Below are 72,089 nucleotides of genomic sequence, written 5' to 3' on the forward strand. Positions count from 1 at the left end.
TTCTAGGGTTGTGGGGATCTATGTATGAAATGAGGGAGTTAATGTTTGAGAGATATTACACGTTTCCTAGATAAGTTGACTTATTAGGTCGTTGTCATTTGTCCATGATTTTCCGAATCGTATGCATAGTGATCCATACTTTTAGTTCTTTAATAATTGAGTCATTCTCTCGTATTTAAATCTCTTCTTTACTTAGTTCATTATATCAACCATTTTGTCTGATTTAGTTAGTATAGTATTAGATTTGAGATACAATAGTATAACTTTTTTCCTATGAATTCGATCATGACTTCCCTGAGTACTAGTTAGTGGACTTTAGGTTATTTTTTAATTAGGTGATACGCCTTTAGCTTGTCAAATTTTGGCATCACTGCCGGGGAGATGGTTTATTTTTATTTTATCTGAATTATAGTATTACACTGACTAACTTTGAAGAACATCTGTTCTTTGGAGCATCTCATGTTTGTTTTAGTGTTTTTGGTATATGAGCAGGAAATTAAAATCCCCATATCTCTATCCATTGGCTGCGGTGATTGAAAAGACTGCTCGTAGACTCAGAAAGAAAAAATAAACAAGCAACGTTGTCTGCAGGGACACCTTCCCAAAATGATATGGAAATGGTAATAATTATATAGAATTCTAGTTCTGTTAGGATTCTATGTAAATTAGGAATTTAATTTCAGTTTTATTTTAATTACGTGTTTAATTTGATAAAGGAATCCTATTATATTTAGGAGTCTAATTCCTTATCAGAGTCTATCTAGGAGTCTTATATTGTTAATTATCTTAGAATAGGCGTGTGATATAGATAAATATAGGATAATTATTTATCTTGATCCTTAAGATAAAGATAAATAAGTTTATTTGTTTTACTAGTTCTAGTAGGTTTGGGAAACTTGTACTATATATATGGGTTTTCGGCCATCAATAATAATTAGAGATTGAGTTTGAGTTATTTCAAGTTTCAGGAGAGAATCCACCCTTGTTTTACAAGTGAATCCAAAACCCTAGTTGAACTGTGAGCTGAAATACACCTGAGTTCATCATATCTTGTTACTATTTAAATAAAAACTACAAAAAAATACAACCTTTCATAAATCAAATCCACTAAACTACCTAAACGAGCCTAGCTAAGTGAAATCTTCATCAAGATTCACATCAATTGTTTGATATGGAAATGGTAATAATTATATAGAATTCTAGTTCTGTTAGGATTCTATGTAAATTAGGAATTTAATTTCAGTTTTATTTTAATTAAGTGTTTAATTTGATAAAGGAATCCTATTATATTTAGGAGTCTAATTCCTTATCAGAGTCTAACTAGGAGTCTTATTTTGTTAATTATCTTAGAATAGCGTGTGATATAGATAAATATAGGATAATTATTTATCTTGATCCTTAAGATAAAGATAAATAATTATTTGTTTTACTAGTTCTAGTAGGTTTAGGAAACTTGTACTATATATAAGGGTTTTCGGCCATCAATAATAATTAGAGATTGAGTTTGAGTTATTTCAAGTTTCAGGAGAGAATCCACCCTTGTTTTACAAGTGAATCGAAAACCCTAGTTGAATTGTGAGCTGAAATACACCTGAGTTCATCATATCTTGTTACTATTTAAATAAAAACTACAAAAAAAATACAACCTTTCATAAATCAAATCCACTAAACTACCTAAACAGCCTAGCTAAGTGAATTCTTCATTAAGAATCACATCAAGTGGTGTGGCTGCTGCTACCCCCCATATCCGTCGCTACTATAACACACCCTCGTCTGCGTTCAGTTCTACTACCAGTTCGGTAAACCTGTTCGTGTGGCTCCGTTACAAGTCGGAATTTATATTTTCTTGGTTCGTTGGAAAGCTAACAAAGAGATCTATATCGTGTTAAAATTTGAGCATATTTGGCCCAGTGACGAAGTCGCAGCATTCAAATACATCTGCGTCAAATTTCTGTCGCCCAGTTTGATACGACTATCTTGCGACGGTGCGTGACAAAGCGTGCCTAATTGGAATTTGATGATTTTTGGCTCATTGGACTCGTAACATCTTGAAGTTTGTTGTGTCAAAATTCCATAGTGTTCTGACATGTATTGAGTTCTGTGCAGTGTTAAACGTCCAGCCGTGCTGCTGCTCCTCACCTCGCCTTTACCATGCCCGACAATCAAGCCGCCGTGTTCGCTGCCCTTCAGGCTATGAACGCCAATGTCGACGCACTCATGGTCCAGATGGCTGCTCTAACCACGAGTTTCTCCTCCTTGGAACGTGCTATACTGATTCATTGTTTGAAGTGCCAAGGACTTGGTCATGACGAATATCAATGTCCCAACGAAGAATACGTGACTAAGGAAGAATTATTTGTTCGTCAACCAATTGATTGTCGACGAGAAGGTAAATTCGGATGGTTTGGTTACTATTGTTCCTTCGTCAGAAAAAGCGCCCATCCAGCAGGAAACTTTGACTTGCTCCACTCCCCATGCTACATCCTTGGACGTTCAAAGTGACTTACCGATGGCTTCTTTGGTTTGTCCCACGCCAAAAGTTATGATCGTTGTTGGGCCATGTCCGCCTATTGCTACCCCATGTACGCCCAAGACTCCAAAGACTTGTTGGGTACCACCATATGGCGCTACTCGTACTGATTTTGGTTATCCTTCGGTTAGTCTTGGCCACGCATATCAAACAGTATCGTGTCTTCTACTGTTTGCCAGTCGTGCTCTATTTTAATGGATCATGGTTTTCGCGCATGGATGATTGCTTGGCTACAACAAAACTTGTGGACAAGTTTTTTTCTAGAGGGGGAGTTTGATATGGAAATGGTAATAATTATATAGAATTCTAGTTCTGTTAGGATTCTATGTAAATTAGGAATTTAATTTCAGTTTTATTTTAATTAAGTGTTTAATTTGATAGAGGAATCCTATTATATTTAGGAGTCTAATTCCTTATCAGAGTTAACTAGGAGTCTTATTTTGTTAATTATCTTAGAATAGGCGTGTGATATAGATAAATATAGGATAATTATTTATCTTGATCTTTAAGATAAAGATAAATAAGTTTATTTGTTTTACTAGTTCTAGTAGGTTTAGGAAACTTGTACTATATATATGGGTTTTCGGCCATCAATAATAATTAGAGATTGAGTTTGAGTTATTTCAAGTTTCAGGAGAGAATCCACCCTTGTTTTACAAGTGAATCGAAAACCCTAGTTGAACTGTGAGCTGAAATACACCTGAGTTCATCATATCTTGTTACTATTTAAATAAAAACTACAAAAAAAATACAACCTTTCATAAATCAAATCCACTAAACTACCTAAACGACCTAGCTAAGTGAATTCTTCATTAAGAATCACATCAAGTGTGTGGCTGCTGCTACCCCCCATATCCGTCGCTACTATAACACCCTCGTCTGCGTTCAGTTCTACTACCAGTTCGGTAAACCTGTTCGTGTGGCTCCGTTACAAGTCGGAATTTATATTTTCTTGGTTCGTTGGAAAGCTAACAAAGAGATCTATATCGTGTTAAAATTTGAGCATATTTGGCCCAGTGACGAAGTCGCAGCATTCAAATACATCTGCGTCAAATTTCTGTCGCCCAGTTTGATACGACTATCTTGCGACGGTGCGTGACAGAGCGTGCCTAATTGGAGTTTGATGATTTTTGGCTCATTGGACTCGTAACATCTTGAAGTTTGTTGTGTCAAAATTCCATAGTGTTCTGACATGTATTGAGTTCTGTGCAGCGTTAAACGTCCAGCCGTGCTGCTGCTCCTCACCTCGCCTGTTACCATGCCCGACAATCAAGCCGCCGTGTTCGCTGCCCTTCAGGCTATGAACGCCAATGTCGACGCACTCATGGTCCAGATGGCTGCTCTAACCACGAGTTTCTCCTCCTTGGAACGTGCTATACTGATTCATTGTTTGAAGTGCCAAGGACTTGGTCATGACGAATATCAATGTCCCAACGAAGAATACGTGACTAAGGAAGAATATATCTTGTTCGTCAACCAATTGATTGTCGACGAGAAGGTAAATTCGGATGGTTTGGTTACTATTGTTCCTTCGTCAGAAAAAGCGCCCATCCAGCAGGAAACTTTGACTTGCTCCACTCCCCATGCTACATCCTTGGACGTTCAAAGTGACTTACCGATGGCTTCTTTGGTTTGTCCCACGCCAAAAGTTATGATCGTTGTTGGGCCATGTCCGCCTATTGCTACCCCATGTACGCCCAAGACTCCAAAGACTTGTTGGGTACCACCATATGGCGCTACTCGTACTGATTTTGGTTATCCTTCGGTTAGTCTTGCCACGCATATCAAACAGTATCGTGTCTTCTACTGTTGCCAGTCGTGCTCTAATTTTAATGGATCATGGTTTGCGCATGGATGATTGCTTGCTACAACAAAACTTGTGGACAAGTTTCTTCTAGAGGGGAGTTTGATATGGAAATGGTAATAATTATATAGAATTCTAGTTCTGTTAGGATTCTATGTAAATTAGGAATTTAATTTCAGTTTTATTTTAATTAAGTGTTTAATTTGATAGAGGAATCCTATTATATTTAGGAGTCTAATTCCTTATCAGAGTCTAACTAGGAGTCTTATTTTGTTAATTATCTTAGAATAGGCGTGTGATATAGATAAATATAGGATAATTATTTATCTTGATCCTTAAGATAAAGATAAATAAGTTTATTTGTTTTACTAGTTCTAGTAGGTTTAGGAAACTTGTACTATATATTGGTTTTCGGCCATCAATAATAATTGAGATTGAGTTTGAGTTATTTCAAGTTTCAGGAGAGAATCCACCCTTGTTTTACAAGTGAATCGAAAACCCTAGTTGAACTGTGAGCTGAAATACACCTGAGTTCATCATATCTTGTTACTATTTAAATAAAAACTACAAAAAAAATACAACCTTTCATAAATCAAATCCACTAAACTACCTAAACGAGCCTAGCTAAGTGAATTCTTCATTAAGAATCACATCAAGTGGTGTGGCTGCTGCTACCCCCCATATCCGTCGCTACTATAACACACCCTCGTCTGCGTTCAGTTCTACTACCAGTTCGGTAAACCTGTTCGTGTGGCTCCGTTACAAGTCGGAATTTATATTTTCTTGGTTCGTTGGAAAGCTAACAAAGAGATCTATATCGTGTTAAAATTTGAGCATATTTGCCCAGTGACGAAGTCGCAGCATTCAATACATCTGCGTCAAATTTCTGTCGCCCAGTTTGATACGACTATCTTGCGACGGTGCGTGACAGAGCGTGCCTAATTGGAGTTTGATGATTTTTGGCTCATTGGACTCGTAACATCTTGAAGTTTGTTGTGTCAAAATTCCATAGTGTTCTAACATGTATTGAGTTCTGTGCAGCGTTAAACGTCCAGCCGTGCTGCTGCTCCTCACCTCGCCTGTTACCATGCCCGACAATCAAGCCGCCGTGTTCGCTGCCCTTCAGGCTATGAACGCCAATGTCGACGCACTCATGGTCCAGATGGCTGCTCTAACCACGAGTTTCTCCTCCTTGGAACGTGCTATACTGATTCATTGTTTGAAGTGCCAAGGACTTGGTCATGACGAATATCAATGTCCCAACGAAGAATACGTGACTAAGGAAGATATATCTTGTTCGTCAACCAATTGATTGTCGACGAGAAGGTAAATTCGGATGGTTTGGTTACTATTGTTCCTTCGTCAAAAAAGTGCCCATCCAGCAGGAAACTTTGACTTGCTCCACTCCCCATGCTACATCCTTGGACGTTCAAAGTGACTTACCGATGGCTTCTTTGGTTTGTCCCACGCCAAAAGTTTGATCGTTGTTGGGCCATGTCCGCCTATTGCTACCCCATGTACGCCCAAGACTCCAAAGACTTGTTGGGTACCACCATATGGCGCTACTCGTACTGATTTTGGTTATCCTTCGGTTAGTCTTGGCCACGCATATCAAACAGTATCGTGTCTTCTACTGTTTGCCAGTCGTGCTCTAATTTTAATGGATCATGGTTTTCGCGCATGGATGATTGCTTGGCTACAACAAAACTTGTGGACAAGTTTTTTTCTAGAGGGGGAGTTTGATATGGAAATGGTAATAAATATATAGAATTCTAGTTCTGTTAGGATTCTATGTAAATTAGGAATTTAATTTCAGTTTTATTTTAATTAAGTGTTTAATTTGATAAAGGAATCCTATTATATTTAGGAGTCTAATTCCTTATCAGAGTCTAACTAGGAGTCTTATTTTGTTAATTATCTTAGAATAGGCGTGTGATATAGATAAATATAGGATAATTATTTATCTTGATCCTTAAGATAAAGATAAATAAGTTTATTTGTTTTACTAGTTCTAGTAGGTTTAGGAAACTTGTACTATATATATGGGTTTTCGGCCATCAATAATAATTAGAGATTGAGTTTGAGTTATTTCAAGTTTCAGGAGAGAATCCACCCTTGTTTTACAAGTGAATCCAAAACCCTAGTTGAACTGTGAGCTAAAATACACCTGAGTTCATCATATCTTGTTACTATTTAAATAAAAACTACAAAAAAATACAACCTTTCATAAATTAAATCCACTAAACTACCTAAATGAGCCTAGCTAAGTGAATTCTTCATTAAGAATCACATCACAAAAGCACCTTCTTCACCACCCTCACCGCAAAAGTTTCACCGTTACACCTACTTCTCTTAAAATGGGTGAAAATGTTACATGAACCTTCAAGGACTATGCACAACCATCTCCAGATAATGTACCCACTAAGGTATGGATGCCTACTATTGCTGCTATGAATTTCGAAATCAAGTCTCATGTTTTGAATATGGTTTAGAATAATCAATTTGTTGGGTTACCATCTCAAGACCCAAATCAGCACCTGCAACGGTTTTTACACTGTTGTGCTACTTATAAAGAAGTTGGTGTTACTGCCGGTAAGATGAAACATATTTTTTTTGGCTTTACTTTGCGAGACAAAGCTCTATTTTGGTATAATAAGCCACCTTCCACCTTCATCACTTAGGCAAAATTATCAAAGATCTTTCTCATCAAGTGGTATCCTTACCAAAAGACTGCAAATATGTGTCATGCGATAGTGACCTTCCCCCAGGATCCTAGCGATCAATTGTATGAAGCTTGGAAAAGATTCAAGGATCTACAACGCCTTTGTCCTCATCATGGATCAGACCAATGGTATTTATTTTCTACACTAGAATTGATGCAGATACACGACGGGTAGTTGATGGAGCCTCCGGTGGGTTTTTATGGATAAGGCCATTGATGAAGGATATGAACTTCTAAAGAAACTTGCCTCTAACAAAGCCTCCACCATTCGTTCTTCTTTGAAAAAAGGAGGCAAACATTAGGTTAAGGCATATTTTTTACTATACGGGAAACTAGCTGCTTTAAATCAGAAGATTGATTTTTTGAAGCTAGGTAATGATTTCGCCTCCCATATGAGTGTTAATTCGATGGCTAATGCTTCTAGTTACAATGCTCCCAATTATGATGGTTGTGGGATACTTGGGTACCACTCTCAAGAGTGCCCTGCTCTTCTATCTTCTAATGTAGGGGGCTACTGTGAGGCAATTAATGCTTTTCAGTCATAAACCAGAAGTCAGTTCAATCCCTATTCTAACACATATAACCCAGGGTTGAGAAATCATCCAAACCTCTCATATAGGAGCAATAATGTGTTAAATCCTCAACTTCAACAACCATATGTGCCCCAAAATCAATTTCAATAATATCAACCTCAACAACAAGCTCCTCCTCACTTTCAGAGAAATCAAGCTCCACAACAACCCTTTCCTCCTGCTGACCCAGCCGTGTCAGAGTTGAAAAACATGTTGTTTCAGATGCAAAAAGATTTTAATGCTTTTCAAGCAGATGTAAAAGCTCAGCTAGAAAATTTGGGTACACATAACAAGATGTTGAAGACTTAACTAGCTCAGTTAGCTAGTTCTTATGCTAGTAGGCCACTCGGTTCATTACCTTCATAATCATTGCAACCAAGAGATACTGTCAATGCCATCACTCTTAGGAGTGGAACGTAGTATGATGGTCCAGAGATGTCTAATGATGCTCAGGTTGAGCCAGAAAAGGATAAAGTTATCCTTGATAATTCCACCACTCCTAAAGAGGCTAGCAATGAAGAGCAGCATACAATAGCTGAAAATGTTCCATCTACCACCCCTATGATCAAGGTACCGTTCTCCAATCATCGATTGAAGAATAAGCTTGATCACCATTGGAGGCTTTGCTTTAATTTGTTTTGCCTCTTCTACAAGTGATCTTAGCTCCTTGAGTGGTGAAGAGGATGACTTGGAAGTATCTCTTACAGCTTGATAGTATCACCATTCACGAAACGGAACAGTTAGTACATGATATCAGCTAGTAGAGGTAACGAAATCTGAACTAAAACCCGTTCCCCCTTCTCTCAGATATGCTTTTCTACATGAATCTGAATATTATCCTGTGATTGTTGGTGTTTCACTGAATGATGGTCAAATGTCTCAAATTTTGTCTGTTATGAGAAAACATAAAAAGTCCATTGGATATAGTATTGATGATTTCAAAGGTATAAGCCCTGACTTTTGCATGCATAATATTTTCCTAGATCATGATCATCATCCTAGTATACAAGGTCAACGTCGTTTGAACCCCAATATGCAGGAAGTGGTCAATAAAGAGGTTATGAAGTTGCTTGATGCTGGAATCATCTATCCTATTTCTGAGTCTAAGTGGGTGAGTCCAGTTCAAGTGGCTCCTAAAAAGGGAGGTACTATTGTGGTCAAAAATAAGAAAAATGAATTAATTGGTATAAGAGTAGTAACTGGTTGGCATATGATTTTCAACCAAACAAGGAATTTACGATTTTCCATACACAACATATGTGAATACAGTCCTTCACCAAGTGCATTTCTCTACGTCACCAAATTCCTTAGAGACACGAATTTACCACATTATTTTCTACCATGACCTATTGCCATTAATTTTCCAACCAAACAAAGAATTTATTTGAAGAAAAAAGGTCAAAATAGACAACGTAATCTAGCAAACTTCGCGAACCATGTGATCTCCCAAAGACTTGCACACAAACCACCAAGCTACATCATTCGCTCTACATCCACATGTCACCAACTCATGCACGTTCTTCACGACCAGTCCCTCAATCCATCTCTGATTCTAATTGTTAAGATCGGCAAAATATTCAATCATGTATTTGCAAGCAATAAGAACGTGAAAATAACACAAGAAATAATAATAAGAATTACAGAAGAAGTTTTAACGTGAAAACCTGGGAAGTGGGAGAAAAACCACCAAACAACACACTAGGACTTTTAATAATAGGTATGACACGATGGCATACTAGGTTTCAAAGATCTCTCTGTTCTAACCTAAACTTGAATCACCTAGATTTGAGCCATAACCTATGTTCACTGTAACACTAACATCTTGGCTTGTTCTCCACTCCGCACCTATTAGGCTATTATTCCTTTTCCATGACTTATACATATATCCAACTAGAAATAATTAAATCTTACAGTAAATAAAATAATATTCCTAGATAGAATAGAATACAAGCCAAAAAAATATATCTAGTATCCAAAATGATTATCTGATGAAACTAGAAAAACTAATAGATGACATATCGTCATGAGTGCCATCTAAGTTGGACTTGTCGTGTAATTGTGTGGAATCCCTTTTGCTGCTAAACTCCAAATATCTTCATGTGCCATTCGACATAATCTAAATTTCCAATTTTTAGTTTTATAAAAATAAAAATTATATGATATAAGGGGTATAAAAATTTAAAAATAGTCATACTCGTACCAAATATCTCAATTTTCAAAACTGGCAACAGAGAAATAGAAACTAATTTTTCTAGTTTCATATTTTTGGTTATTGGTTTAAAAAAAAAAAAACTGAAAACAAAATAAATAACAAAGAAGGGGAAATTCTATCCTTACTCCTTTAGGAAACTAAGAATACAACTTGTTGTATACTTTCTCCTACGTCGATATATCTCTCATTGGTACTTCATCAATCCACTATTAAATATTACTCCATGCAAATACTTATAAACCAACATCCATAAGTACATACAATATCTCCAAATGCATCATCTTATTAACACATGTAATAGGCACAAAAAAATGACAATAGGCCAAATTATATTTCATCTTTTTACATTTACTTGCACCAAAGGGAGAAGTACGAGAACAAGGAGAAAATAGAGATATAGAAAAACAAAAAATAAGACCTTTTCAGTAAGAGAAAGATAGAGAAAACTCAATGCTAAAAATAGTAGTGTTACAAGTTATTTGAGTTTTTCATAATAGGAAAGTGTTACAAGCAAAAGTGTACACAAGAACCAATATTTCAGTCAATGGAACATGCCTTTGAAGAATTTGGAGCTAATTGTTAAAAGTTTTGTAGGCTTCGTGATCACTTGGGCTGCACATGATCAGTTGCGTATAGGAGCAGGATGGTGAGCATAAAGGCATTAAGTCTGAACAACAACATGCTGCAGGAGAAAGAAAAGAAGGATGTTATGATTTATTTAGAATTACTTCATATGTTAACTCTATTTCTTCATGATTACTTTTATAACAGTTTGCAATGCACAATCTTACCATTGATCTCCTAATTTTTGTGTTCATGAAATGCTGATATTTTAAATCTTAATCCTAGAATGAATGTAATAAAGATTCCACATTAAAGCGATTTGTCTTATATTGGTGAAATTTTGTGGTTAGAATTTAGTTTTGTTATAATACATTCTCTATACTACTATGCTCTTCATTTTATGTCGTTGATGTAGTAGTAGTAGTACAACATTAATTATTATATGGAAAAGGATACATGAAATTCTCTAGGGATATATATATATATATATATATATATATATATTATATATATATATATATATATATATATATATATATATATGAAAAAATGGAAATATTAAGTACTCTGTTTTTTTGTTCTTTTTGCTTGGAATCTTGACACTATTTACAATTAGAGAGAATCTTCAAAATTCGTTTCCACATGTATTAAAAAATATAATTATGTGGGGTCTTGTTTGATTTGTCTTAATGAGTACTTTATTCAATTGTTACAATTTTTACTAATATTTAATGGAAAATTGTAAACACATAATCCTGTCTCCCCACTTAAGGATCCGATTATGAAACATATCATGCTCTTAACTGGTCCGATCCAAAGACTGGACAGTCTGAAAAGCCATTCAAAGTCACTTCGAAACCTGTTAAAGTTCTATTTTAAAGCCTAATTAATTATTCATGATAATTAATTGTATTTTGAGCCCAACTCTTTGAAAAGCCAAATTAGTTTTTTTAAAAATAATTAATTAATTTATTTTAATATATAAATATTTTCAAAAGATATTTTTATAAGTTAAAATCAGAGTTTATCCCGTAAAATCAAATATCCGTAATTAAAGGATAAAAGAAATTTTTTACGACGCGTTTTGAAAAACATTGACATGAATCAGTATTTAGTAGAGGCCACCAATGGCTAATATAATTCTTGACTATAAATTGTACCCTCACCCCCGAACTCAATCTTTGGCTCATTTTGACCATCTATGGAGTCTAGAAGGGGAAATCTACATTGGAGAAGTCCCTAATTTGTCCGTACGATTTTCTAATATCCAATTAGGCTTATTATTCTTCCTTTAAAGAATTGTTGGTGACTTCAAAAAGTTTTTAATAATACAAAAATCTATACAGGGCGGTAGTTAAATCTAATGCGTGCACAGCCCGCATAGGCAAAATAAAAAAAAAAAAAACACGCCTACAAAGATATTTAAGGTCAAAGAAGTGCATTGACAAACATGCATAATTAAAATAGGAAGTAATAATTAAGTAAACATTAATGTTGGTTGTCTCGTGATACTTATATGAAATGTATTTTAATGCTTTTTTTTTTTTTTTGCTAAGCAAGTAATATATATTAATGAAATCAGCATTACAACCTACCACCAACAAGGATGAAGCGAACCAACTAGGTTAGACCCCTTCAACATCAAGTTAGTTCATAAGCTAACAATTTCCATACAACTTTACCACTCTACATCCCTCAATGTAAGCTGTTAAACCATATCTGATCTCTTCTAGACTTATTTTTTGGCATCACAGCTAGGATCCTAGCTCTAAAGACTCCTTTAACATTTATACACGTTCTCTGAATGCTAGGTACACATGCTTCCCAATATACTTTATTTCGAGCTTGCCAAATTAAGTAAACTAGAGCTGTAAGACTGGCTTGAATAAGGTCTTTTTGTAATATAGACAGAATGGATCCACTTTAACCAAACACTATCTTGTTTGGTTAACACAACCCATACATACTTTCCTAGACTTGTTGTATTCCATGAAACAATGTCTCTGAAACCTAAACCTCCTGCATTTTTATGAGCACACACTTTCTCCTAAGCTAGAGCTCCTGGTTTGCTACAATAAGCAGACCCACCTTACAAGGAAGCTCTATAGATTTTATTAATTTCTGTTAGCACTTTCTTTGGTAGGACAAATACTTGAGCCCAGTATGAATGTAGACTCATCAAAACTTAGTTAATTAGTAGAGTCCTAGCAGTATATGACATATTTCTACTACTCCATACTCTAATTCTGCTAGTCATCATGTCAATCAAACCTTCACACTGAGCTGTAGAAATACTCTTGGCACAAATAGGCACACCTAGGTATCTGAATGGCAATAAAGATCGCTGTGAGAATCCTGAAATTGCAACTATCCTTGTAACATATGCTTCTGGCATACCACAAGTTTATATAGCTGACTTGTTCACATTGGCCTTTAAACCTGAGGACTCAGAGAATAGCTTAAAAGCTCTCAACATCAAAACCACGGAGTTAATGTCCCCTTTGCAGCATAGTATGAAATCATCTACAAAACACATATGTGTTAATCTGATTTCCTTGCATCTATGATGGAACTTGAACTGCTCCAGCTCACTCATTTTCAGTAATATCCTTGAGAGACATTCCATGCATATTACAAATAATAATGGTGACATGGGATCACCCTGCTTCAGTCCTCTTGAAGACTTGAAAAAACCCTTCATTGAGCCATTAACCATGAGGGAGAATTTTGGTGTTGTGAGACACTTCATGACTAGCTCAATAAATGGTTGAGAGAAGTCCAAATATTGTATCATTTCCTTCAAAAACTCCCAATTTACTGTGTCATATGCCTTTTGCAAATCAATTTTCATAAGGCAACTAGGTTGTGCATGCTTCCTCCCATATTGTTTCATCATATCTTGTATAACCATGATGTTATGAGCAATGTACCTCCCATGTACAAATCCTCCTTGGTTTTCCATTATTAGATCAGGAAGTACCTGTCTAAGTCTTGCACATAACACTTTGTTACACACTTTTACATTGTATTACAACAGGAGATTGGCCTAAACTCAGTTACATTAGTATGACATTTTGTTTGAGGAATTAAAGTAATCACAATGTTATTTAACTCCCTTAACATCTTCCTACTATTAAGTACATTTATGACAGCATTTATCACATCATCTTTTATTAAATTTCATGCATCTCTATAAAAGTGTGAACCAAAGCCCTCTGGACCAGGGGCTTTATTACCAAGAATGGAAAATAAAGCATGTGTTACCTCATCAGGAGTGTAAGGTGCACAAAGTATGGCTCCGTGTTCAGCTGTGATCATAGGCCCCTCTTGTACTATTTATCGTATAGTTGCTCTTCTATCTGCATTATCTCCCCAACAGTTTCTCATAATATGCTAAATAAGCATTTGAAACAGCTTCATGTGTATCATGTCATGTCATGTGCTATGTTCATCATGAATACTGTAAACCTTGTTTTACAGTCTTCCTGCCTTTAGACTCTGATGAAAAAGATTTGTATTTTCATCCCCACCTTTTATCCATGCCATTTTAGCTTTATGTGCTAAAAACTCCAAATAGGCTTTATCTTTAGCTTGATACTCCTTCAATGCCTCCAATTCAGCTCCTGCAAGGTGCTCATCACTTGGTTGATTATGCATCCTTTGTTGTGCTGCAATCATGTTATGATAGGCTTGCAATTCAGCTTCTTGAATATCTGAATAGCCAAGCTTATTTAGCTCTTTTAAGGCCACCTTAACAACTTCCAGGTTTTGGACCACCTTATACATCTTGGTCCCTTGCACATTTTGATCCCAGGCTCTCCTTATTATATCTTCAAATTGCGGTGAAGATTTTCGCATCGTGAAATAATTAAATGGTTCATCCCTCTATTTTCTTCTTTATAAACAACTAGTACAGCAGGTGAGTGGTCAAACTCCCCCTCTTATTAGAAAGATACTTCTGCATCTGGAAATCTATCTAGCCATTTCTTATTAGCTAGAACTCTACCTAGCTTGGAAAATACTCTATGAGATCCCTCTTGTTTGTTGTTCTAAGTAATAAATGCCCTATACTTTTCACATCTTTCATACCACATACACTCATACAATCCCTGATATCCCTGAATTCTATTCCTCTTACTGTTGCTCCTATTCTTTCATCTGTGTTCATTACACAGTTGAACTCCCCACTCAAAGTCCAGGGTTCATTAATTTGAAATTGCATCAATTCTTGCCATAATTCTCTTCTCTGCCCTATGTCATTGATGGCATTTATAAATGTGCAATAGAAACCATGGTTACCCCTAGTAGGCTCTAAGTAACAATGTAAAAGTTGGCTAGACCCTTTTACAATTATTACATTAAAGCTAGCTGGCTTCCAAGCTAAGATGATTCTCCCATTTCTATGAAAGCTACTATTTGATGTGAAACACCACCAATTGAATATCTTATGATAAACAATACTAAGGCTAGGTGCCTTAACATTTATTTCTAAGAGAGCCACATTACCAGCAGTCATCTTATTCACATAATTCTTCACATCAAGCTGCTTTTATGGGTATTGAGGCCTCTTACATTCCAATACAATACCTTATCCATCATTTCTAGGAGGATCTCCTCCTCCTTCTTGTAATATCATGCCTATTGATTCATTTTTTCCAGTATCTTCATTCACCTCTACTACATTCAAAACAGTGAACACATTTTGAGTACTAGCTGGTGTGACAGCTGATGCTCGCACTTTGATAGGTTTCAAAGCTCTTTCAAAGCCTTAAGGATCAATTTCTTTCTTTCCAATCTGCCTCAAGGCTTCAGATGATGATTGTGCTACCTGATTGCCTTCTTTTGCTTCCTTAATACTTACAACCCGCTAGCTTCATTAACTACTGGTTGTACTTTTTTAGGTGCCCAAATCTTCTTCTGCTTCAATCTGTTATCCTTCATCTCATGTCCTACACCTTTACAATGTTGACATACAATAGGTTGCCACTCAAACACCAAGGGTACATTAGTCAACTGTCCATGTTCATTCCAAAATTGTACAGTTTCAGGAAATTTTTTATCAAATGGCATTTCCACTGAAATTCGAGCATACTAAAGTTTTTCTTTCTTCCTAGTAGCATCATCACATTTTATAGGATCTCCCAATTGTGATACTATCTTGTGCAGTGTCTTTTCACCCCAATACTTCAAGTGCACTTTCATTTGTACCCCATATTAGAACAGTTTTTAGATCCTCTTTCTCAAAATTAACTTCTGGAGTCCATGGTTTCATTATTAAAGGCTTGTTGTCAAAGAAAAAATGACCAGCTAGCACTTCATCTCTAGTGTTCATAGTTTGCTCACTATAAATATTCCTTTCTTCACCATTGTAATTTTATCAATCTTATGCTTTCTCCAGATTCAATTCAAGAATCCTTCCATCACATGGCTTGGCGGATATTCCCCCACAACATAGCATATCAATGATGAACTCCAATAATCAATTTCCTCATGAATTTCATCTAATTCAATACGCACAGGTTCATGTTCTGGATTAATCAAATTTTCCTTCCCAGGTATGATTAGCTGATCATTACCATGTTCCATTTCCATTTCAAACTCATCTACCATTCTTTGTTGCAAAATCGGGATAGAACATTTACCTGGATTTACTGTTCCATTGCCTGGAGATTTTATTGTTCCATTGCCTGAAGCTATCATTTCACGAGTACTTGCACTCTTATGAATGGATTGAAGCCATTCATTGAAGGTGTGCCTGATTTCATATTGCTGCTGTAACTCTTGAATTGAAGTTTTGGGAGTAAGAGGGTCTCCAATTTCTAGCCCAAAATCCAACGTATCTATCCCCAAAATTTCATCCATGGATCGAGTACGCAAAGCCTAAGATTCCGACGTAGGACCACGCAATTTCACTTGTCCTTTTTCTGAGCTACCGTGAGATTTTCCACCTTGTTTCCTGGCCATGGCGACGGTGCACGATAAGCTATCGTGCACCAAGCGCAAACTTGGGGGAGGGTTCACTCAAGTTTTTTTTTTACTAGGGCATTTTATGTATTTTAATGCTTACACATGCAAGTATGCAACTGTATGAGCTGCATATATCAAAACTCTTGTTATATTTACATAGGGAAGTGATACAGTATTGGTCCATGTTGAATACTCTTATCTGTTCTCATAAACTTTTTTAGTGGACTAAAAGTATATCTATAGATAAGATGAGTCATACTAAGTAAAATTAAATTTTAAGAATTAATGTAATGTTTTTGCCTAATAATAAATTAGTAATGATTATGAATTTTTTTTTTTTTTTAGCCAGAAAGAAAACTAGGGAGGAATCCAAGATTATGATTTTCTCTGGCTAAGTAAATAAGTATATATATATATATATATATATATATAATATATATAATATATATATAAATATATATATATATATAATAATAATAATAATAATAATAATAATAATAATAATAATAATAATAATAATAATAATAATAATAATAATAATATAAGTGAGAGAGAAAGTAGAAAGAGAGAAAAGAAATCTGAAAAAAGAACCCCAATTATTTCACCCCAAACCCTAGAAGCTCAATTGTTCATCTTTGCATAATTCCTTCCATTCAACTAAATTTTTTGTGTCTGGTTACCAAAACCTGGTCTGATAATAATCTTGTGAGCCTCTTATGTATGATTTTACAAAGTTTAATCATTCTCTGTAACTATGTAGTGTTTTATAGCCATTTCCCCTATTAATTAATTTGGTAGGTGATTATGAGCGTACTGCGAGTGGTAAAGTGAGATTTTCTTCCATAATTATCTTTGATGAGTGTGAATTTGTATGAATTATACTTGAAGGCGTGCGTTTTAGAACACTATCATTTTCTTTCAGAATTAAAATATTATTATTTCCAGGGTTTAAGTTCAAACTAGGCGCTTCTTTTAGGGGGCTTTGGTTCAGATCATTAAGGGTTCTGAGATGTGATACTTTATTTGGAGGTTCTTTTAATTTTGTTGTTGTGTGGTTATTCATTGTGGGTGGAGTGTATTGGTGGTGGAATTTACAGAGGCAAATTCTTTTAATTGTTATTTTACTTTTGGACATTATGAGCAAGCAAGCATTTATTGTGATAGAATGTATCACTTATAAGTATGTGGTTAGTAAGTGCAGGGTAGGTTTGATTTTTAACCCTAATTTCTATTTAAGACAACTTCTAGTTTTTTTTGTTCATCTCTCAGTTTTTTTTATTTGCTATCTCTTTTGTTTCATTGTTAGCATTCTCATTTTCTTGTGTGAGTCTTCTACCTCTATGAAGTCTGGTCAGTCTTTTAAGAAAGCATTGCTGTCTAGTAAGAATAATGAATGTTGTGTTTTCATCATCTCAAGATATTCCTATACCCTCTATTGTTTTCTCATTAATTCTCTAGTAATATTCAAGGTAGGAAGGGGTTTTCTAATGACCCTCCTTTCCTTCCTGAGTTTCCCCATTTTCAAGTGTTCGATGACATTTCTTAAGTCCAAAAGGATATTGAGGAATTATCAAAATCATGTGTGGTTGGAAAGATTTTGGGCTCTCTAGTAGACTTGCGAACTATTATTTCAAGAACCAAGGTACTAGAAGTTTGTCAAGGGTGATAGAGTACTTGGAGATATGAAATAAGTGGATTATGGTAAGGTTTCCTAATCCTAATGATTTTTATTTGGTGTAGAGAGAGAGCGCCTTGGCATGTCCAAGGTGAACTCTTTGTTATCCAACCTTAGAGGCTCGAGTTTGACTGATATTGTGAGGAGATAAAGTGGGTAAGTTTATGGGGTCACAACCCTCATTTTTCTACTAAATTATTGAATTATGAGTCAGTTACCAATTTATTTGCTGCCAATAATATTGGTTCTTTGGTGAAGCTTGATCAAAATTTGAACTTATCTGATCTGATCTAAACTTATTTTTTCTGATCATATCTGATCTGATTTGATTTGATTTACATGATCTTATATTTTATAAAATATATTATTACTATTATATTATGGGACAAGCTATATGCAACCCTAAGGGCTGTAGATAAGAAGCTAAAAATGAGAATAAGTTACATTAATTGATCATTTATTACATCGGTTGATGCAAAAATTTTCCATAAATTCACAACTTATTTCCATTTTAATTAGTGTATTTATGTCTTATATGCAACCCTAAGGGCTGCATATAGCATAACCCTTATATTATTACTTTATAATTCATTATTATGCAATACATTATAAGATCTTATATATAGTATTACTATTATTATCATTGTATTTCTATTACAACTTTTACACAACTTTTATTATTAATAATATTTATTATTATTATCATTATTATAAGAATAAAAACAATAATTATTTTCATAATAATAATTATTACTAAAAATAATTATATAACCCAAGTCATTTTATAAGAGCACTTATACAATGTTTCACACTTTCCCATAAAAAAATGTTTCACACTTGAGAAGTCGGCAGACTCAACTCTTTTTTTCATATAAAATAAAATAAGATATACAAACAACTATGACTTGCGCAAGAAATAAATAAATAGCATGCAACTTCAAATAGCTAGAGTGATTTGGAATTCGATAGGAAGAGGTATACCGAATCTAAATTTATAATTTGTATCTCGCACTTAGCTTATTTTGAAATGTAATTCGAACTTAGTAGTTCCATTGTCATAAATTTAAGCTATCATATTTTATATATTTCTTATTTTTGCGTCAATCTTATGTTCTTAACACGTGACTTTTGATTTTCTATTATTAATAACAACAAAATAACTTAAAATAATGATTACAATGACATTTATAATGATAACAACAAGATTAATAATAATTACCAATATTAATAATTAATAAGTACAACAACAACAATAATAATCCTTTTGAACAAATGTACTAGTTAATAATAATACTCCCTTTGTATTTTTTTTTATCTTTCTCACGTAAAATCTTGAAACTACTCACAATTAGAGAGAATCTTTTAGATTTTTCTCAATATATACGAAAAAATATAGTCATGTGGGGTCTTGTTTGATTCGTCTTAATGAGTACTTTATTAATATTCAATTATTATAATTTTTACTAATATGTAATGAAAGATATTTAATTGTAATAATGAGTTTTTAAATATAAGCATAATCTGATCTGATCCGATCAGATCTGATCTTATTTGATCTGAACTAATTTTTTCTGATCTGACCTGAACTGATCTGATTAGATCTGAAATAAGCAAAAATAAGGTGAACTGAACATAGCCTAAGTCTCAACTTTCTAAATGGAAGGCTAATTCTTTATCGCAAGCTGGAAGGGTTGTTTTGGTGCAAGCTAACTTGTCTTCTGAAATAAATTTTCAAATGCAAAGTCTTTTATTACCAACTTCTGTTCATAGCGAGTTAGATAAGAATATAAGAATTATAGAATTTTTTTTGGAATAAATATATGGAGACTCGTTGAGCGAATCTTATAGGATGAGATCATATTTGTACTCTGAAGAAGTTTGGGGTTTTAGGCTTTGGAAAGGATGGTTGAAATAATGCGACTCTTCAAATTAAGCTTCTTTAGAAAATCTCTATTCTATATGGGAAGAGAGGGGGGGACCCCAATATATAGAAATTCCATTTTGCCCTCACTATTGAAAATTACCAAAAAAAAAAAAGAAAAGAAAATGAAAACCAGGAAGCAACCAACTTCTGATTTTTTAAAAACCCAATAAACCTTAGAATCTACAATCAAAAAATCAAAATAATTTATAAAAATTTAAAATCCCTAAAATAGTGGGAGATAAGGAAGCAACCAACTTCTGATGTTTTTAAAACCCAATTAACCGTATAATTTACCATCAGATTATCAAAACATTAAAAAAAAAAAAATTAAAATCCCTTAAATAGTGGGAGAAACTCCCATGACTAACCATCAAATCTAATATCAATTTTCAACTTCCAAAAACAGTAAAATGCTCCAAAATTGTTGAAAGTTCTTCATATCCTCTTCTTCATTATGTGCAAACAAAAGACAACACTATCAATTCTCAATGGAAAAAATAATTCAAAAGGTAATTCTTTTCTAATTTACTTTGTTCTTCAAAAGGTATTATTTTTTTGCTCAACATCAAACTTATCTCTTGATTATTCTTTAATGTGACTACTGTTGATTTGTTTTTTAACCAAGTGACAAGTAAAACTAGATGGAGTGATTTTATAAATAAATATACATATGAAGTTATCAACATATGTAATAATAAGGATTATAAATTACTATATATTAGAATTAGGTTAATGTAAAAAATAATGATGTATGTTAATCCACCTTCACATTCGCATGTGAAAAATTTTGGACAAAGAAACTACATTCCTAAATTATATACATTATTACACCGTTGACTATGAATATGTTCTTCTTTAGGAAAATTTTGTAAATAATTTTTCTATAATAATACTAAAAGAAATTCGGCAATTAAATTAATTTTGATAGTGATCTTGCACGCATATTAGTCTCGTTGTTAATAATCCAGATAGTTTATGAGTTGATCTTGTTTCTAAAAAGTATTTGAGGGGTACCTCTTTTTTTATTATGTTCGTTCTAGTTATTGTTCTTGGCAATGGAAATATTAGTCTCGTTGCCTCTCATTTTTAGGCGAGGTCTTAGATGGATTGTTGGTGACGGTGATCGGGAGGCTCTGAACCACGGGCCCCATTGTTTCTCTAATTTACCGTCTTTTTTTTTAAACTTGATTCACAATCTCGCTCAATATGACCAATGGATCCACAAACATAGCAAAACGTCGGAAGATGTTCACAGAAATCCCTCCCTTATTGTTGCGAATATGTTGCATATGCTAGAGAGGTTTGGTCATATGAGCATAGCTTTAACTCTCGCGGATGTATCCCATACAATTCCATCAGAATCAACTTATATTACTTCTCTAAAACTCCTCGCAATTCATCTCACATCTTTGGTTGATTTCATGTCAAAAAGAAGGTTTAATGCTGTCAGGAAAATCACTTCGGATGGTTAAGACCACTTCGGATGATGAAAAAAAATCTAAAAAAGGGGGGATCGGTCAAGACCACTTCGGATGGTGTAATGCTGTCAAGGATATCACTCATCAAAATTAATGTTCTAGTCAAAAGTCTAAGGACGTGCATCAAGAACTTTCATCTTGTCACATAAATTAGAAAACGGGATCACAAATAAACCACTTCAGCCCTTTCACTCCCTGCGCCCTGTACTTAATTCTCGCCGCCTCCCATGACTAAGGACGGCAAAGATAACCCATCTCCCCCACTTCCTCCACCCTCCGGCCACCCCAATTACCACCCTGTGTTGTCCGTAAGTAATATCAAGAACGATATTCCATTAATTCTTGATAGAGAGAAAGTACATTATTCTAACTTGGATGAATTATTTGATATTCATTGTCATGAGTGTGATGTTTTGGACCATATTGATTCTACAAAGCCTCGCCCTTTTGATATCTCTTACGCCTTAGAATCGCTTACATTCGTAGTAAAAAAGTGGATTTTTTGGCACTATTTCACCAAATCTCCTCCAAACTATGTTGTCTCGTGGCTCTAAACTTGTGACAGATTAAAGTCCTTTCAAGACAATAAACACGCACGTGCTATTTATCTAGAAAATCAATTTAATGCTTTGCATCAATCTAATTTTGCTGACATCAATGCATATTAACAACAATTGAAAACAAGTCGGGATAACTTGCTAATGTTGATCAGGATTTGTCCGAACAAAAACCGGCTCTTCGTTTGGTTCTAGGTCGATCTAGTCAACACAGATTATGAAATTGTCGCCTTGATGATTCAACAAACCGAACCGCTGCCATCGTTTAAGACTGCTCGGTCTCGTCTCTTACTTCAAGAATCACGCAAAGCAAATAATACATCTTCAACTACCTCATCGTTTGTGGCTGAAACACACGAACCCAATACTCAAAACCACTCAAATTCCCGTGCACCACCTTCTCAACAATGAATAGGGGGCTCTGGTCGTGGACGTGGCAGCCACCGCCGTGGCGGAGATCTAGCTGAGGCGGGGGACGAGGCAACAACCATCGCTCCAATTATGCCCAGCGAACCAATCTAGCATTTCCTTTGTCCAGTGGGCAAGCCCGTCTCCTTAGGCTCAACAGTGGGCTCACTTCTTATCCTAACTGCAGCAAACAATGTAACTTGGCCTCCCTTCCAAATCAATACCCCACACAGCTTCAGCCCCAGCTAGTGAGCAGCTCCTGTATCAACTACCCAACCCACAAACACACCAAATCAAGCCCAGCATGCTTGTCCGATTGGTCTTGCCACTTTTGAGCCATCTATGACCCCCACAGAGCTCGGTAATGCCTTCTCTACCATGACCCTTTCGCATCTTGATGATGCATGGTACATGGATGTAGACACCACCTCACACATGACTCATAATTTAGGTAATCTCTTGCCCTTGTATACTTTAAGCACTAAAAATCATATTTTAGTTGGTAGTGCCAATCGCATTCTGATATCGGGTTATGGTTATACCTCTTGTCCCGATATGGAATAGATGTTGTTGGAGTGAACTGGTATCCTTCAGATGTGTATGCCGGTTTGATGTCTTGCAAGACAAAACACGTAAACTAACCTCAGGGGTTGATCCAAGGAACGCCCCTCCGATGCCTAAGTCAGCAAAGGATAATGACCGGTATATCTCAAGTAGAGTGTATTAGTATATGTTAATGTACCTTATGACTCATATCATGGGTATTTATAGGAGTCGACAATGTCCTAAGCAAGGTAGGACAATGCTCCCATTGATTGAATACAATTTTATCCTCTTTTGATACTTATCTTTAAGCCCACAGACGCATTGAGTAAGTACTAGATCAAACCCAGGCCCATTTAACAATGGTTCAAGTGGCGGACACCTTTAAGGTATTTCGATATGGCCGGTATGATGTAGATGCTGGTATGATTGACTCATTCTATGTTAATTTCTTTTGTACTTATGAGTCGACCATGACGGTCAATAACGGTCCGGTTGGATCGGTATGGAACTTAGACAACCCCCATACAACTATCCCACAAGTCGGTATGATTGGTACGGGCATATCCTACATAGTGAATATTAACCGTCATGGATGCAACGAAAATCACGTCTCCGTTTAAAGTCGTGATCAATTTCTGGGAATGCAGTTGGCTTGTGGAATACGAATCGTCGCCTTGGTTTGCGTGTGGAGGTGACTAGTGTGTTAGTATTTACCCACAGTTGTATCGCGCTAGGTAACATGTGGCATGATCATAGACATGAAGAAGAAGAGTCGTCTGATCCAGACCACAAATTCTTCTATAAATAGGGTTAGGGTAACCCCGTTTGCTCATTTTCAAACCACTCTCCATTTGCAAGCATAACTTCTCTCTGTGGACCCATATTTCCTTTTGTTCAGAGCTTCCTTGAATTTCAACCAAATTCTCTCTAAACAATCACAAATTCCTCGTAGCAAAATTTCGAGTCACACTCTGCCGTTATTTCCAGCTTTCATGCCGATTGATTTTGGTTCTTGTTCGTGTTCCTCTTTCTTCACTCTTTTCTTTCGAGTATTTTCCCAGAAATTCTCTCTTATCTTTCATAAAATTTCCTTCTAAATTATAGACATGTCTTCCGATTCTAATTCTCAAAACATATCTCGTAGCCCCCCGTCCCCCTCTTCCATGACTAGAGATGGCAATTGGTAGGATCTGCACAGGGTCCTCTAGGATCCAGATCCATTTTTTAGGCAAGGATCCATATCCTACCCGGATCCAGTAGGTAATAAGAATGAGGATCCAGATCCGTGTGGATCCTATGGATCCGGCTCCTAGATGGATCCAAAACGGATCCTTGCCTGTTGTCTTCAAACTAACCTAATTTTCACACTAATTAAAGATTTTAAATAATAAAGTCATCTAATATCAACCAAAAAATACATTTAAATTTTGAAAAATAACTATTGCAACTACTTACATCTATTCAATTATCTAATTGTAGATTAGTTATCAACCCAATTTTCAAATTTAATTATCCTGTAAATTCGCACAGAAATCACACAATAATTAGAATAATAATTTGAAATTCAAGCAAAAATCCGTTTTACATGTAATAACTAATACTTCCTCCGTTTCTAAATAAGTTCAACACTTCTTGTTTTCACGTTTGTCAATGTATTATTTTAACCATTAATATCTTCAATTATCAATAAGTAAAAATTATAAAAAGTTGATATTAAAAAAATTCACATTCAGACGAATCTAACAAGATCCTGCATGACTATGTTTTTCCTAAAATGTAAATTGCCAAAGCTAATTAAAATTTAAACTATGAATAGTAAACACTATGCAAATGTTGCACTTATTTAAAAACGGAGGAATTATTATAATATTATCAAAATATAATATTAAATTATAATAATATTATAAAAATGGGTAAACGGATCTGGATCTAGGTAATAATTTTGGACCCGATCCGTATCTGTTTTTTTTTTCAAGGAAGATCCAGATCCTACCCGGATCCACAAGGTCCAAAATTTGAGAATCCAGATCCGTCAAAAATGGATTTGGATCCGTGGATCTGGGTAGGGTCCGTTACCCACTTCCATCTCTATCCATGACCGATAGTAACTTTGCAACTACCGGTTTGATAGCCCAGTAGTTTTCCCTAGATCGCCGATAGTAGATTTTTCTGAGAACATAGGGCTAAATCGAACAATAACTGTAGTACCTCCGAAAGAGTTCATGAGGAGCCAATATTAAGCGCTTCCTTGCTTATCGCTATTAGGGCCTTTAGGGAGGCTATAAGAGTGCGGGTATCTAGGCAATACGGTACCATGATTGGGCTGGCCGATCTTTCCCCTTTACTATTTCCCTCCATGGCTGGTACCTCTTTCAACCCCCTCCCCCCGATGAGCCCTCATCATCTAGGCCGATAGGACTGTTACAGGAGGGCACACTTAACATTTCATTTCCCATGGCGGAGCAAAAAGATGAGATGATGGAAAATGACGGCATGGAGGAAGACGACGCTTCCTACGTGGACTCGGCCGAAGTGGTAAGTGTCCTGAGGGACATGATGTCGGATGATGATTCGACGACATTGGAGGCCGATGAGGATGATAATCCTCCCGAGTTCATCTCGGAGGATGACGATGAGGCTTGAGACGATTTATATATGTCGCCATGCGAGAAGGGTAGTCCTTCCTATGTGCAAATCGATGCTAGTTAAAGGAAGATGTGCATAAAGCGTAATTTTTATAAGAGAGAGACTGAAGCATTCGCCTCCCCTGACGGGTATGAATTGATATTGCCGGCTGAGAGGGGTCGAGTCATAGGTTCCTTGATTGGACATGTTGCGATTTACGCCCACATGTTAGATTTCGGCCTTAGGTTTCCTTTAAACCCCTTTATGGTAACAATATTTATGGCCTGAAACATATGTTTTTCCCAACTTACACTGTTAGGGTAGCGAAACGTCATTGCCTACGCCTGGAACGTGTGTTATCAGAAGTTCCCTAAAACCCTAAACCTCTTATGAAGCATCACTGGATAAAGGAGGACGGCTATTCCAAAGGCAAAGGCATAGGTAAAAAAAATGGTCCAAGGCTAACAAGGAACTTGCGCAAGGTGGGTGGATGTCCATGTACACGAAGGGTAAGAAATTGACAGTGTATCCCAAACTCACCAGTTTGGAAAAATGGCGGTCCTATTTTTTCTAGGTGCGGGTGCATGTAGATTTTCCCCCGCGCCGGTATTGGACGAAGCCTCGCCCAAGAATGGAGAAAATCCCGAATCTGCGCATGACGCACCGGGAGCGAGATACTTTAAAATTTTTTGATGCTTCCACCAAGCCGACACCCAAAAATGGGACAAATCCCATCCCGGTGCCCTTAAACTGGCTTCCTCATGCTGACTACATTTGGGGCAATGCTGCTTTATCCGCTTTAGGCTTTTGTCAGGCTGAGACTCATGGTAGGTTTTAGGGGTCATAGCGTTTTTATGGAGTGTTTATTATGCATACCTCCCTTTATCTTACTAATGTTGATGTTTGCTTTGTGTGATTTTCAGGCCGGGAACATTTGATTTAGGACGGTCTCCACCTTAATCAAAACTATATCCCAAATCAGCAAAATGGCACCAAACCCTGCAAGGAGATTCCAGTCTATCCCCCCCAGCGTTGGAGGCCTGGTAGGAAAGCAAGGCCGGGGTGGTCGCGGTGACTCCACCTAGAGGAGAATACTTCCCCGCCTTTAATGAAAAGAGGAAGGTCGACGAGCAAGGCAATAAAGAACATAAACGGTCGGTTATTATGACATCGGCCAAAGAACATACCGTCCATACTAGCTATTGGGGGAGAGGGGGAGGGATAAGAGCTTGTTAAAAGGCCGGGTAGCCGAGGTCAAGACCTCTTCTCTTTGTCCCAAGATCTACAAGCAACGACCCCTGCCGACTATGATTTCGGAGCTGGAACACTTTTCTTAGCTACGCAAGTTTGGTTTCATTGAATGGTCTAAAGTCGACATACCAAAGGTCTTGTGGAAGAGATGGTCCCGATCCCTTGTCCATGATGGCGAGCTTTTCCAGCTAAAGCTCAATGTGTTGGACGACGAGTCTTTGTTGCTGGACCATCCACTGGAAGGCGAGAATCTGGGTTACTAGCTCTTAAAGGGCTTGCAACTGAAGTACGAAATGTCGTTGGACGAGGTCTAAGTTGTCGTTACCATTCACGCCCATAACTTGGATATGGTAAGTTGTTCTTTTTCATTTTTCCTCGTTAACGTATCCTAACTAACATTGTGTGTATACTGACTATGCTTCGATGTTTCATCTTTGAGTCGGCCCACTATAGTAAAGGGCTTTGTGACCTTTATAGGTACTTCCAAAGCGCCTATTTTGGCAAACTGGTCACCAAGGGTCACAAAGCTACCAAGGCGCAACTGGTCGCCAAGGTTAATGAGTTGGTTACCGTCACTAATGAGCGGAACTAGCTCCAGACGAGCAAAACTGACCTGGACAAGGTCAAGAAGGATTTGCTGTCCGCTAAAGCCATGAACGAGGACAACATGTTGGTCCAAAAAAGCAAAGACGTCGAACTGCAGATATTAAGGGAGAAGCTCGAAGCTGCTAGGGGTCGGGAGGCCAACATTGTGGCCAAATGCCGGAAGTCTATGGATTTCGTCCACCGCCTTGCCAACACATACAACAATGGCTTGAATGACTTCCTCAACACTTTTAAGTTGTTCAGAGCTGAACATGTCTTGCAGCGCCTCAAAAATGTTGGGTTGTGGGGTTCCAGGGACCTGTTATCCTTATCAGCTTTTGGCTGGGAGGACCCAAATATTGGTTGGGGAGTTTTGAACCTAGGTGGTCCGTCATTAATGAAGGTGTTGTTTTCATCTATTTCCAACATCTCAGATGCTTGCTTAGGATCCATTGGGTTAGGTAGGTTGGTATGTTCATGGCTTAAGACTAAAGGTATAGTTCACCCCTCCTTCTAGCACCAATTGTTTCTGTATGGAATAAATGGTGTGAATCCGTATCCTTCAGATGCTTATGCCTACTTGAGGTCCTGCAACACAATACACGTAAATGAACCTTGGGGTTGATCTGAGGAATGCCTCTCGGATGCCTAAGTCAGCAAAGGGTAAAAACCGGGTATATCTCAAGTTAAGTATATTAGTATATGTGAACATACCTAATGACTCAGATCATGGGTCATTCATATATAGGTGCCGACAGTGTCCTAAGATAGGTAGGATACTACTCTCATTGGTGTATAATTCTATCCTATTTTGATACTTATCTTTAGGCCCATAGATACATTAAGTACTGGATCAAACCCAGGCCTATTTAACAATGGCCTAAGTAGTGGATACCTTAAGGTATTCCGATATGGCCGACATGAAGTAGATGCCGGTATCAGGGATTGACTCCTTCTAGGTCAATGTCTTCTGTACTTAAGAGTCGACTATGATGGTTAGTAGCAGTCCAATTGGACTAGTATGGAACCTACACAACCCCCATACACCTCCCTTTCCACTAAATCCCTAATTCTTCGTGATGTTTACCTTTCCCCTCAAATAATTAAAAACGTTATCTCCATTCGTAAGTTCACCATTGATAATTCTATATCTATAGAATTTGATCCATCTGATTTTTTTTGTGAAGGACCTTTGCACGAGGAAAATTATAACGAGATATGAGAGCACTGGGACTTGTATCCTGTCACCCAAGACCAACCATCTACTTGCTTGCTACTGCCTTAGCTACTCTTCCTACTTCTACTTGGCATGATCGCTTGGGACACCTGGGAGCACCTTCTTAACGCTTTCTTTAAAATCATAATTTTATAGCTTGTAATAAGAAACTTGACTCCACTTTTTGTCATGATTGTCAGATTGGAAAACACGTCAAACTTCTTTTTTATGATTCTACTAGCACCACTACTTGTGCTTTTGATATTATCCATTCTTATTGATGGACATCTCCCATTCGTATTAGTTCGGGAAGTAAATAGTTTTTAGTTATTATTGATGATTTTACTATTAACTTGAAAATCTTAAAAATTAACTATTAATATGATAACCTTAATTATATAGTACCTTTTTTGTATTAGTTAATGTTTTCAAATTATTAGTTACATTTTTGGGTAAGTAATTATGTTTATTACATTAATAATTATGATTTTTGATCAATAGTTTTGGATAAATAGTTACGGTATCTAGATAAGTTTTTATTATTTTTAGATTAATAGTCATGATTTTTAGATATAGTTATTGTTTTATTGGTTATTAGATATAGGTTAATATTTATTGTTTGAAATTAAATATTTATGATTTTGGGTTAATAGTTGCCGTTTTAGGGTTAATAAGTAGGATATTCTAGTTGATATTATGATTTATGGTTGATAGTTACGGTTTCGTGGTTATTCATTATAGACTTTAGGTTGATATTAATTGTTTTGGATCAATAGTAATCGTTTTGGGTTCAAAGTTGTTATTGTTTTGATTCAATGGTTATGGTATGTTTGTTACTATTGTTTTCGGTCGATAGTTACATCATCTGATTGATAGTTATGATTTTTGGGTTGATAGTTATGGCTACTCAATAGTTATGATTTTTGACTTAACAAATTGCTTGAAGCCCCTAACTAATAATTTTTTTTTATCATTGTCACTTTCTTGTGCGCGTCTCCCAATGCACCTCTTTGTACTTAAATATATTTCATTATATATTAGTAAAAATTATAACCATTGAATATTACTAATGTACTAATTGAGACGAATCAAACAAGACCCCACATGACTATTGTTCCGGTATGGGACAAATTACAGGGTCTTGAACCGTTAAGTTCTTGTATTGAAGCCGGTTTGGATTCCTGCAAAAGAGAGTAAGTAAACTAGCCTCAGGGGTTGATCCGAGGAACGCCCCTCCGATGCCTAAGTCAGTATTAGGTTAAAAGCCGGTAGCTCTCAAGTATATTGTATTGGGATTCGTGTACGTACCTTATGACTCAGATCAACGGAGTATTTATAGGGACTTGATTAAGCCCATATCTTTATTGGGCCCGGTACTTACGGGAGAGATCCCCAAGAATATTCCCTTAGGATATATTCTTATCTTTTACTGAAAGTATATCTTTTAGGCCCGTAGGCGCTGGAGATATAGACTGGATCTAAGCTCAGGCTCGTAAGCCCAAAAGCTATTAGACCGGTATCGATTAAACCGGTATGGAACTTAATCAGCCCCCATACAACTAGCCCCCAAGCCGGTATGACTAGCATAGGCATATCCTGCTTAGTAGGTTGCAAACCGTTATGGGAGATGCTAAGTTACTTTTGGCGAGAGAATATGAATCGTTGGTCAGAGAATTCCAACGGTCGTCTCGAGCTGCGCACCTGCATTGAAAGCTCTTCAAAGAGTGATTGCTTCACATCTGGGTGCTACTAAAATACGTGGCATGATCAGGACGGGAAGACGAAGAGTCACTTAATCTCGACCGCGACTTCTCTTATAAATACCTCTTGTGCGACCTCCGCTTCTCACTTCTCACATTTTCTCTCTTGTGATCGTGCTCATATCGGACTTTCTCTCTCCAAAATCCTTTTGTGTTTCTGGCGGTATTTGCTCGATCCCTCATTCCGACCTCATGCTAACTGTTGATTCCGGTGTATTTTCACTTCGCGTCCTTGTTTCCAGGTATTTCATCAAAACTTTTTCCAATCTTTCATACCGTCTTATTTATAATGTCGTCCAATTCTGAAAATTCCGATTCTCAAGACATATCTAAATCTCCCTCCATCATGACGGAAAGTGATGTTGAGTCTGACAATACTTCCATTAGGTCTGTAGAGGTTACTAACTCTCCCCTAATTACTCCCGCTTCATAACATAGGGTGAATAGCCAAAATGACTGTAGTACTTCCGGTAGATTGAATATCGAACCAACCATTTATGCCTCTCCCCTAAAGATGGTATTGGGGCAAACCGAGGCTTTAGGACAGTATGGGACCATGAGAGGTTTAGCTGAACATTCCCCTGACTTGTTTCCTCCCGGCCAGTCTCCTGTCCGGCGCTCTGCCTTTTGAAGTGGGTGAGACGTCCCACCGACCGGTACCTAGAGAGATCCCGGCCTCTCCTGTTCACTCAAATGCTGTAGAGAGTGTAGAAAAATATGTAGCAGGGTCGGATGAGGAGTCCAGTACTTTAGAAGCCGGGTCGGATTCTGACCAAGAGGACCCTCCCGAGATAATCCCAGAGGATTCTGATGAGGATACCTTGGCTGAATTGTTCATGCCGCCCAGTGATGACGGTAGCGCCACCAGCGTTCAGTTGGATAGTGGCTGGGCGAAGACTTGTAGGAAAAGTAAATTTCTCATCAAGGGTCCTAAGTATTTTGCCTTTCCTGAGGATTACCGCCTAGTGCTCCCGGCTGAAGGGAGCCGGGTTACGGACTGTCCTGTCGGTCATGTGGCCATTTATGCTCACATGCTTGACTTTGGGTTGAGGTTTCCCTTAGATCCCTTCTTTATTAAGGTTTTCAAGGCCTGGAATATCTGTCTGGCCCAAATGACCCCCCTTGGATGGCGGAATTTGATGGCTTATGCCTGGGTGGTCCGTTATAAGGGCTTTCCGGAAACGTTAAACCTCTTCCGAAAATTGCATTGGATTAAGGAGGATGGTTATGCCAAAGGAAAAGGAGCCGGTAAGAAAAGGAAATCCCGGGATTAATTCAGCAGATCCACTAAGGTCATTGACTGATTAATCAATAATGTCTAATTTATTTTATTCCGGCAGATCCACGAAGGTCATTGACCGGTTTTACACTATTGATTAATTCAGCAGATCCACTAAGGTCATTGACTGATTAATCAATAATGTCTAATTTATTTTATTCCGGCAGATCCACGAAGGTCATTGACCGGTTTCACACTATTGATTAATTCAGCAGATCCACTAAGGTCATTGACTGATTAATCAATAATGTCTAATTTATTTTATTCCGGCAGATCCACGAAGGTCATTGACCGGTTTCACACTATTGATTAATTCAGCAGATCCACTAAGGTCATTGATTAATCAATAATGTCTAATTTATTTTATTCCGGCAGATCCACGAAGGTCATTGACCGGTTTCATACTATTGATTAGTTCAGCAGATCCGCTGAGGTCATTGACTGACTAATCAATATTATTTCTTTGTTTGTGCAGTATTGAGACTTTAGGTATGTAGAAGATGCTCATTTTATTAAGATAAAACGGCTCTTCCTGGCCATGCCGGAATTATTGCCTACAATGAAACTGATAAATCTGTTCGGCTTTTCCGCCGAATTATTCACTCCTACTGGCAACATTGCCCTTCTACTCATTACACATAGTATTTCTTAAGTACGCTGGCGTTCCAACTATTTTTCAACAGCTTGCCTGCCATGTCTTCAAGCCGGTAGGACCCTGGCACTATTTCTTCTTTAACCAAGTAAGGCCCTTCCCAATTGGCCGTAAGCTTTCCATCCACGTGGGCTTTTCCCGTTGCTGCCGTCCGCCTGAGGACGAGGTCTCCTTTGGAGATAGGACGGCTTCGCACTCTTTTATTGTAGGCCTTGCTATTCCGGTCTTTGTATGTTGCCGACCTCAGCTTTGCAGCCAATCTGATCTCTAGTAAGAGGTCTAGGTCCTCCTTGCGTATTTGCCCGTTCAAAACGGGCTCATAGTTCAGGATCCGCCAGTTGGGTAACCCCACTTCTACCGGGAGTACCGCCTCTGCCCCCGAAAGCTAGCCTGAACGGTGTTTCCCCGGTGGCTACTTTTTCGGTGGTCCTGTTGGACCATAGCACTGTTGGTACCATGTCGGCCCCTGCACCCTTCAACTCATCCAACCTCTTCTTCAGGGCATTGAGGATCTGTTTATTAGCAGCTTCGGCTTGGCCGTTGCTTTGCGGATGGCAAACTGAAGAGTAGGCGAACTTGATGCTGTAAGGACGCAAAAAGTCGCGTATCGGACCGCAATCGAACGCCATGATCCATCACTATTCCCATCGGGATGCCGAACCTAGTGATGATGTTCTGCCAGATAAACTTCTTTACCTGATTAGCCGTTATTTTTGCTGTTGGTTCTGCCTCGATCCATTTCATGAAGTAGTCAATACCCACTATCAGGAACTTTCTTCCCCCGGATGCCGGCGTAAAGGGCCCTATAATATCCATCCCCCACTGCGCGAAAGGGATTGGGTTTAAAATCGGCTAGAGGTCATTGGCCGGCTGGTTTATCACGGGTGCAAATCTTTGACACTTATCACACTTTTTCACGTAGGTTTGGGCATCCGTCAGCATTGTAGGCCAGTATAACCCTGCTCGCAGCGCTTTAACTGCTAACGCCTTACCACCGATATGGTTCCCGCAGACACCTTCGTGAATCTCCTCAGTTATTTTTGTTGCTTCGTGAGCCGTGACGCACCTTAGTAAAGGCAGTGAGAATCCTTTCTTGTACAACTGTCCTTGAAAGACGCAGTACCAAACAGAGTCCCTCTTTAACTTTTTCACCGCCATCTTCTCTTCCGGGAACTCACCCTTGAGCTTATATGCCAGTATACCATCGTACCACTCTGGTTCAGAGGTGATTGTATTAACAGACGCTTGGGTAACTTCTATACTTCTTTCTGTCAATGTCTCCACCCTGACGTTCCTTTTCTTGTCGCTTAGACTGGAACTTGCCAGTTTTGATAGGGCATCTGCCGCCATGTTTTCTGCTCTCGGGACCAATTGCACATCGAAGCTTCGCAACCCTTTTACCATGTTCTTGACCAGATGGAGGTATTTCTGCATTACCGGTTCCCTGGCCTCATACGTCCCTTTTATTTGGCTCGAGATTAATTGTGAGTCCGTTATCATGATGACGTTTTTTGCTCCAGCCGCAATGCTCAGACTTAGTCCGGCCAAGGCTGCTTCGTACTCAGCTTCATTGTTGGAGGCCTTAAACCCGAAACGAATGGCATGTTCAAAGATTTCCCCTTCTTGGGACGTCATGACCACTCCGGCTCCAGCTCCACTCTGGGCTGCAGACCCATCTACCTCGATTTTCCACCTGCCGGTGGATTCTGTTGCTTCAGAATAGGTTGTCTTCAGTATGAAGTCTGCTAAAGCTTGGGCTTTGATCGTGGTACGCGGCCGGTATTCTATGTCAAACTCCGATAGCTCAATTGCCCACTTCAATAGTCTGCCTGTGGTGTCTAGTTTGTGGAGAGCTTTTTCCAAAGGCTGATTGGTGAGGACTTGGATAGTGTGGGAGTCAAAGTATGGTCTCAGCTTTCTTGCTGCAATCAAGACGGCATAGGCCATTTTTTCCAACAGTTCATATCTCTGCTCCGCACCGGCAAGTACATGGCTGACAAAGTATATGGGGCTTTGCTGCCCCTGCCGGTTTACTAATAATACCGCTGCGACCGTCTTCTCGGTTACTAGCACGTATAGCTGCAGCTTCTCCCCAACTCTGGCCGGGTTATGGTGGGCAGTTGCGGGAAGTGTTCTTTTACCTTCTCGAAGGCTTGCTTCTGCTCTTCTCCCCACTCAAACTTATTGTTTCCTCTGAGTACTTTAAAGAATGGTAAGACCTTTTCCGCCGACTTGGAAACGAATCTTGTTAGGACCGCCATCCGCCCGGTCAGCTTTTGAATGTCCCAGATGCTCTTTGGCTCCGGGAGATCATTGATGGCTTTGATTTTATCGGGGTTGGCATCGATCCCTCTTTCACTTACCATGAAACCCAGGAACTTGCCGGATCGCACCCCAAACACGCATTTCTTCGGATTTAACTTCATCTGATGCTGCCGGAGTGTTTCGAACGTTTCCTCTAAGTCAACTATGTGGTCTTCTTCTGTTAAGCTCTTGACTATGCTGTCGTCCACATATATACCTCTACGTTTCTGCCTTTTAGATGCTCGAATATCTTGTCTACTAGCTTTTGATAGGTAGCACCGGCATTCTTGAGTCTAAACGGCATGGCCTTGTAGGCATAAACTCCGGCATCTGTGATGAAGGCCGCCTTGTTCCTGTCGGATTCTAACAAACTTATCTGGTGATACCCTGAAAAAGCATCCATGAAGCTCAACAGTGCGTGGCCGCTAGTTGAGTCTACCAGCTGGTCGATTCTTGGCAAGGGATAGCAGTCCTTTGGACAGGCTTTGTTAAGGTCGGTAAAGTTTACACACGTACGCCATGTCCCATTGGATTTTTTCACCATCACCACATTCGCCAACCACTCTGGGTAATCACAAGGTTCAATAAAGTCTGCCGCTAGCAACTTGTCCACTTCCACCTTTATTGCCGCGTTCTTTTCGGCAGAGAAGTTTCGCTTCTTCTGTTTTACCGGCCTTACATCCTCGTTCACATTTAAGCGGTGCACCATGAAATCTGGGTCAATGCCCGGCATTTCGTCTGCCGAGAAAGCGAAAATGTCGGCATGACCTCTTAGCAAGGAAATTAGGTTAACCTTCACTTCTTCACCCAAATCGGACCCAATTTTTACTGTTCTGTCAGGTTTGTCTTCTTCTAGACTGATTTCTTCAGTTTCCCCCGCTGGACTAGGTCTCGGCTGATCTGCCGGCCTTGCCTCGAAATTCTCCATAGGCAGATCCTTCTTGGCTTTATTTTCCAGCCTTCTCCGCTTTCTTTCTGACGGTGGTGTGTCGACTGGCCGTTTATGGTCAAAGTGTTTCAGCGCGATAAGGTAGCATGCCCTTGCAGACTATTGATTTCCTCTGATTTTCTCGGGGTTGCCGTCATTGGAGGTGTATATCATGGTAAGGTGATACGTTGAGACGACAACCTGGGCGTCGTGAATTAGCGACCTTCCAATGATGGCGTTAAGGTGATACGTTGAGACGACAACCTGGGCGTCGTGAATTAGCGACCTTCCAATGATGGCGTTATACGCCGCTGGGACGTCTACAACCAGAAACTCCACCATGAGGTCTTTGGACCGGGACCCCTCTCCTATTTTGACCGCCAGCTTTACCGTCCCTTCTGGGACAACAGATGCTCCTGTGAAGCCGATAACCGGGTAAGAGACCGGCTTCAAACATGTTTCGTCAAAGCCCATTTTTTCAAACGTCTCTTTGTAAAGAATATTGGCGGAGCTTCCTCCGTCGACCAGAACGCGATGGACCATTGCATTGGATATTTGCAGAGATACTACCAAAGGGTCGTCATGGGGATAAACGATCCATTTAGCGTCCTCTGAAGTAAAAGCCACAGACGGCATGGATGGAGGTGCCGGCCATTTCTGGCATTGTTATAGTTCACCTGGTGGCGGACCTCTTTCAGACTAGCCTTCGCCCCGTGAATACTACCGCCCCTTGTTGGTCCTCCGCTTATGATGTGGATCTCAGTGATCCTATCCTTTACCGGTCTTCTGTTGCTATTTTCATCCTCCCTTGGAGGAGTTTTGCGATCAGTCCTTGCTTGGTACTGGGTGAAATAACCTCGCCTGATGAGGTCTTCGATCCCGTCCTTAAGGTCCTTGCAATCATCCGTCTTGTGACCGTAATCATCATGAAATTCACACCACTTGGACTTATCCCTACCCTTGTAGTACATCTTTCGCGGCGTTTGCCACTTCTCATCTTTGCTATGCAGTTCGAAAATCCGGGCCCGGGATATTGTCAGCGGAGTATAATTATTGTGGTATTTGTCCGGCCTTCCTTCAAACCCTTTTTTCACAGAGTTGTTCTTCTCTCTTCTGCCGGTGGTCTCGGACTTTTTGTCATTCCGGTACTTATCATCCCAGCGATCCTTATCTTTATCCTTCTCCTTATCTTTTTCTATAGCCGCTGGCCTTTTCACGTTAGCCGCTTTGTCAAATTTTTCTCCCCTGATAAAGTCATTAGCCTTTCCCAAGACCTCTGTTAGGCATGTCATCTTTTTTCTGCCGAGATAACTGCGAAATGGGGTCCCTTCTTTCAACCCCGTCATCAGGGCCAGTACCGCTACTTCCTGTTGCAATGTTGGGATGGTGACGGCTTCAGCATTGAAACGCCCGACATAATCCCTCAAGCTTTCCGGCTCTCCTTGTTTAATGGACATTAACTCGCCGGTTGTTCGCTCACGCCGCTTATTACTGACGAAGTGTATTACGAACATGGACGTGAGTTGTCGGAAGTCAAACACAGTTGCCGGCGGGATACTTTTAAACCAGGTCTGCCCTAGTCCAACCAAGGTAAATGGGAATACTTTACACCACACCGAGTCAGTATCGGTGTACAACATCATATGACCCTCATAGGCCGATATATGATCCTCCGGGCCAGTTTTACCGTCATACTTGCATGTCGGCATTTTCAGCTTTTCCATGGGCTCCTGTAGGATCGCGGTGGAAAAAGGCGAATTTCGCAGCGACACCTGTGCTCTACGCCGGTATTCATTTCCCTTTCTTGGCTGGGAGGAATGCTGCTGGACCTCTGTGTCCTGCGCCTCCTCCTCTTCTTCCTCTTCACCCCCCACCTGCTCTGTGGGGGTCTTCGAGTTTGCCACCTGATCCTGGTCATGCCGGTCTCGCTCGCCCTAGCGGCCCGTCCACGGTGTACGAAGCTTTCTCACCGGGCTGTGGGCTCTGCTCATGGGTCGCTTTGCCCGGGGACCGGTCGGTGGGGTACCGCTTGCCATTGCCTGAAAAACCTCTGCTGCACTTCTGAGTTGTTCTGGGGTGAACATATTCTACAGGGTACGGAAGATGTCTTCCTGGGGAGTCTCAGGGGTTTTTCTAGTTGTGTCAACAGGTGGCCGATTTTGCCTAGCGGTCGGCAGCGGAGTTGAGTACCCCAGGGGGGCTTGGTCAATGGGGACATTATTCTCATCGGTTTCCGGCATTCCTAATTGCTGCTTAGGATCCATAAGGGTTTTTGTTTGCAAGAGATGGCTTAGACTACAAGGTATTGTTCGCCCCTCCTTCTAGCGCCAATTGTTCCGGTATGGGACAAATTACAAGGTCTTGAACCATTAAGTCCTTGTATTGAAGCCGGTTTGGATCCCTGCAAAAGAGAGTAAGTAAACTAGCCTCGGGGGTTGATCCGAGGAACGCCCCTCCGATGCCTAAGTCAGTATTAGGTTAAAAGCCGGTAGCTCCCAAGTATATTGTATTGGGATTCGTGTACGTACCTTATGACTCAAATCAACGGAGTATTTATAGGGACTTGATTAAGCCCATATCTTTATTGGGCGCGTTATTTACGGGAGAGATCCCCAAGAATATTCCCTTAGGATATATTCTTATCTTTTACTGAAAGTATATCTTTTAGGCCCGTAGGCGCTGGAGATATAGACTGGATCTAAGCCCAGGCTCGTAAGCCCAAAAGCTATTAGACCGGTATCGATTAAACCGGTATGGAACTTAGTCAGCCCCCATACAACTATAATTTTTCTTATAAGTTATAAATTGAAAAAAATTGAGAAGATTTTCTCTAAGTATGAATAGTGTCAAGATTCCAAGTGAGAAAGATAAAAAAAAAAACCGAGGGAGTACAATATTTCTTGCTAATCCGGGAAATTATTTGCTAAAGTTATTTAATTGGTTGAAACACTTAACTAGTTGGAGGAACATTAAACTTAATGGCAATTACTTGAAAATTTTGCCTTTTTTTAGTTGAAATGGGCGTTATCGAATAACAAAATTAAACTTGAACACTGATTATAATTGGATCAGAATATCTCCATGAGGATATAAATAAGATAAAACCGTTAGAATATACCTTAATTTGTGTCCGCTTGTGAGTATAAGTGATGTGAATAAGCCCATCACTAGCTTGAATAATGGCTGGGTAAGAGAATTCCATTCCTTGAGTATCCTCAAGCGTCAAATCTTCAAACCATGAGTCGCCATCGTCAAAGGAGATGGCAAGCTTGAGAATTTCCCTAGAAGCTGTGTTATAAACGATCACAAGACGACCATCACGTAGCTTGATTGCATCGACCGCTGATTTAAATGAAAATTTTTATGAATTGTAGTTGACAAATAGTATTTCGTACTTCTTGACTATTACAGTATAACTCAATGCTATAATAACGTTGTGGTTCCTTTTGTATGAGGTTACCAATTAAGAAAAGTATATTCTTGATATCAACTAGTTTAACTTATTATAAGTGCTTTTATAAACGAAAGTTTACTCATCTTCATACTTAGATATATAGATTAGAAGTATCTAATATTCAAAATCAAGTAAACAAATAAAAAATGTAAATCAAAAAGAAAAATGAAGTTTTACTAGAGCACATATATGGTACACTCGAGCTTACTATGTCGTTCATGGTACATCCAGCCTGGATCATCCAGGGATTTCTCTATAATAAATTCTCCAAATGAGCAATATTCTACTCATTTCTAGTCATTTATTTCCCTGACTTCTTTTCTCATCTTCTTGACTCTTCTTCTTCATCAATGTCTCCTCCATATATTATTTCACTTACCTTCAAATTTCTATTTCCTCCATTGTTTCTCGCCTCCAAATTTCTCTCTCCTCAATTATTTATGATCTCAAACGTTTTCTCCTACATTATATTGTTTCTCTCTCATAGCTTCAAATTTCGTCAATCTTGGAATTACTTTTAGATTTGAGAATTAACGTTAGAGTATCAAGAATTTTTCAAGGCGAAATCGATGATTGATAATGCAAAAAATGATTTAAGAATTATCACTAGTTTTAAGATAGTCTCTGCTTCATGTTTCTCTTATCTCCCCGGGGCCTACAAGTAGATATTATCCTCTTTGGGACCTAGCCCACAAGGATTTGTTTTGCTGCAGTAGAATCGAATTCCTACTCAAAAGGCCTGTACTAGGTTGAGGTATCCACCTCTTAATAAATAATAATCGGTATTTTCACCCAACACCCCTGACAAATCGCGAAATTCACAATATACCCTCAATGTTTCGGAAATGCACCGTATACCCCTAACTATTCGAAAACGTGCACCAGATACCCTTTTTCTAACAATCGTTAACTCACCGTTAGCATTATTTACAATTTTGCCATCGCTAAACCCTAATCCTAAAATCTAACCCTAATCTTTAATCCCTAACTCTAACCGTAATCCTAACCCACATCCTCATGTCCATCCCAACCTCCACCCCTCCCAGCAGTAGAGGGGGAGGGGGACCGGTGGAGCGGTTTTCAAATTCGAAGGGGGACCCGAATTCCAGCAGCAGTTGGAAGGGGAGGGGGGGACTCGAATTTGCGGCATCAGTAGTGGGAGAGGGGGACCGGTGAAGCGATTTTCGAATTCGAAGGGGGACTCGAATTCCGACAACAACTGGAGTGGGGGGATAAGCGAATTTCTGGCAGCAGTTGGAGGGGAGAGGGGAGGGGGACCAGTGGAGGGGAAGGGTGGGGGTGCTGCACCGGTGAACAAAGAGGAGGAGGAGGAGGGGGAGCGGTGCTGCGGCGGTGGGGGCGGGGAGCGGTGCTACGGCAGACGGGGAAGGGGAGGGGTGGAGGGGAGGGGTGGGGGCTGCTAAGGGGTTAGGGTTAGGGTTAGGGTTAGGATAAGGAGAAGGGTTACGTTTAAGGGTAGGGTTAGATTAGAATTAGGGTTATGGTTAGATTAGAATTAGGGTTAGGGTTTAATGATGGCAAAATTGTAAATAATGCTAACGGTGAGTTAACGACAGTTAGAAAAAGGGTCTATGGTGCACGTTTTCGAATAGTCAGGGATATACGGTGCATTTCTGAAACATTGAGGGTATATTGTGAATATCGCGATTTGTCGGGGGTATTTGGTGAAATAACCAAATAAAAATTCGTTCTCCTCAATTTCCGATGTGAGATAACAAAGATCTTAGACACCTTAATAAAGGTTGCAAATCTTTGCAGGCTAGGGCACAGATAGCGCAATATCTACTAGTGGGCAGCATTACACTTACCTTCAAATTTCTCTCTCCTTCATGGTGTCTCTCTCATAGTGGCTAATTGAATTGATGAATTATAAAATATGAGTTGAGAAAGTTGTGTTTCATCAATGACAAAAATAAATATTGAATTTTAGGGTTTCGTAATTAGTGGACTTAGTTTCACATTTTCAATTTATATGCATTTTTTACATTGGCAAACATTCATATGCTGATTTGAGAAAATGAGAAAAATTTACTCAAATGAGCAATTAGCTCATTTTGTCAAATGAGAAAAAATATTGTCTCATTCGACAATGTTTGCTTATTTGGGTGAATGAGTAGAAGTGATTATAAATGAGTAGAATTTTATTTTATTTCAAAAATTTCAAATAAGCAATAAGTAAAAAAGAAAAGAAACGAGAGTATCAGTTATCTTTATTATATAAGAGAAGGGAGGAGCAATGGTGTCCTTTTTTGAAACGCCTATTTTGCCCCCCTTCCCTTTCTAAATTACAAAAGGAATGTCAAAATCAAAATCGGCACTCAAAGAAAATTACCGAAAATTAATTTACAACACTCACTCACAAATCACTTAAAAGAAGAAACTTTACAAACCACTCATACAATTGAGAAAATCAGCTATAAAAATCATGCAAATTAAATCACTCAAATAATCAGAAAACTTTATTAAAACTAATTAAAATTAACATACAAACTAAAACTACTAACCTAGAACGTCAATACATACAAAAACATTTACAAAAATTTACTTACAATTACTATTCTCAAGAATTATTCACAATTAATGGTGGGCCATGATAAAAATAGAGGTGTATTTGTAGTGAAATCAGTTAGAAGTTAGACAAGGAAAAAAATTATTTACTTTTTTTTTATAGTGTTTCCTATATATAATAAAACTTTTACATCTATTTGGACCTATCTTTTTCTATTATATACAAACGATTAATTATCAAGGTAAAAAGGTTTATGTAAAATATCATTTAAGAATTAAAGTACAACATATCTCTATTATATAAGGGAAGGGGGAAGGTATGGTGTCCCCGAATGAAGAGACTATGTTACCCCTTCCCATTCTAAATTACAAATTTACTTACAAATCAAAGGGGCATCAAACAAAAATACCAAAAATATAATTATAACAATCACTCACAAACTACAAGCTATGAAAAAATTGACTTGAATTCAAAGTGTCCACTTTTTTTACAATTTATGAAGTACTGTACTTAATTCAAAAATCAACTAAAAAATTATAATATTAAAAATCATAAATAAATTCAATAAAATTTCTATTTTGTTCATAGAATTTAACTTTAAAAATAAAAAAAAAAAAAAAAGAATGGTGAGAGACTTAAGTGACAGAAACTAAACCAAACAAATTTTGCAACTAAATAATTATACTTCGTATGTCTAATGTTCAAATTTCGACTCTTATGTCGAAGAAAATCGAGTTTCTATTTCGAAAAAAAATTCAAGCACGCATCGCGTGCAAAAAATTCTAGTATGGTATAAAAGAACTTATGATAAAAGTTGTCGCTTTACAATAATTAAGTGCTAATATAGTTTAGAAGTATGTATCAAAAGGTGAAACAAACGTTACATTTTACATAGTCAAAGGCAGTCTTAATTATTGTCTTTATTACATACAAAAGGGTAAATTTTCATTAACGTTAATTAGGATTATAGAATGCCAAACGTACGTTGGTAACTGTCCTTTTTTTTAGGAGAGGTAACTGTCCTTTTATAATATTACAAGATGGAGGAAGTTTTATTCAACCAAAAGAGTAGTACGTACCTGCATTAGGATCTGGGAGTTGAGTAGGCACTGCGTCGCTCCAAGTACGACCACCATCCCTAGATTCAGCCATGCAAATTCTCCCAATGCTAGGGTGAGACTTCATTAGAAGTCGTATATGGCCTTTCTTCGTAAGGTAAGGCACTGGTTGAAGCACACTCATATTATGATTTGGGACCTCTATCGGTCCATATTTTTTCCAGGTTCTTCCTAAATCTGGAGTTACCTAAAAATGCATAATAGAGGTAAAAAGAAGTTCAAAGAAAAGAAAAGGAATGATGTTTATTGTCAAAGACGAAATTTTTTGTTGATATGTTATCATAATTCATAGACACATATATTTTTCATTACATACGATCCGCAAAATATAATTGATACTGACGAAACCAAGCTTGCTTGGTATAGTTGGCGTCAGTTGGCGATTCGTCTTGTAACCTTAAGGTCACAAGGTTGAATCCTCTCAATAGAGGTACTTGGGGTAAGGATTCCCCTTATCTTTCCCCTACTCTCAAGTATCTAGCCCGTAAATATTAGACCAATATATGTTGAGGTTTAGACAAAGTCCCTCTTTTCACCATTAAAAAAAAGCTAACACTAACAGGTTTGACCTTATGTCTTGGATATCATACATCATAAAACATTCAAAAGACTTCTTGAATTTTAGAATGTTGAGTTACCTCCACCCAAGAAGCCCCAGCATTCCAACTTTGCACCGAGGATCCACATATCAATTCTCCATTTTTCAGCAAAAGTGGCTGGGTATATATACGAGGAAACGAATATACACGGAGTATTAATATCTTATCATATGGCTAAAAAAATAAGTATCTCATGGCAGTTCCCTAAAATAAAGCATGCCCTGAGAAGTCAGAAGATAAATAGGGCTTATAACTGTGTGATCCTAAATTACTAACCTTGTCTTTAACAGGTCCGATTATACCAGCAGGTAGTTGTTCTCTCGCGGACCAAGTGTTACCTCCATCAATTGAGCGCCTCATAGCTCCTGTCCAACTGATTTTTCTCAGCAGAAAAATACATAAAAAAAAATAAGTAACCATATAAATAAACTAGAAAGTAGAAACATACTCCCTCCGTTTTATTTTAATCTACACACTTTGATATTTTATACTATTCACAAATTTCACTTTGACCATCATTTGTGATCTATACGCGGATGAAAATATAGTCATGTGGGATCTTGTTAGATTCATCATAACATTTATTTTATTAATATGTATTTTTTTATGATTTTTACAAATACAAAACTAAAGATATATGTACTCAAAGTTTTGCATTGGCATGCGTAAAAAGTGTAAGTGTGTAATCCCCTGGTTTTTTTTTTATGTCATCTCTTTTACTTTTGTGGTCAATTAAATATATTTATATAGATATAAGAGAAGTTATGGTTATGTATGAATTTGCTAGATTTGTATATTTTAAAAATAGAGATTTTTTTTAATTATTAGTTTTGTATAATTACAGAAATTTTATAGTCAAGGTTGTATATTGGAATTGTAAACGACAAAGAGGTAAATTAAAAAACACAAGCATCACTATTAGAAGGCGTTCTTATTAAAGAAACGGTGCCACGTGTCACTCTACTCAAACTCTTAAAATACACATGTTTATAATCTCATTTGAAAATATTAACAATATCTATTTATTAGAATTTTAACACACGACCTTTGAATGAAATGTGAGAGTTTAACCACTATTTCACTACAATTTCGATGTTCAATGTTTCAAAGTAAAACATAAGTAAGTCTTATAAATATATGTAATCATAAAGACATAGAAAAGCTTCTCGATCTCCAACACTTTTATCAAGTAATAACATTCTCTTAGCCTAAGTCCATTGAAATTGTTATTTTTATCCCCAGTTCCTATGAAATTTTTTAAAAACTATTTATCATGCCACAACGTCCATTTTTTAATTTTGCACTAGATAAAATATTAATAAAAAATAATAAAATCAAGTATAAGATTTTTCAATAATTTTGCCCTAGACAAAATATTTATGAATAATTTGATAATTTAATAAAATCAAGTATACTAATTAATCACAATTCTTTTTCTGGTGCCAAAAAAAGAATGCAATTCAATAAAAGAAATTTACTAAATACTTAAGTACTTCTTCTAATTAAATGGTAAGAGACAGCAAAAGATTAAGACTTTGGGGCATAAAAAAGGGCAAATGCTTTAAGAAAAGAAAAAAAAAAGCTAAAAAAAATGCCCAAAACAAGAAAGAAAACAAAAACACACAAAATAAAAAACAAAACAAAAAGAAGGAAACACGGTGAGGTTGGGAATTGATCTCGCGTCGTCGGACGTTAGCTGGTCATTCTTACAAATATTATAGCACTGAGCTACGCTATTTGTAGTTAATCATGCGGCGCAAATAACTTATATTTCAATGTTATTTTTTCATTTTTTAGCTTTTTTCATTTTTTTTTCAGATTTTCGTGGGTTCGGCTTAACCCACGCTGGATCCGTCCCTCCTCAGAGTAATCGCTTGGGTCAAAATACAAATTAATATAAAATACAAACATATCATGCATGGTGAGAAATTGTTCTTAACATCAAATTTAGTCTCTTGCACCAATCCTCATGTACTCCATCCAAATTTGTCACACTGAACTGGTTCCTAAGAATTGAGATTTAATTCCACCATTCCTTTTTAGCTGCAATGCTTTAACTTTAACACCATCCAATATATGCAAAAGTTTTACTATTAATGTTTTTAATAATCTATTGTATGTATTCAAAAATTAATAACTTTTGACATCCAGATTATCTACAAGCAAAAAGAAACCGACCATATATTATGTTAGAATAGTTGAATTGTCCTATTACTTATTAGTTTCCGATTTATTAATTAAAGTAAGTAGAAACAATGCATATCTAGGAACTAGCTAAGGTGGAGAGAAAATCATGCAACCTTTAAAATTTCTCACAACATTAGTACCAGTCCCAGAAATAAACATTGTATTAGGTTATAATGCAGAAAATATCTAATGCAATTGTTCAATATTTAATGCTGAGAATGATTGGAGAAGAGAAGAACTTAACCAAACATACGTTTGGAAGCTTGGACCGACTTTGAAAAATAGAAGCAACTGATCATATGCTTTAACCAGGACAGGACTCCACAACGATGCTTCAGGTTCGTGTTCGACAACAATAGGAGAGCTCCAAGCACCATGCTAAACAATAACATTTGTCATAATCTGATAACATAAGAAAGTATGAAACAATAACTACTAAAATAGTAAAAAATGCATGTGTATTTGCAAAGGAAACCTAGCTCAAAAAATAAATTGATTGGTAGAATAAGTAATCACTCACTACTCACCTTGTATCTTTGTGTATAAATTTTAATATCCGGTGCACCCTCTCCGGAGCCTCCAAAGTAAGCTACCAGAAATTCCCCTTTTTCAACCTACAAAAATCAACAAGGCAATATTAGCCAATGATGATTATATTGATGGGTAAATAATATTATGTTAAGGTTTAAAAATACAAAGCTATATTGGAAAAGTGTGAAGTCTCCAAAAGCATGAATTATGCATTAGGGTGTATAGTGCTTATTGTACACCCGAAAGAACATATCATACATATAAAAGATCATGAATTTTTTCAACAACTTTTCAAGATAAAGAGAATACACAACTTAAAATTAAAGTACATGTAAATCTCTAATCAGAAAAGAACATAGGTCGTGATGAAAATAACATATTATAAATGAACATCCAGTTTAATTTAAAAGAATATATCTTTTAAATTCCATTTTGAGAAAAGGAATTTCGCTAACATTTTTTTTCAAAGGAAAACAAGTTTCAAGATTTAAAGAAACAAATAATTTATTTTTTTTTCAAATTATGAACTTTTAAAATATTAAAACTTACTCTTTTAACAGATGATGTACAATCCTCTCCATGACTCCATACACTTGAATGCAAGTGCATGTTCCTATTTGCAAGTTCTTAGTGGAAGAGTTGCAAAGTTTATATTACTTCCTTTGTGGCTTTTCCTATTGTCATTTGAAGAGCTCCCCCTAATATTATGGACTAGAGAGGGGCCATCCCACGTGCGTCGCTACCGTTGGACAGTTTGAGTTACTGATGACTTGTGCATGGTGTGGTATCTTTTTGGGTGTGGGGTGTTGGGAATCCAAATACAAGACTTCTCAGTAACATGGAAAAAACTTATCTATCGAGTGGGTCAACAACCCACTACTAATAAAAATAAATAAATAGTGAAATCCAACTCATTAGTTCTAATAATTTTTTAATACTCTATTTTTAGTGGGTTAACTGCTCATTAAGTAGATGTAGCATTGCCCTCAACAACACATATCCAACCACAAACATTCATATGGTCGCATTTTTCGCGTAACCGTTACTCGTTTTATGCCGTAATCTGGGAAAATTTAAATTCAAATCATAATGGAACCAGAGTTTTTTTCCCCTAAATCTCCCCATCTGGATATAAATACGTACTTTGGGAGGTAAATGTTACTCCCCCCAAAATAGTTTATCTTCTTCTTTTCTACAGTTCTGACTTCTGACCAAGTTTTTGTGAGTTTCAAACTCCTCTTTTTTGCACAATGTGTTGGGCGACTTTGCTTCTTCGACAATGTTTCTTCACGTCAGAACTTTAACAATTTTTCCATACCAAAAAAAAAAAAAATTGGCCGACATCTTGTTATAGTGCTCATCAATCCAGCATATTAAACTAGCTCTTTGGGTCCCTTTTTGTTAGTAGCTCATTGTTTCTGTTAATTTGTCTCATATTGAAAGATGGGAATAATGACGGAATATAGATCCGGTGATGAATTGTTTTCTTGTCAATTGATTTTAGAATAGAACTACGCTAAGCTCTAATTTCTTATGATCGTACTCTCCTCCAATAAAGTAGATGTGTGTAGTTTAATAACATTTATCATGCAATCAGAGCACAAGATATTGATCCTTTACTAGTCCTAAAAGGACATAGTTGTTTGATTTGAAGAATGCAAGACAAAGAAATCACGAGGCTGAGCCCATAAATTGTATGTCTTTAAAGGAGGCCATCATACCTCAAGTTAGAAGTTTGAAAGATGGCCAAGCAAGATGGTCTGGCATCTCTAAATTATAAGAAAAAGTTGAGCACATGTGTGAGGAGGATTGCCTAAAAGAAACTCACATGCATGTGTGTCCGCTTTATGCTGAAAGAGGGTGATAATGACTAATATATAAATATGGTAGGCAACTTCATCTATTATCAACTTGAGAATCAATTTCTAGTAGTATAGTCGATGTCTCTTTTTATGTAAGATTTGTATGTGTAAGCCGATTAATTAGACGCTAGCTTTTGAGCTTTGACGATTATTTTCTTAATAATTAAGGGTTAGTAAAAAATTATAAAAAAAAACTAATATTCTAAAAATATATACCAGAAAGCGAATTTAACATGATTCACATGATTTTCATTCTATTAAAAATATATGCCATAAAAAAAATCAACAAGCTAAGTGTGACTAACTTTGACTAAAAATAATTTAGTAGGTAGTAGGGAATAGGACAAAAATAATTATGGACAAAGTAGTAGTACCAAATACTTAACGGTCCATTAGGAATTACCTCAACAATTGTAGAAGCATGACACATGTTAAATGGTCGAGTAGCTTCAACAAATGTGAACTGCTCTTTTACCACATTTAACATAGTAGGTTTTGAGTCTGCTCTATTAAACAAGACACAGAAAAGAAGGAAAATAAATATTGTGGCGTAGGAGATAATTTTCCCTCCATTCCAAGGCCTAATTAGTACCATGCCGTAAAGATCAATTTCCCACACTTTACGCTGATCTCTGCAATAGAACCATGCTGTAAGTAATTTTTTTTCTACAATTTGTATCAACAATTAATTAAAGAAATAAAGTATCAGAAGTATCCATGGGATTGTACATATTCTAGATGAGTTTCGATTGCAATTAGTAACACTAATATACATGCTTACCTAAAACAGACACACACAACGCTAAACATCAAGCTTCTGGAGAAGTTGAGAGAACTTTTAGTACTATATATATAATGGAAATTTGGTGGAACTCTTCTTGTAAAAAGGATCCTCATAATTTGGAGTTAGCACCAATGAGAATTGAGCTAATGGGAAAAACATAACTGTTGGAAAGATTTAAATCTTGTTTATTATATAACCATAACATTTAAATAATATACAATAATAGTAAAAGATATAGATATTTTGTCAAAAACCACCTTATAAAACATGAAATTAGCAAGAAATCACCTTACAAATAATAGTAATTCTTTTTGCGAAAATAAACCTTAAACACAAATTTTTTTTTTTAGAACAAACCTCATACCTTGTTTCAATAATTGATCCAAGGTTGCGTCATTCAACATGTCATGTGCAGGGCAAGTGACTTTTTAAACCCAACAAAATCCATGACATGGTCAATGCCTTAACCTTGGATTAATGATTTGAAAAAGGGCATATGTTTTGTTCTCGAAAGAAATTTTTGTTTAACGTTTGTTTTCGTAAAAAAAATATATATGGTGGTTTCTCATAAATTTTGTGTTTTATAAGGTGATGGGTTTCGACAATAAAAATCCTAAAAATATATATGAATTTTTTTAAAGAATAACTAACAGATCACGATCTTGATAATAATATATACCCTGGAGAATCAAATAACATCCTAAGGATATTATATTATGAATTATCTCTAACATGCCCTTGTAAAATGGACGGCCAAAGGACAAGTCCAATATCGGGGAAAACTAGAAGAGATTATTAAGAGCAAGTGAAATGTGAGGTTTGAAATGTTGTGAGAGTTGTTATGGCAAGGTAGCATCATGCGTGCACATTAGCATCCAGTTCATGCGTGCACACTAGCATGGCAGTAGGGAGGAATGCGTGCACGTTAGCATCCAGTTCATGGTGTTTCCAATACCTTGACATTAGGGAAGAGTAGAGTTGAAGACCTTTCTTGACAAACAAGTGCAAACTTTGCACGCAATAGGATAGACTAAGGAACTGACTTTCATCACATGGTGTTTTGGCCGAGCTTAATTAAGAAGTATGTGGAGTTTCTCCATAGGGTTTGGAGAGTAGGGGAGACATGACAAGGAATTGATTTATTGATTTATCCTGTCTTGGTTTTAGTTCTATGAATATTTTTCTTTTGTTGAAAAAGAAAAGTAGGCTGACGAACAGAGGAGAAGATTATTCATTTGTTAGGATTTTCTTGGAAAATAAATAAGAAAAAGAGCTAGATCATAGTGTACAAAAATGTTTGGGGTTTTTTGAGATTTTTAGATGAGGAGCCACCAAAGTTATACATGTGAGAAAGAGAAAAGAGGGGGTGTCATTAAACGTTAAATTATGTTTCTTTATTTTTTATTTTTATTGTGGAATTTAAAAACCAAAAATAAGGGTGAGGAGTAGAGTGTTGGCATGGTTTCAATCATATTTAAGTTTTACATAAGAGGTTTCACCACTGAAGGATAACGTCATCATATAAGGTGATGGTAGTTTAGAGGATCCTTGAATTTTGTGTTGGGTATATGGCGTGATATGAAGCTCATAGAGGTGTATGGGTGTGGAGATGAGGTTGCGTAGAAGGAAAACGTCATTTGGGACATAAGGGTGACTTTGAATGCACATATCTTCCAATCTATAAATGATTTTGAGGTAATTCAAGTTGGAGGTGATAGCTTGTTCCGGGAGCTTTCCAACGATAGATCATATGTCCAATTCCGGTGAGAAACGAGAAAGTTATGACAGTTTTACGAAGAACTGGCAAAACTGCGAGAGCTGACCGCGACTCGCGGCCAGCACCGCGACTCGCGGCCAGTTCTGCGACTCGCGGTTTTGCGGGGAAAAGTTCGACGCGTTATTTTTTCGGTTTTGCTCAATGAGGGTATAAATAGGTGCCCTAATTACGATTAATGTATTCTTCATCTTTAAACACATATTTGAGAGAGAAAAAGCTGTAGAGAGAGTTCTTGAGTGCTTTTGTAATCTTTCTTGAATATTCATCAATTCCTAGTGCATATTCGTGGTTTTTCTCCCAGTTCTTGGGTTTCCACGTAAAAGTTTTGGTGTGTTCTTTCCTGCTTTCTTATTTGATATTCTATTATTGTTTGCTATTATTCTTAGATTGATAATCAATAGAACTTACATTTTGTAACGAACTGATATAGTTTGGATCGAATCTAGAAATTTCATTCACTAAAAAAAAGTTAATTTTGATTGATAATTTCTGGTAACAAGTAAAATAAAGTGATAAGTTATCACTGATAACTACATATTTTCAAGAAGCTTTTTTCTCTCCAAAACCAAACTAAACACTCAATAACTTTCAACATAATCTCCCTCTCTTTAACGTGCTACATATATAGCAATTATTTTCTCACCAAAATTACCCTAAAAAATCCAAAAAAGTTATTTCTACTAACCGAGGGTCTCTCTTACTTTAATTGTGAGTCCCTCTTAGGGTTATCGTTACATGAAGGATTTATTCTACATGTATCTGGTATCTTTTAAACAAATCTTCCTAAACATCCTTCACCCAATCAGAGACATTGCTGGTCTGGGAAATGTCAACTTCAGTTTCAGTTTATGGACTATTGGTTTACAATTCCCAAATGGTTTTTGTATGGGTATAACCAAAGTATGTTAGCGGACCAATATGATGAGTCTGCAAACGTTATTGTGGACGCGAGCACGGTAAATGTCATACACAGCTCTAACAAGTCAATTCACCAACGTGGTCCGACAACGTTGGCGGTCGCCTAATAAGATAAAAGTATGGGAATCTTCCCACCTATCAATTGCGTCATAGCCATATACGTGTCAAAGGATTACGTGCCCGGTCAGAGGAATAGTACTTCTATAAATACCTCACTAGTACTATTCTGCAGGTACATTCTCTCTCATACTAAAAATAGCTTATCTTTCTCTCTCTAAGTTCTCTCTCTAAATCCTAGTTGGACACGTCCGAGGGGGTTTTCTCGCATCCCCCCAAGGGTAGTTCACGTTTGCTTATTGTGTAGCTATTCACCAAAGGACGATAACCCCAATCTTTGGCGGACTTCTCTCAAGACCGCCAACTGTTTCAATACCGAAACAGTTTTCATGCATCCCAAGAGGCATCTTTCACAAGAACACTTGGAAACTTTCACAAGAACACTTGGCAATAGCACATGCTCGTCTTCCTTCTCCATCTTCTCTTTAGGTTGGTTAGTTAAACTACTTTAACTTCATATCACCAATGTACTCTCCATAATTCGATCTGTATGAAAACCATTACACTTTCATTTTAACCGCCAACAATTAATCCCTCTCTCTCAAGCATGCATAATGACTACACATTCAAAAACTTTTGAATGAGTGTATTAATTGACGCTCCAACAAACCCTACCCCTCCTTTGAATATTTATTGGAATCTATCAACAATAGTTTTCTTTGGCTCTAATCCATGAAATCCAATTTTAGTTCACAGCTTAGTCAACCGAACCATAATTTACTACATATTGGCATGCTCCAACCGGACCTAGAAGATTTATCATAACAACATACTATTATCGTTGATAGTGTATTGACTTTCCTGATGATCCATATATTGAGTTTTACCCTTGGAATAATTTACTGAATAATGAAAATAATCTATTTAAATCTCCATCTCCCAAATTCTCAACCTGAAAATGTACCCGCTCAACTTTTAAGCATGTTAAATCCTGAACACACCAGCGCAATCTTTTCTAAAACCCTTGGTATAATAGAATGCGTCTCTTTTAGACACTTCCCCCTACCTAATTTCTCCCACACAAGTGAAGGTGGTACTACTGCACTTTTAGAGGATATAGTCAACCAACAAATGGTTACTAGAAACAATCACCAATCTATCTCAGTTGACAGTATTGGAATTTCCATCCCGGTTCCACAAAACAACCACTCTGCCATCCAAAATATTTCAAGCATCACCCCTACTGTCATTCCTTCTACACTGAGTGACTTCATTGTTTCTTAATAGTGAATACAAGGGTTCACCCAACTAATTCACCCTTCACTTAAACCCGAATTCAAAATTTTCACCATTCACGAATACCAACTCATATCAATCTATACATTCCCCTTATTATGAATATGATTCTCAAATTCACCACACAAATACCTCTAGCCCCTCGTACCAATAATTGTAATGTGAATGATGTTACTATCGAATTTTGGCCTAGGATATGGCTCAACTTGGGACACCTTCAACGATGTTAATCATTGGATGACAGGGAACTCATCAATGTCCACATTTTTTTGTCCATTAACTAGTATTAAAAGCAACATTGTTTACATTAGGAGAGTTGGGAAAGAAAAGGTGGATTCAATTTATGGTATTAAAAGAAGAGTTGAAGATGCGGCCGAAGGCGCTAACAAGCATTAAATTAACCTTAGATATGAATCAATCTCCATCATTTGTTAGTGTTCGCAAAGGTTTTTGATGGTATATCCATGGAAGAAAAGGCCAATCAATTATACGTGAAAAGGGAGGAATGAGTTGAGATAGCAGAAGCGAAAAAAAGATGAATCTATAACTCATAATACCATAATAATATTAATTGAGATGATTGGAGAAGTTTAATTATATTAGAAAGGTTTACATCCTATTCATAGTAGGACCATATATCTAAAAGATATTCAAGAATAACAATGTTATATATAAAAGCTAAAACGATAACTAAAGATGTATGAAGATCTTTGAGAGAAAATCTTGATATTATATTATATTTAAAAAGCACTACCACCATTAGAGCGTCTACAATGGACTAGTTGGTCTTTGTTGATCTTGGAGTTTTTTATTTCTCTCTCCTTTCCTCCTTCTTACACCTCACATCCCACTGAACTCCCACCAACTCATAGTTTTTTTTTCTCACAATAGTTTGGTTGCTCTTGGTTTTTCTATTTCTCTCTCCTGCCTTTACCATACCCCACCATATACTCTCTCTCCTAGTCAATGTTTATTTTTATATGAAATAGATGATCTAAATTAATAAAAACTAATTAAATTACGTAAAAGCTAATTAGCTTAGGTTTATTTAAATTAGTTAACTTGAAATTATAGTAACTATGTATTAATTAGCTTACATTAAATTAAAATAAGTTAACTTGACATTATAAATTAAAAACGACAAACACGTTATATAAGATAAATAATTTTAAAAACACGAATACATGATAATTTGATACATAAAGATAGATAATTTAAAACACTCAAATACATGATTTTGCAGCACACTTTGATCGAATTGGAAATTATTTTGGGGAATTTTTTGGGTAGTTTGGATTATTTTGGGAGTAATTAGTATTATTAGAACCATAATATTGGCTTAGTGTAAGTAATATTAGGTAGGAGAGAGTAATTAGAAAAAAAAAATAGTTGGGAAAAAGTGTAGTGAAATATATGAAATTTGGGATCAATTTATAGATAAAAATATTTTATAGCCGTTACTTTAATTTTTTTTATAATAGAACCTGATTTTTTTATACTAATGTTACAAAATCTAAACGTAATATTACCGTTGAAGAAATAAGCAAAGCAAAGAAGCTGACACACTCCTCCACGCATGGCAGCAAGAGAATGGCTGATCAGTGGGCTCTGACGCGCGTCAGACCCACTCACAACACTCTCCTACTTTGGGCCCGACGTTTTCCTTCAACGCAACGTTTCACTTGTTTGTCCGTCTTTCTTTCGCCTTTTTTGTTCAATGCACAACGTTTATTCGGCCCAAAATTTATTTCTATCCACCTTCTTTGCCACGTGGCACAATTTGACTCGTCTTTGGTGCTCCATCCAAGGAGCATATGGTCTGGATTTTTAGACCAACCAACCCAAAGGGCCAAGTGCCCCGATAATCCAAGCTAAAACTACTCCATTGTAGACGCTCTTATTAGTGATTTATATGGTTATATCAACATGAAAAATGCGTATATTATTCTAATAGTGTGACAAAAAAAAGGATGAGGAGGTAACTCATGTGGTAGAGCACTCCCCTCTGATCCTTGAGGTTAGGGGTTCGATCCTTACCCCCAGCATTATGTTGGGGTATTTCCTTAGCATGTTTTGCATGCTTTTCCAGCCAATGCTGGTAGTTCCTACAAGGCTAGTAGCTTTGGTAGGGGTTAGCCCTTGGGCTGACTTAATTTCCCAATCAAAAAAAAAAAAAATAGTGTGACAAAAAATTTAAACTCACGTGGGACTACCAAAAAGAACTCTATCCGTGAAGAAAAACAAACATATTGTCTACTCAGTAAGTAGTTTATGTAGCAAAGATGAACGTAAATAAATACTCTCTCCGCTTTTTTTATTTGCTACATTTTTTTTTAAATGGTTGTTTTTTAATGTGCTATATTGTTTCAAATTTTCTGATTTCGAGACCTGACCCATCAAAAAGTAATAAATTTTTATTATGTTATGTACTTTTCCTAGTAATAAAAGAATTTTACTACTTTTTCATAATGTAAGACTATCTCACCTCATTTAACGCTAAAAGACTCGAAGAATACAACAAAAAAAGATTACAAGGGAGATTTCCTAAAAACTAGGGAAAACAATATAACTAGTAAAAAGAACAAGAGTAGTAAGATACAACTTACTAAAGCAAGTTACTTTTTGCTCTTCATCTCATTAAAGTGGATTTTTTTTTGATGCAATCGGTAAAGAGCAAATTACCCAGTGGATAAATGTTACATTGTTGGCAGTATGATATCGAATTGTCTATTAAACTCGTGAGAAAATACTTCTCTACATTTAGCTAGCTAGATACTCAGTTTGTATGAAGTTAAAAGAAAAGGGCTACTTGGATGGGGAGTTCATGTATTATATATCTAGATGATTGGATGTATAGTGTATACATAGAAGACTAATTTTTGTTCATTTGTAACTCTTTTTTCTAATATATTTTACTTATTTGGAAAATTTCAAATAAACAATGAGAAAAAAAAAAATCTTCATTTACCATGCTCAGTATATCCGATTACATAATAAATTTTTTCCTTGAATGGGGGGTGGGGAATGGGGACAGTGAGGGTTGGATTTTATGAAAACAAAGAAAAGTATAAGACAGTTAACGAGTAAGTTCATTCCATACCTCAATAAAAGGAAGAAGATCGGTTTGCTACGCTTCTGAGATGAATTGATCTTATAAATTATGTAATGATGAATTTTGCCCGACAAGTACTATTTATAAGTACAAGGCCAAAAAACGTCATTGACTTTGACCGGCCATTCATTAGTAGAAGGACAAAAAAAATTTCAAAGTTGTTTATAGAATGATTGGTGAATTTTATATTAATTTTTGAATAATTAATTGCCATCGAGTTGCTCGCATTGCCCGACGATTACGGGTGACACTTCATATTAAGGGCTACACGGTCTTTTTAATTCGTTATCACATCCTTCCCACTTCTATAATGTTTTTAGAAAAAAACAAACAAGCCTAAATTTTATTAGCAGATAATCATTTAGAAAGCAATATTAGAATAATTATATAATATTGTCCTGTTTTTCCCCTCAAAAAAAAATTATAGTACTGCCCTCTATGTTCTAAAAATATTGGTAATTATTGTACTAACACATAGCAAGATATATGAGCGATTTCTTGAAATGATGTCTAAAAATAAAGAAATTATCTTTTTGGTGTTCAACTAAATATAATCCGTGATTGGTATTCACATAGGTTCGTATTTTAGTTCTGTTGGTGTAAAATCAGTTTGTTGACCTTGCAAACAAATCAATGCACATCCAATAGTTTGATACTGAATGCCAGGAGGCTTAATCTTTAGGGGTTACTGATTTAATTAGATAAAATATTGCTAATGTATTTTGTTGCAATTTAATTAATTATTAAACTAAAACGTCTATTAAATTCAGGCAATGCAATAAATAGAGCAAATAATAATTAATCTTTTAATTAAGGCAAAACATTCACATACATACCACAAACTTAAAGAAAATTTTTACAACACATAAGAGGATAAGCCAGGTTGGACAACCAAAGGGAAAGCGCGAAGGTTGTTACCTAGCTCCATGGTTTCTTGCTTCAATCGAAGATTACAATATAATGTTTACCAACTTAAAATGTTAATATCAATGTGACGATATTTTTTTTTTTATGATTTCATGAGTTAAACAAAAAGGTTAGTTGTTGTTTCACTAAAGCACAAAAATATCCACACTTCACTAAAGTTTACAAGTAGTGATAATTTCTGATTTTTGGTTTACAAAATAAAAAGGAAAAAGAAAAGCTTCTATGGTCAACTACACAATAACTTTGCCTTCTTCTTCACCCTTCAATGGCCATTTGGCAAGCATGCCAAGAGACTCCCTCCTTCTTCCTCTGTCGAAATCTATCACCAATCCTTCTCCTTAGCTTCTTCAAGCTAAAAATTCAGAACATTTACTTCAATTATCTCCCCCATCCACTAATTTTGTGTTCCCAATTTCACTATAAATACCCATGGAAATCCCTCACCAGCAAGAACACCATCACAACAATTTCATCCTCTTTTCTTACCTCACCATCACCTACGAAATAATAATCAGAATTTTCCGTCAACAACTCGCCGGAAAACGCGACCCAAAGAAACCCAAAAATAAAACCCTAATTTTCTCTCTCTTTCCTCTGTTTCAGGTTTTAAACACCACCACCCTCTTCTGTCGCGCACTCTCTCTCGCGCTCCTCTTCTTCGTCGTGCCCAACAGCACGCGCCCACCACCGCACACCATCGCGTCGCCGTCGCACCATCGTCGTTCGCCGGAGACGCAGTTTATCGGAGCTCGCGCGCTCTCTGCCTCGCTGCAATGTCGTCCCTGCTCTAGTAGCATCAGATGTAACGATAACTTCTGTTTTACTTTTAATGAAATTCTGATTATTCCTAAGTTTTAATTCAAGCCCAAGTTTCATTCCCTTGCTAGTATACTAGTTTGGGCCTAGGAGACTACATTAGAACATAAAGATAAGTTTTATAAATCTGATTTATTATGTGATGTGCTGAAAGATAGCTTGAGCTTATTCCATGGACTTGTTATGTTTAATTATGGACTAATTTAGTTAGTTTTATTAAACCACTTAGTTTATTTCCTAAAAACTATGTATACGTTATATTTCATGACTTCTAAACTAGTTGAGTTGTAAAAACTAATTCAATGAGCTTGTAATTTATAATTTGAGTTTAAGTTATGATTTCTCCACTAATACTTAAGTTCACTTATAATAACTAGTTACTTGACTTAATAGTTTTAAGTGATTAAATAATATTAAAATAATGTTAATGGTCCTATTATAGCTTTAAACTTAATTAATTTATTAATGGACGACTAATTAGTGATTAACCATGAACTCGAATATTAATATATTTTCGAATGGTTATATAGTATGTAATAATATAACTTTAGGTATGATGTTTCGATAATTCTAAAAGTATAATTAAATGAGTTATTCACTTATTAGTTGTTAAAGAGTCACCTTCAGAAGTTATTAACGATTAAGAAATAATGACCTTTAAATGAGACCTTTACGACATTATAAGGAACGTTATGACGTTAGTAAGCACTAGGTTTGTTATACTTAAGCTTAATAGCTAAATAATCAAACATTCATTAATAAAACTATTCTTGATTAGATTAAAGAAGATAAAGGATATTACAAGCCTCCCCCCGGCTATCAAGGTTGGTAAGCAGGAAATTCAAGTAACGTCTACTGCTAACACCCGCATTCCCCTTCAAGTATTTTTATGATCATGATTAATATTATGTTTTATATATGGATTGCGGGAAATGAAATGTTTTATGATGGTTATGATGATATGATGTTATGAAATGATGATGATGATGTTTTGATGAATGAAATATAATTATTCTGATGATGATGATGATATGCTTAAAAGAAATGAAACATGATAAATTCAAGTGAAAGACGCTTCTTGGCAAGTATTCCGTTATCCCGGGTCGTGCACGTACCTTCCGGCTGGTTAGTGAGGGCTATTGTCCTCGGGTGGCACCGCACATTTTGGGCAAATAACGCCATCTTCTGTTTAGTGAGGGCTTTTGTCCTCGGCTGGCTGCCTTTCGTTTACAATGTTATTATGTTCTGGGGAGACGTCCCTTCTGTTGTACAGCCAGTTACCAAATAAATGATATGATGATGAACATGATAAAGAAGATAATGAACATGATATGTATGTTTGGAAATGTTTTACTTATTCTCTCCTCCCTGTTTATAAATAAAATGATGTGAAATGAATTTACGTTGTTAGAGTAGTATGTTACTGAGTCTCGGCTCATGACGTTTTGTTTTATGTTTTAGGTATGGAAGAACAGTTGTGGATCACTATTATACTGCGTTATGGAGATTTTGTCTGATAATATGAGGTTTTAGGATAATTTGTATGATGGATAAACAAGTATTATTTTACAGTTTGTAATTGTGTAGTTGATTGTCAATTTTAGGCTATTGTTTATTTGTGGGCCATAACCCATATACTTAAGTTACCGCTGACAATTAAGGTGATGTATTTGTCGGGGCGTTACAGAGTGGTATTAGAGCTGAAACCTAGCCGAAAGTGCGGATCGAGTAATAAACTTTGCACCGCCTAGGTGTGATCCTTTGGGAAATTAGATATTAAGAAACTCGAGGTTAGTAAATAACGGATTGAGTTAATATAATCGGAGATGTAAGACAATGAGTGGAAAATATGAGGCTTACTTCCATGAATGAGTTATTAGGAGTTGAGGAGTATTTGGATTATTAGAATCTTAAAGAAGTGAGGATTTAAACTTAATTATGATCCTTTGAGGTATTATTGGAAGATTAGAATAACCTAAAGCTTTGGGGTTACTAGAGTGTAAGATGTTAAATGGAAAATTTTGCTATTTAAACTTGGCATGAATTATCTGGAAAAAAAAATTGATGTTGAATATCTTGAGGATGAAATGATGGTTATATGAGTAATAGGGACTAAGGTGAATGATATTTTGAGGTATGAATGGTAATATTTGATGCTCGAAGTAATACATGAAATAATATTTAGATAAGGTATGATCAGTAGGGTTATGTTATTTTAATTTGGGGATGATAAAAAGGCTAAGTTGTATGGAATTCTGGTGGTAATGTAATAAGTTGAGATCGAATTTTACTTTATGAGAGTTCATATGATGATTTTGGAAATTCGAAATTTTTTTAAAGGGGTTTAGAATTTCTACTCGAGGAATTAGAAAGTAACTACCATTACTTCAGTTGTGAAAGATTTGAATTTAATAGTTGAAGCACTTCATAATGTGATGCAAACCACTTTTTGGGATGTTATAGGATTGTATTGAAAAATAAATTATGACTAAAAAATGAAGCAATAATTGAAGAGTTAGACAAATTGATATCTTGAAGGAATAGGAAGGTACTACTTGGAGATGTAATAGCCATATGGAATATAATTAAGAAATAAGCATTGATGTCGTGACGAAACTTAATGTGCATAGGTGCTTGATTTTTCTATTCTACCAAGATTTGGGACAATAAATATCTAAGTTTGAAATGTTGTTAGATAAATGGCTTCTTCGTGTAGGTTATTGAGATGATCTAGAAATGAATTCAAGTGATCAAATTACCAATAAAAGAGGATAAGGGAAAAATATTGAGGAAAATTGAAATTGTGATGAGAAGTAAACCATTATTTGGATCGGTGAAGCCTTGAATAATTAAAATCTTGAGTATTGATGTTAGCTAGGTAAGGAAGTTGGTAGGAGTACGTTATGACATTGTCAAATTAGTAAGTGCTTAACTTTGAGGCTATGATAATGATATTGATTTGGTATGATAATGTGATGATTGAAAATTTGGGAATGCATAAATATTAGGTTTAGGGATCTTTGGTGAATACCTTAATAGATGATATTGTTATTATAAAGACATGGGTAAAATGCGATGCTTATTTGTTTCCATGAAGTTTGAGAATATATAAAAAGAACGATTAGACTCTTCAAAGGGTTTATAAATATGAGAGGAAGGGATTGATATATTAAAAGGAATATTAGCGTACTGAATTTCAGTTTAATCCTTCTTGTAAAACTGACGGACCAAGTATAATATTGTGTCGTGGATATTTGAATTCATAAGGGTTCAACATATATTATGGAAAGTAAGGTTGTATCAAGAATGTGTGAATGATGAGATTTAGAGAGAGAAAAACTAATGATAGAAATAGTACGAGAATCTAAGCTCCTATTGGATGGATGTATAAACTAATTATGGAATGGATATTAATGATATATATGTTAGAAGTTTAAGGAATTTTGCGAAATCATTTATGGGAAGTAGTTACCTTACAATACCCTAAGCAAATCAATAAAAGGATAGTCATGAATAAAAGTATGAGATAGCACTATCCTGATAGAGATCATGATTCGAGAACTTAGGCTTGTACTTGGATAATGGACGAATGTACATCGTAGTTGAAAGAAATCCTTAAAATATATGTGGATGTTGGAAGAAAGTATAACTGATCAATTCATGGGAAGTATTTTTGCCAACAAAGTGAGGGTTTTCATTGACTTTTCAGACATTAAGATTTTGTTATGAGAAATCATTCCTTTATAGGGGTGCTCTAGACATTAATGTATAAGTTTATCCAAACATGTGTTTTTTTTTAAATGAAGGTTTAGTTGACCAAGAAAATATGTTATGTATATGTGATTCCGAATCTAATGTATGAATGTTTAAGTTTATGAAATGCATGATGTTATCTGTTTGACAATGCTATGTAAGTTTCGATGACAAAACTTTTTCTAAGGGGGTAAGGATGTAATATCCTGAAAAACTTAAACGTGTTTAAGTAAATAATTAATTTTAATGAGTAGTTAAAATATATTTTATTTTATCGTTTCACTAATTAAGCAACTTATAATAAAATGAATATAGAATTATAATATAAAGTTTACCAACTTAAAATGTTAATATCTATGTGACGATAATTTTTTTTTTTTTTTATGATTTCATGAGTTAAACAAGAAGGTTAGTTGTTGTTTCACTAAAGCACAAAAATATCACACTTCACTAAAGTTTGCAAGTCATGATACTTTCTGATTTTTGGTTTACAAAATAAAAAGGAAAAAGAAAAGCTTCCATGGTCAACTACACAATAACTTTGCCTTCTTCTTCACCCTTCCATGGTCACTTGGCAAGCATGCCAAGACATTCCCTCCTTCTTCCTCTATCAAAATCTGTCACCAATCCCTCTCCTTAGCTTCTTCAAGCTAAAAATTCAGAACATTTACTTCAATTATCTCCCCCATCCACTGATTTTGTGTTCCCAATTTCACTATAAATGCCCATGGAAATCCCTCACCAAGAACACCATCACAACAATTTCATCCTCTTCTCTCACCTCACCATCACCTACGAAATAATCAGAATTTTCCGTCAACAACTCGCCGGAAAACGCGACTTAAACAAACCCAAAAATAAAACCCCAATTTTCTCTCTCTCTCCTCTGTTTCGGGTTTTAAACCCCACCACTACAGGCTGCCGCCGGCTCGCGCGAAACCTTTCCTACCTCGCGCGTCACTCGCCGGCCACCAGCACGCTCGCCGGAGCTCCGTCGTGACCCCCGCATTCTCTCCCTCTTCTGTCGCGCACTCTCTCGCTCCTCTTCTTCGTTGCGCCCAACAGCACGCGCCCACCACCGCGCGCCATCGCCTCGCCGTTCGCCGGAGACGCAGTTTGCCGGAGCTCGCGCGCTCTCTGCCTCGCTCCACTGTCGTCCTTGCTCTAGTAGCAGATGTAACGATAACTTCCGTTTTTCTTTTAATGAAATTTTGATTTTTCCTAAGTTTTAATTCAAGCCCAAGTTTCATTCCCTGGCTAGTATACTAGTTTGGGCCTAGGAGACTACATTAGAACATAAAGATAAGTTTTATAAATCAGATTTATTATGTGTTGGGCTGAAAGATAGCTTGAGCTTATTCCATGGACTTGTTATGTTTACTTATGGACTAATTTAGTTAGTTTTATTAAACCACTTAGCTTATTTCCTAAAAACTATGTATAAGTTATATTTCATGACTTCTAACTAGTTGAGTTGTTAAAACTAATTCAATGAGCTTGTGATTTATAATTTGAGTTTAAGTTATGATTTCTCCACTAATACTTAAGTTCACTTATAATAACTAGTTACTTGACTTAATAGTTTTAAGTGATTAAATAATAGGAAAAATTGACAAAAATAAGCCAACCTTTGGCACTTCTTCCACATTTAAGCCAACCTATTGAAAATCCGGATATAATACAACCTTGTTATCAGTTTTGCCAATTTTAAGTCAGATGACTTAAAACTGGCTTCATAGGTAATCCATTTTGATTTTTTTGTTTTTGTTTTTTTCCCTTAATTCTGATTTCTCTCTCCCCTCTTTATTTTAATCTCCTCTCTTTCTCTCTCCACCTTCTCATTCTCTTTAGCACCCCCGCCACCACTAATCACTTACCACCACCGCAACCACTAATCGCCTACCACCACCACAACCACTAATCGCCGACTACCACCGCAACCACTACTCGCCGACTACCACCGCAACCACTACTCGCCTAACCGCTGCCGCGCCGTGCCAACGCCACCATCGCATCTGCTTTCTCTTCTCTTTGTTTTCTTCTCTTTTTTTTGGACGAGATCCTTTGATAGGGTGTTGTTCGATTAGTAGTAGATGAGTTGTGGGGATTTGTGATGGTGGTTGTTGTAGCTTGGTTATGGGGGTTTTTTGTGGTGGTTGGGTAGGTTTTTTTGGTGGTTAGGGTTTTGGATGGTGGCTGGTTGGGTTTGTTTTAGGTGAGGGTAAGTGGGGTTGATTCGATGCATGGTTGCTGGGTTCGAGGGTTTGGGTGGGTCTGGGTGGTTTGATTAGGGGATTTAGGTGGTTCGGTTAGGGGTTTGGGTTAGTGGGAGTTTGGGTGGTTATGGGTGGTTTGGCTAGGGGTTTGGTTTAGGGGCTTGTATGGCTCGGTTATGGGGATATTGGGTGGATGGTGGCTGGTGGTTGTCTGGTGGGGCTAGTTTGATGGTGGTAGTTCAGTGGCTGGTGGCGGTGCTGGGTGTGGTCTAGTAGGGGGTGGGTTCGGTCTAGTAGTGGTTAGTGGCGGTGGGTTTAGTCGTGGTTAGTGGGGGTGGATTGGTGGGTGGTGTTCGGTAGTTGTGAAATTCGAATTAGGGGGTGTTGGAGTTGGTCGGAGGTTGAAGGGTGGTGGTGCAGTGGGTGACTGTGGTGGGCTGGTTGATGAGGTGGTTGTGGTGGGTTCGTTGGTCGTGTTGGTTCATGGGTAAGTGTGGTGGTCAGTGGCAGTGGTGTGGCGGTGGTCGGGGCTGAGTTGGGTCAATATCATAATTATTCATAATTAATTATAATTAGTCAATAAAATCATAATTATTCATAATTAATCTTTAGATAATCATAATTAACTTGTTGCAACCTGTAATTGTAGGTAACCTAAACCCCCCGACCCAAAATTGGCAAAACTGATAACAAGGTTGTATTATATCCGGATTTTCAATAGGTTGGCTTAAATGTGGAAGACGTGCCAAAGGTTGGCTTATTTTTGTCAATTTTTCCTAAATAATATTAAAATAATGTTAATGGTCTTATTATAGCTTTAAACTTAATTAATTTATTAATGGACGACTAATTAGTGATTAACTATGAACTCGAATATTAATATATTTTCGAATGGTTATATAGTATGTAATAATATAACTTTAGGTATGATGTTTTGATAATTCTAAAAGTATAACTAAATGAGTTATTCACTTATTTGTTGTTAAAGAGTCACCTTCAGAAGTTATTAACGATTAAGAAATAATGACCTTTAAATGAGACCTTTACGATGTTATAAGGAACGTTATAACATTAATAAGCACTAGGTTAGTTATACTTAAGCTTAATAGCTAAATAATCAAACATTCATTAATAAAACTATTCTTGATTAGATTAAAGAAGATAAAGGATATTACAAGCCTCCCCCGGCTATCAAGGTTGATAAGTAGGAAATTCAGGTAACGTCTACTGCTAACACCCGCATTCCCCTTCGAAGTATGTTTTATAATCATGATTAATATTATGTTTTATATATGGATTGCGGGAAATGAAATGTTTTATGATGGTTATGATGATATGATGTTATGAAATGATGATGATGATGATGTTATTGTATGGATGAAATATAATTATTTCATGATGATGATGATATGCTTAAAAGAAATGAAACATGATAAATTCAATTGAAAGACGCTTCTTGGCAAGTATTCCGTTATCCCGGGTCGTGCACGTACCTTTCGGCCGGTTAACCACCTTCTGTTTAGTGAGTGCTATTGTCCTTGGGTGGCACCACACATTTTGGGCAAATAACGCCACCTTCCGTTTAGTGAGGGCTTTTGTCCTCGGGTGGCTGCCTTCCGTTTACAATGTTATTATGTTTTGGGGAGACGTCCCTTCTGTTGTACGAGCCAAGTTACCAAATAATATGAAGTATGTTGATGAACATGATAAAGAAGATAATGTAACATGATATGCTATGTTTGCGAAATAGTTTTACTTATTCTTTCCTCCCTGTTTATAAATAAAATGATGTGAAATAAATTTACGTTGTTAGAGTAGTATGTTACTGAGCCTCGGCTCATGGTGTTTTGTTTTATGTTTTAGGTATGGAAGAACAGTTGTGGATCACTATTATACTGCGTTATGGAGATTATGTCTGATAATATGAGGTTTTAGGATATTTGTATGATGGATAAACAAGTATTATTTTACGATGTGTAATTGTATAGTTGATTGTCAATGTTAGGCTATTATTTATTTGTGGGCCGTAACCCACAGAGTTATGTTATGCTTCCGCTGACGATTAAGGTTATGTATTTGTCGGGGCGTTACAAGTTTCCACAAGGTACATACTTATCTGTGTGCTATGTGATTAGTATCATGATTTAAGAAGAAAAAGTTATAGTATCATGTATAGGAACTTTATAAGTTCATATGTGATTTTTAGTATGATTAATTTTTACATGTTTTATGCATGTGTCCAAGCATGTTAATTATGAGATTATTATGAGTTAAAGATTGTCATGTTTGTATGGAATTATTGATGCAAGCATGTGGATGGGAACTTTATTTGCTATTTCACATGGGGGAATTAGTATATGTTATAGAGATTCAATCATGTTTATTTCATGTGTTCCCTTACAAGTATTATTTTCACTACTTTATGAGGATTGCGGGCTTTATTTGGTATGTTGATAAGTTATGCCTTTTTAAATGTAAGTTTGATTGTAGGCTAGATTTAACAAATAAGAAAGATTGAAATTAAAAGAACGTAATCTTGGATTATAAGTTGTGATCACTTATTTATCCTAAGATAAAATAAGTTCAGTTGTGAATGATTGATTTGTATTTATGTCATTGCTTGTATGTGTGTCGTAACAAGTAATGACATGTAAATAATGTAAAGTGTAACAAGGATAGTTATAGACTTTAGACTGGTGCACGTCTAGAGTTGGACATTAGGAGTTGGGATTCATGGTGAACGTGTCATGGCTTTCCTGGGGGTGGATTGATCACCATTCCTATTTTTCAAAAAGGTTCCTCGATATCGCAGCTCATTCTGGAATATGAAGTCGGGCCCGTATTTCGTCTTCTTAGTGAAGGCATTAGTAGATAAGACAGCTCAGGTCCAAATAACTATTCCATAAAAGTCATAAAAAGATGTTTAGAGTGTAGTTCAGTAAAAGTTGTCTGCAGAATGTTATATGATTATATTATTATTTATCCGTGCATGTTATTTATTAGTGACATGTTAGGAATGCTTATGTATTAGTATGGAGTACTCAGCTTTGCTGAGTACGTGCTTTTTTGTGATTGTGATCATGGCTTTGTCTTATTGATCATATCATGACCCATTTTGGTGAGTTGATTCTTTAAATCATTGACATTACAGGTTCGCAGATGTGCATCATGGGAATCTGGAAATGGAGAGAATGTGTAAACTAGTATATCTCATTTTCTGCATTAGTAGGAACATACTTTATTATTATTATTTTATAAAGAGTATCTGCATTATTTTTCATGCCATTAATGTTTTACTTTTTGTATTGTGAGAATGGGTAGTACAGGAAGGGCATATAGAATAGAAATATTATAAACCTGCATTGAATAGTTAGTTCAGGATGAAGATTATTTTTCTTCCATGCTAATCACGCATGATTATTTTTCTTCCCTGCCAACTGTTTATATATTTTTCTTGCCTACTGAGTGTTATGTTCTCATGCCTATGATGTTAGTGGTTACTCCTTATTGTTTATTATTGGAAATGCATTTAGGGAGAGTAATAAAATATTATAGTATATTTGTGCTGTAGATCCTACTTAAATATGTCTGCCAGATTAGGAAGCTATTATAACCTCATTGTCCAGAGTGACAATGTAGTTGATGAGGAAATTGCACCTATTGATGATAGAGAGTATACCAATCTAGAATAGACAATGCGTAGAATACTGAGGTCAGGATTGACTAGTGATGACGAGCTCATTGTGGAACTTGTCCATGCTAGAGGCCAAACTAGAGAAGATATCTATCATGCATGTTTCAGGTATGAGACTGATACTGAACCCGAGGAAGATGAAGAGCCTCAATCCACTAGAAGATCAAAGCGGCAAAGGAAATATGTCGACTACTATGAGGATGGGGTAGAGGAAACTGAAGATGAGACATTGAGGCCTGACTAGTTCCAGGAAGCTAAGGATGAGATTAACAATGTAGTACCTTAGATTATTATATGCCTCTTATTAGAAAAATAATATATTATATTAGTATTATATAATAATGTTGGATGGTTGACCAACAGTGTTAGAATAGTTTTATAGAACCATTGTTTTTAGGAAAGTATAATATTATAGTGACATTAATTTTTGAAGTACACTTTATGGAGGAATAAAAGCCATTATTTATTTATATGAGTGAGTAAGAATTTATTCTGGACACGTGATGCGAATATTTTTATTATTTAAATTTTCATTATGTGATTATATTCTTGCTTGCTTGTTTCTACTTGCATGTTGATGTGAGTATATTTTACGTGGATGATTATATGATTATTAGAGAACATTTCATGTTGAACTTGAAACTAGTTGAGAAATAGTTTGTTGATGCGATTTTTGATGATCAAATAAAATGTTGCCTTCTTAGATGAACATGTAAGTTATACTAAAACCTAAAGTAGTGTTATATTACTTTCAGGTCCCGAAGTAGAATGGCTAATAACAACGACCTAGTTGCTGCTATTCGCCTCTTGGCGGAGAAATTGACTCAGGAGAGAGCTGAGCATCCTGAGACTGCTGGGGAAATGTTCGAAAGACTAACTAAGGTTAAGCCACCATACTATAAGAGGCAAGCTGACCCAACCTTCTTAGAAAATGGGATTAGGGAGTTTGAGAAACTTTTTGAGGTTGTGAACTGCCCTGAAAATATGAGAGTGGGTCAGGATGTGCTGTATCTGAAATATGAGGCTGATTTATGGTGGAAAGAGAGTGGAGCTAGATTGAGTGTTGTGGAAGGATTCAATTGGGATGCCTTTGTGATTGACTAGAGAGGGAAAATTTACCCTGCCTTTATGAGGAAGCAAAAAGCCCAAGAATTCATTAACCTTAGGATGGGTAGTATGACCATCACTGAGTACTACGGCAAGATTACAGCCTTGTCCAGATTTGCACCTGAGGTTGTCGCCACTGAGGAACTTAAGGTTCAGAGGTTTGAGTAAGGCTTAATTGATGAGATACAATTGGGATTAGGAGGAGAGACCTTTACGTCCCTAGATATAGTGTATGGGAGAGCATCCCATATTTATGGACTACAGTCAAGGAGAGATAAGAAAAATGCGGTAGTAGGTGAGAAGAGGAAAGATTTTAATGTTGGGGGAAACCAAGGGAATTTCAAGAGAAACCGTAATGATAATGGGAATTTCCTAGGGAGAAACAACCAAGATAACCGCAACAAGGGTAAACTTGAGAGAGTTCATCACTGCAAGAGCTGTAACAAAAATTACCCTGCGAGAAACTGTAAGGGAGACCTAGCGCTTTGTAACTACTTCCAGAAGAAAGGTCATGGGGATTACGAGTGCTACTCTAAGCATGGTAAGGAGTAGAAAGGTCAAGGGAATGGTAATCAGGTCAGATCAGGGTTCAACAAGTCTGGAAACCAAGGTCCTAAGCATGGAGAACAGCAGAATAATCAGGGGAACTATATTAAGCCTGCAAGTGAGAACCCCAACCAGAGTAAGCCTGCGGGAAAGATGTACGTCATGAGTCCAAAGGAAGCTGAGAAATCTGCCGACGTAGTTTCTGGTAATTTTTCTATTAACTTAGTCCTTGTTAAAACATTATTTGATTCGGGGGCAACTTGTTCTTTTATATCATCATTTGTCCTAAAAAGTCTGGGGTTAGTAGATTAAAAAGAAATTGACTTGTCTATTAGTATACCCACTGTTTAGAAATGTGCCTTTGAAAATAGGAGACTATGTTTTTCCATCTGACTTAATAGAATTCCATTTGGAAACCTAGATGTGATTCTTGGGAGGAATTGGTTAAGTCGTTACAAGGCCAATATCGACTGTGAGATTCAAAAGGTAGAGCTGAGAAACCCTTTGGGAAACTTGACCTTCTCTAGACATTTTGGGAAACCTGAGAAGTTTGGAGTTATCTCTGCTATGCAAGTGAGGAAATTGATGAAAAAGCGTTGTAAGTTATTCTTTTGTAGTGTGTAAGATGTGAGTAAGGGAGTCGAAGTAATGCTTGAGGATGTTCCAATTGTGAATGAGTTTATGGATGTGTTTTCGAGTGAGATTTCAGGTATGCCAGCTGCTAGAGCTATTGAGATCACCATAAACTTAGTTCCTAGAACTGCGCCTATATCTAAGGCACCCTATAGAATGGCACCTCCTTAGATGAGTGAGCTGAAAATGCAATTACAAGAACTATTGGATAAAGGTTGTATTAGGCCTAGTGCATCACCTTGGGGAGCTCCTGTGTTGTTTGTGAAGAAAAACGATGGTAGCATCAGGCTATGTATTGATTATAAGGAGTTGAATAATGTAACCATCAAAAACAAATATCCTTTGCTTAGAATAGATGACCTATTCGACTAATTGAATGGAGCGAGTGTGTTCTCAAACATTGACTTACGCTCAGAATATCATCAATTGAGGGTAGTAGATAAGGATGTACCTAAGACCGCCTTTAGAACGCGTTATGGTCACTATGAGTTCGATGTAATGCCATTTGGGTTAACCAATGCTCCTGCTATATTTATGGATTTAATGAATAAGATCTTCCATGAGTTTCTAGATAAGTTTGTGGTGGTTTTCATTAATGACATACTAATACATTCGACAAATGAAGCTGAGCATGATGAGCACTTGAGGATCATTTTGGAGAATTGAGGAAAAATCAATTATATGCCAAATTCTCTAAGTGTGAGTTTCGCTTAGAGAAGGTAGCGTTTTTGGGTCACTATGTGTCTAAGGAAGGAGTCTCAGTAGATCCTGCTAAGATTTAAGCTGTGAGTGAGTGGCCAACCCCAAAGAGCGTGTCAGATATCAAAATTTTCCTAGGTCTAGCTGGCTATTATACGAGATTTGTGAGAGATTTTTCGAAGATAGCAAGGCCTATGACCAACTTGATGAAAAAGGAGTCGAAATTTGAGTAGAGTAAAAAGTGTGAAGAAGCCTTTCAGATTTTAAAAGATCATTTAACCTCTGCACCTGATTTAACCCTGCCTGATGGGAATGAGGGATTTGAGGTATATAGTGATGCTTCGAAAAATGGTCTAGGATGTGTGTTACAGCAGAATGGGAAGGTAATTGTGTATGCGGCGCGTCAATTGAAATCTTATGTAATTACCCTACCCATGACCTAGAGTTAGCTGCCATAGTGTTTGCATTGAAAATTTGGAGACATTACCTCTATGGAGCAACTTGTAAGATATTCACAGACCATAAGAGCTTGAAGTACATTTTCACCCAAAAAGACCTGAATATGAGGCAAAGAAGATGGCTAGAGTTGATTAAGGATTATGACCTAGTCATCCAGTATCATGAGGGGAAAGCAAATGTGGTTGTTGATGCCTTGAATAGAAAATCGAGTCATGGTTTGAGTGCCTTGATAGTCCCTGAGGAGTTGTGTGGAGATATGCAAAGGCTGAGCCTAGAGATCTTAAATCATGGGGAAAGTGAGGCAAGACTTGGCGCTATATCTTTGGGTTTGTCGGTTTTCGATGAGATTAAAGAGGGTCAAGTTGGGGATGAGCACCTAGATAAGATCAAGGAGAAAATTAAGCAACGTAAGGAAGCTGACTTTAAGATTCATGATGATGGGAGTCTAAGGTTTAAAGGGAGGTGGTGTGTACCACAGAAGTGAATGACCTTAAGAGACGCCTTATGGATAAGGGGCATAATACTCCATATTATGTGCACCCTAGGGGTGATAAATTGTATAAAGACCATAAGGTTAGCTATTGGTGGCCAAATATGAAGCGAGAGGTAGCTGAGTATGTGTCTAAGTGCCTAACCTGTCAGAAGGTGAAGATAGATCATAAGAGACCTATGGGGAAGGTTCAATCCTTAGAGGTTCCTGGATGGAAGTGGGACTCTATTTCTATGGACATTGTGACTGCCTTACCTAAAACGAGGAGTGGAAATGACACAATTTGGGTTATTGTGGATAGATTGACCAAATTCGCTGTGTTTATACCCATTAAGGAGACATGGAAAAAGAAGCAACTGGCTAAGACTTATATTAGGCATGTGGTCAGACTACATGGAGTTTCAAAGGATATTATTTCTTTCTGACTGTGACTCTAGGTTTCTTTCGAAATTTTGGAAAAAGGTCCAATTAAATCTTGGGACAACATTGAAGATGAGTACATGCTTTCACCCTGCGACTGATGGTCAGACTGAGAGGACTAACCAGACTATGGAGGAGAGCATGGGCGATTGACTTTCAAGGTAGTTGGGAGGACCAATTAGACCTGATTGAGTTTTTCTATAACAATAGTTATCATGCAAGCATAAAGATGGCACCTTTTGAGGCATTATATGGACGGAAATATAGAAGTCCCATTTAATGGAATGACTTTAGTGAAAATATAGTCTTGGGGACAGAGTTTATTGAGGAAACCGTCAAGAATGTCAGACTGATTCAGGCTAGAATTCAAGCTACGCAAGATAGACAGAAGAGTTATGCTGACTTGAAATGACGTGAGGATGAGTTTGCTATAGGTGATAAGGTGTTCTTGAAAGTATAACCCACTAAGGACGTCATGAGATTTGGGAAAAAGGGTCATTTAAGTGCTAAGTATGTAGGCCCATATGAGATTTTGGAGCGAATGG

The 72,089-nt window shown here is 36.8% G+C and overlaps 1 protein-coding gene across 1 annotated transcript; it reads right to left on the bottom strand.

Moving 5' to 3' along the window:
* Positions 1-10,146: 10,146 nt before the first annotated feature.
* Positions 10,147-55,858, bottom strand: LOC104903177 (uncharacterized). Its single transcript, XM_019251609.3, has 9 exons — positions 55,773-55,858; positions 48,244-48,472; positions 45,975-46,061; positions 45,701-45,825; positions 43,537-43,633; positions 43,300-43,377; positions 42,623-42,848; positions 38,678-38,901; positions 10,147-10,522 (listed from the first exon to the last, which is right to left on the bottom strand). Exons 2-9 carry the CDS (start codon positions 48,433-48,435, stop codon positions 10,502-10,504), a joined length of 1,050 nt encoding a protein of 349 aa, XP_019107154.2. The 5' UTR covers positions 48,436-48,472; positions 55,773-55,858; the 3' UTR covers positions 10,147-10,501.
* Positions 55,859-72,089: the final 16,231 nt, after the last annotated feature.

The sequence above is a fragment of the Beta vulgaris genome, chromosome 9 (assembly GCF_026745355.1).
Source record: "Beta vulgaris subsp. vulgaris cultivar EL10 chromosome 9, EL10.2, whole genome shotgun sequence".
Taxonomy (NCBI): Eukaryota; Viridiplantae; Streptophyta; class Magnoliopsida; order Caryophyllales; family Amaranthaceae; genus Beta; species Beta vulgaris.

What these genes read in the sequence shown, in the direction of transcription:
- LOC104903177 (XM_019251609.3), bottom strand. Translation starts at nt 48,435, where the DNA reads ATGGTACTAATTAGGCCTTGGAATGGAGGGAAAATTATCTCCTACGCC. An exon ending in TCGGACCTGTTAAAGACAAG is followed by an intron (nt 43,378 to 43,536) that starts GTTAGTAATTTA and finishes ATATATACCCAG; the next exon opens with CCACTTTTGCTGAAAAATGG. An exon ending in ACTCCCAGATCCTAATGCAG is followed by an intron (nt 38,902 to 42,622) that starts GTACGTACTACT and finishes CATTTAAATCAG; the next exon opens with CGGTCGATGCAATCAAGCTA.